We start from the raw sequence: 56,811 nt of genomic DNA on the forward strand, positions 1-56,811 counted from the left end.
CCAACAGCCAACATCATCCTCAATGGTGAAAAACTGAAAGCATTTCCACTAAGATCAGGAACAAGACAAGGTTGCCCACTCTCACCACTCTTATTCAACATAGTTTTGGAAGTTTTAGCCACAGCAATCAGAGAAGAAAAGGAAATAAAAGGAATCCAAATCGGAAAAGAAGAAGTAAAGCTGTCACTGTTTGCAGACGACATGATACCATACATAGAGAATCCTAAAGATGGTACCAGAAAACTACTAGAGCTAATCAATGAATTTGGTAAAGTAGCAGGATACAAAATTAATGCACAGAAATCTCTGGCATTCCTATATACTAATGATGAAAAATCTGAAAGTGAAATCAAGAAAACACTCCCATTTACCATTGCAACAAAAAGAATAAAATATCTAGGAATAAACCTACCTAAGGTGACAAAAGACCTGTATGCAGAAACTTAAAAGACACTGATGAAAGAAATTAAAGATGATACAAATAGATGGAGAGATATACCATGTTCTTGGATTGGAAGAATCAACATTGTGAAAATGACTCTACTACCCAAAGCAATCTATAGATTCAATGCAATCTCTATCAAACTACCACTGGCATTTTTCACAGAACTAGAACAAAAAATTTCACAGTTTGTATGGAAACACAAAAGACCCCGAATAGCCAAAGAGATCTTGAGAACGAAAAACGGAGCTGGAGGAATCAGGCTCCCTGACTTCAGACTATACTACAAAGCTATAATAATCAGTATGGTACTGGCACAAAAACAGAAAGATAGATCAATGGAACAGGTTAGAAAGCCCAGAGATAAACCCACGCACATATGGACACCTTATCTTTGATAAAGGTGGCAGGAATGTACAGTAGAGAAAGGACAGCCTCTTCAGTAAGTGGTGCTGGGAAAACTGGACAGGTACATGTAAAAGTATGAGATTAGATCACTCCCTAACACCATACACAAAAATAAGCTCAAAATGGATTAAAGACCTAAATGTAAGGCCAGAAACTATCAAATTTTTAGAGGAAAACATAGGCAGAACACTCTATGACATAAATCACAGCAAGATCCTTTCTGACCCACCTCCTAGAGAAATGGAAATAAAAATAAACAAATGGGACCTAATGAAACTTCAAAGCTTTTGCACAGCAAAGGAAACCATAAACAAGACCAAAAGACAACCCTCAGAATGGGAGAAAATATTTACAAATGAAGCAACTGACAAACGATTAATCTCCAAAATTTACAAGCAGCTCATGCGGCTCAATAACAAAAAAAACAAACAATCCAATCCAAAAATGGGCAGAAGACCTAAACAGACATTTCTCCAAAGAAGATATAGAGACTGCCATTAAACACATGAAAGAATGCTCAACATCATTAATCATTAGAGAAATGCAAATCGAAACTACAATGAGATATCATCTCACACCAGTCAGAATGGCCATCATCAAAAACTCTAGAAACAATAAATGCTGGAGAGGGTGTGGAGAAAAGGGAACACTCTTGCACTGCTGGTGGGAATGTGAATTGCTTCAGCCACTATGGAGAACAGTATGGAGGTTCCTTAAAAAACTACAAATAGAACTACCATATGACCCAGCAATCCCACTACTGGGCATATACCCTGAGAAAACCAAAATTCAAATAGAGTCATGTACCAAAATGTTCATTGCAGCTCTATTTACAATAGCCCAGAGATGGAAACAACCTAAGTGCCCATCATCGGATGAATGGATAAAGAAGATGTGACACATATATACAATGGAATATTAGCCATAAAAAGAAATGAAATTGAGCTATTTGTAATGAGGTGGATAGACCTAGAGTCTGTCATACAGAGTGAAGTAAGTCAGAAAGAAAAAGACAAATACCGTATGCTAACACATATATATGGAATTTAAGGGAAAAAAATGTCATGAAGAACCTAGGGGTAAGACAGGAATAACGACACAGACCTACTGGAGAATGGACTTGAGGATATGGGGAGGGGGAAGAGTGAGCTGTGACAGGGCAAGAGAGAGGCATGGACATATATACACTAACAAACGTAAGGTAGATAGCTGTTTGGAAGCAGCCGCATAGCACAGGGATATCGGCTCAGTGCTTTGTGACCGCCTGGAGGGGTGGGATAGGGAGGGTGGGAGGGAGGGAGACGCAAGAGGGAAGAGATATGGGAATATATGTATATGTATAACTGATTCACTTTGTTATAAAGCAGAAACTAACACACCATTGTAAAGAAATTATACCCCAATAAAGATGTTTAAAAATATATATATTTCATCATTAGTGTATAGGAATGCAAGAGATTTCTGTGCATTAATTTTGTACCCTGCAACTTTACCAAATTCATTGATTAGCTCTACTAGTTTTCTGGTGGGATCTTTAGGATTGTCTATGTATAGTATCATGTCATCTGCAAAGAGTGACAGTTTTACTTCTTCTTTTCCAATTTGTTTTCCTTTTATTTCTTTTTCTTCTCTGATTGCTGTGGCTAGGACTTCCAAAGCTATGTTGAAAAATAGTGGTGAGAGTGGACATCCTTGCCTTTTTCCTGATCTTAGAGGAAATGCTTTCAGTTTTTCACCATTGAGAACGATGTTTGCTGTGGGTTTGTCATATATGCCCTTTATTATGTTGAGGTAGGTTCCCTCTATGCCCACTTTCTGGAGAGTTTTTATCATAAATCGGTGTTGAAATTTGTCAAAAGCTTTTTCTGCTTCTATTGAGAGGATCATATGGTTTTTATTCTTCAATTTGTTAATATGGTGTATCACATTGATTCATTTGCGTATATTGAAGAATCCTTGCCTCCCTGGGATACATCCCACTTGATCATGCTGTATGATCCTTTTAATGGGTTGTTGGATTCTGTTTGCTAGCATTTTGTTGAGGGTTTTTGCACCTATATACATCAGTGATTTTGGTCTGTAATTTTCTTTTTGTTGTAGTATCTTTTTCTGGTTTTGGTATCAGGATGATGCTGTCCTCATAGAATGAGTTTGGGAGTGTTCCTTCCTCTGCAGTTTTTTGGAAGAGTTTGAGAAGGTTGGGTGTTAGCTCTTCTCGAAATGTTTGATAGAATTCACCTGTGAAGCCATCTGGTCCTGGACTTTTGTTTGTTGGAAGTTTTTAAATCACAGTTTCAATTTCCTTACTTGTGATTTGTCTGTTCATATTTTCTATTTTTTCCTGGTTCAGTCTTGGAAGGTTATATCTTTCTAAGAATTTGTCCATTTCTTCCAGGTTGTCCATTTTATTGGCATACAGTTACTTGTAGTACTCTCTTAGGATACTTCGTATTTCTGTGGTGTCTGTTGTAACTTCTCCTTTTTCATTTCTAATCTTATTGATTTGTGTCCTCTTTTTCTTGATGAGTCTGGCTAATGGTTTATCAATTTTCTTTATCTTCTCAAAGAAACAGCTTTTAGTTTTATTGATCTTTGCTGTTGTTTTCTTTGTTTCTATTTCATTTATTTCTGCTCTGATCTTTATGATTTCTTTCCTTCTGCTAACTTTGGGTTTCGTTTGTTCTTCTTTCTCTAGTTCCTTTAGGTGTAAGGTTAGATTGTTTATTTGAGATATTTCTTGTTTCTTGAGGTAAGCTTGTATAGCTATAAAGTTCCCTCTTAGAACTGCTTTTGCTGCATCCCATAGGTTTTGGATCGTCGTGTTTTCATTGTCATTTGTCCGTAGGTCTTTTTTTATTTCCTTTTTGACTTCTTCAGTGATCTCTTGGTTATTTAGTTACATATTGTTTAGCTTCTGTGTGTTAGTGTTTTTTACGGGTTTTTTTCCTGTAATTTATTTCTAATCTCATAGCGTTGTGGTCAGAAAAGATACTTGATATGATTTGAATTTTCTTAAATTTACTGAGGCTTGATTTGTGACCCAAGATGTGATCTATCCTGGAGAATGTTCCATGCACACTTGAGAGGAAAGTGTAATCTGCTGTTTTTGGATGGAATGTCCTATAAATATCAATCAAATCTATCTGGTCTATTGTGTCATTTAAAACTTCTTTTTCCTTTTTTATTTTGGATGATCTGTCCATTGGTGTAAGTGAGGTGTTAATGTCCTCCCTTATTATTGGGTTACTGTCAATTTCCTCTTTTATAGCTGTTAGCAGTTGCCTTATGTATTGATGTGCTCTTATGTTGGGTGCATATATATTTATAATTGTCATAGCTTCTTCTTCGATTGATCCCTTGATCATTATGTAGTGTCCTTCCTTGCTTCTTGTAACATTTTTAATTTTAACGTCTATTTTATCTGATATGAGTATTGCTACTCCAGCTTTCTTTTGATTTCCATTTGCATGGAATATCTTCTTCCATCCCCTCTCTTTCAATCTGTATGTGTCCCTAGATCTGAAGTGGGTCTCTTGTAGACAGCATATATATGGGTCTTGTTTTTGTGTCCATTCAGCAAGACTGTGTTTTGGTTGGAGCATTTAATCCATCAATATGTATGTTCCTATGACAATTTTCTTAATTGTTTTGGGTTTGTTTCTGTAGGTCCTTTTCTTCTCTTGTGTTTCCCACTTAGAGAAGATCCTTTAGCATTTGTTGTAGAGCTGGTTTGGTGGTGCTGAATTCTCTTAGCTTTTGCTTGTCTGTAAAGCTTTTGATTTCTCCATCAAATCTGAATGAGATCCTTGCCGGGTAGAGTAATCTTGGTTGTAGGTTCTTCCCTTTCATCACTTTAGGTAAAACTGCCACTCCCTTCTGGCTTGTAGAGTTTCTGCTGAGAACTCAGCTCTTAACCTTATGGGAGTTCCCTTGTATGTTATTTGTCATTTTTCCCTTGCTGCTTTCAATAATTTTTCTTTGTCTTTAATTTTTGCCAATTTGATTACTATGTGTCTCCGCGTGTTTCTCCTTGGGTTTATCCTGTTGGGACTTGCTGCACTTCCTGGACTTGAGTGGCTATTTCCTTTCCCATGTTAGTGAAATTTTCGACTATAATCTCTTCAAATATTTTCTCGCCTCCTTTCTCTCTCCCTTCTCCTTCTGGGACCCCTATAATGCGAACGTTGTTGCATTTAATGCTTTTCAAGAGGTCTCTTAGGCTGTCTTCATTTCTTTTTATTCTTTTTTCTTTATTCTGTTCTGCAGCAGTGAATTCCTCCATTCTGTCTTCCAGGTCACTTGTCCGTTCTTCTGCCTCAGTTTGTCTGCTATTGATTCCTTCTAGTGTAGTTTTCTTTTCAGTTATTGTATTGTTCATCTCTGTTTGTTTGTTCTTTAATTCTTCTAGGTCTTTGTTAAACATTTATTGCATCTTCTCCATCTTTGCCTCCATTGTTTTTCCAAGGTCCTGTTTCATCTTCACTATCATTATTCTGAATTCTTTTTCTGGAAGTTTGCCTATCTCTACCTCATTGAGTTGTTTATCTGGGGTTTTATCTTGTTCCTTTATCTGGTACATAGCCCTCTGCCTTTTCATCTTGTCTATCTTTCTGTGAATGTGGTTTTTGTTCCACAGTCTGCAGGATTGTAGTTCTTCTTGCTTCTGCTGTCTGTTGTCTGGTAGATGAGGCTACCTAAGAGGCTTGTGCAGGTCTCCTGATGGGAGGGACTGGTGGTGGGTGGAGCTGACTGTTGCTCTGGTGGGCAGAGCTCAGTGAAACTTTAATCCGCTTGACTGCTGATGTTCCCTCTTGCTGGTTGTTTGGCCTGAGGCAACCCAACACTGGAGCCTCCCTGGGCTCTTTGATGGGGCTAATGGCAGCCTCTGGGAGGGCTCATGCCAAGGAGTACCTCCCAGAATTTCTGCTGCCAGTGTCCTTGTCCCCACGGTGAGCCACAGCCACCCTCCTGCCTCTACACGAGACCTTCCAACACTAGACGGTAGGTCTGGTTCGGTCTCCCCTGGGTTCACTGGCCTTCCCCTGGGTCCTGATGCACACACTATTTTGTGTGTTCCCTCCAAGAGTGGAGTCTCTGTTTCATGCAGTCCTGTCGAAGTCCTGCAGTCGAATCCTGCTACCCTTCAAAGCCTGATTCTCTATGAATTCCTCCTCCCGTTGCCGGGCCCCCAGGTTGGGAAGCCTGACGTGAGGCTCAGAACCTTCACTCCAGTGGGTGGACTTCTGTGGTATAAGCATTCTCCAGTCTGTGAGTCACCCACCCAGCAGTTATGGGATTAGATTTTGTTGTGATTGTGCCCCTCCTACCATCAAATTATGGCTTCTCATTTGTCTTTGGTTGTGGGGTATCTTTTTTGGTGACTTCCAGTGTCTTCCTGTCGATAATCGTCCAGCCGCTAGTTGTGATTCTGGTGTTCTCGCTAGAGGGAGTGAGAGCACGTCTTTCTACTCCGCCATCTTTGTTCAGGCTCCTGGAGGCTTTTGATGACAGCTTTCTGGGGATGGTTGGAAGGTGCTGCCAGCAGGCAGTGGGACAGATGAGATGACAACTCTGGAATCCTAGGCACACCAAGAAATCCAGAGCTCTGGAAGGGTATAGAAGTTCATCAGGCATTTTTGGAGTCCATGCTTTCCTTTGCTGATCAGACAGAAGGCACACTTTGGTTTCAAAGAGTGCTTTCACTTCCTCCTTGATCCAGGAAGTGGGTGGAAGTCAGGACAGCTAAAGTGGACCCCTCTCTACAGCTGGCCCTCTTGCATCTTGGTCAGGCCCTTCCCCACAGCAGTGTCCCAGCAGCTCAGGGCCTGAAGGTTGGTCTTCCAGGTCTGTAGCTTTTCCCTTTCTCCAGAGATGAGCTTCCTGTGGGTGGCTGGGTCTCCTGATTCCCTCTCCTCTCTGCCAGGACCCCAGGCTTCTGCGGCCCTCTGCACCAAAGCTGTGTTCTAGACATCGGAGATGGAGGAGAGCAATGCCTGGATGGCAGTGAAGGAGGCTCATATGGAGAACACCATGACCATCAGCCTCACCAACCCTCCAGATGCTGTCATTGGCTGCTACCAGCTGAGCACCAAGGTTTCCTCTCACTGCAAACACAGTAACCAGAAGCTGGGCGAGTTTGTTCTGCTTTTCAACCCATGGTGCCCAGATAGGAGCTCCTGAGTCCAAGGCTGAGGTTTTCCTGGAAGCTGTCCTTCAGGAAGTCCTGGGAGGCAAGTTAGGGACAGGGAGATGAATGCCAAGAGCTTGGCAAGAGTGGGCCCAGGAGGAGACAGGCATGGGACAGAGGAAGCTGGTAGCAGATGTTCCAAACCTGCCGTGACAGGGGGGCAGGTATTAGTGGGTTCTGGTGTATGGAGGCCAGTGGGAAAGGAGGGGGCCTAATGGAAGGAGAGGCCTAGGATTGGGTAAGAGCCAGGTTTCAGCCACCAGACAGCCTTGGTTTAGTCCCAGCTTTGCTAAGTTGCTTCCCTCTGAGTCTCAGTTTCCTCACCTGTAATATGGGAATAACAGTGCCTACCTCTTAGTGTTATGGTGAGAAACCATAGAACTAATGTTTGTAATATGCAAGGCACATCTTAAGGAGTACTGGGGTCAGTATTCTTATTAAGGGGTAAGTCAGTAAGCAGTAGCCTGGATCAGTATTCTTATTAATGTTTAAGAAATATGAACTTTCCATTGTCATTAAATCAGGTCACTCGAAAGCATCAGGACTTCTAAATTCCCTCCATCTGGGGCTGGGTTGGGGGTGGTCCCTGCCTGGGAAAAGACCGGCCAGGTGGAGTAGGGCTTGGCCGGGAGGCAGCCTGGGAGCCAGCAAGCCCCTCTTGACCTCTCCTGCCCCAGCAGCCTCTAGGCGCCATCCTGCAGCTGAGCCCTGGTGTAGCCCTTTCCCCAGGCCAGTGAGGCCAGACTCCCTGCCCACGCCAGACGCGACCACTGCCTTTCAGAGGATGATGTGTTTCTGGCCACAGAGGAAGAGAGACAGGAGTACATACATGCTCAATGACAGCGGGATCATCTTCCGAGGAGTGGAGAAGCACATCCGAGCCCAAGGCTGGAACTTCAGGAAGGTCTCCAGGGACCCAGGCCAGAAGGGGGACTGAGAGTCCTAAGAGACAGAAGGGGGGCTGGGGAGATGAGAAAAGTCAGTGCAGGAGCCATTCTGTCTGCCCTCTTCTTCCCAGGAGGGACAAACTGGGCTGACTCTTAGACCAAGTCCACTTCTCCAGTCTCTACTACTAGTTGTGCTGGGTCCTTGGGAAGGGGTGCTACATTGGGTACAAATAAATAGCTTAGATCAGGGGCTCTCAATCTTGAGTGTGCACCAGAAGGCCACTGAGGGCTCGTTAAAACACACAGGTGGCTGGGCCCCAATTCCCCAAGTTGCTGATTCACTAGGTCTGAGGTGGGGCCTGAGAGTCTGTATTTCTAGCAAGTTACCAGGTGCTGCTGCCGTCGCTGGCCTGGAACCACATTTTGAGAGCCCCTGACTTAGATAAGTAGCTACAATACAAGGTGAGATGTTGTGGGAGGGGGTGGAGGCGGTTGGAAAGGTAGAGATGGGAGCAGAGGGAGTTCAGAAGGTCATGAAGGGAAACTCCACTACAGGGATTGCAGAAGGCTTCATGATATTGGGGTGGAGCCCCCAAAGTCGGGCAGGATCTGGACAGGCAGAGGGAAGAGCAGACAGAGCAGTGGAGGAGGGGAGCCAGAGAGCAGTGGAGGTTCTGTAGAGGAGCTGTCTGCCCGGGCTCCAGGCAAGTCGAGAGCCTTGACTGTCAGACTGAGGAGCTGGGGGTTGAAAGCATCTGGGGCTCAGGGGCTGGGCAGGGATGATATACCAGAGAGTTTAAGGTCCATCTAAGGGTAACCCCATCTCAGCATCCACTTCGTTTTTTTTGTTTGTTTTTTTTGTGTGTGTGTGTGTTGTATGCGGGCCTCTCACTGCTGTGGCCTCTCCCGCTGCGGAGCACAGGCTCCGGATGAGCAGGCTCAGTGGCCATGGCTCACAGGCCCAGCCACTCCGCGGCATGTGGGATCTTCCCGGACCAGGGCACGAACCCGTGTCCCCTGCATCGGCAGGCGGACTGTCAATCACTGCACCACCAGGGAAGCCCAGCATCCACTTCTTATTGCCACATAGGAAAGTGAGCCCAGGGTTCCCAGACCTTCCCAATTTTCAAAGACCAGAAATCTTAATTTGTATGTGAAAATCCCCCAGTTTTTAAATGTTGTCAACTAAGTCATTTGGAAATATTATGTAAACCAGTGGGATCAATGTGGCTCCAGAGTCCCAGTTTATCATGAACTTTACTGTGGTTCGTGGGGAGCCATGGGCCTACTGAACAGGGGAGGGAGGTGATTAAGGCTGAGCTTCTGGTTCCCAGTGACTCTTTGAAAGAGGGTTTTTGAGACTTGGGTGTGCTCTGTTGTGTCCCTGGAGGGGGTGGACGGGTGGGCAGTGGGGTAGGCAAACTCCCTGCACAATACAGTGACTGACTAGGGAAGGGTTGTGAGAGGGTCTGAAGTGTAGGTGTGGCTCTGGCCTCTAAGAACAGCCTCTCTGGGGACAGTTTGAGGAGGACATCCTGAACATCTGCTTCTGCATCCTGGACCGAAGCCCTAGTCACCAAGATGACCCAGCCACCACCAAAGCGTCCCACCGCTACGACCCCATCCACGTCACTGGAGCCATCAGCGCCATGGTAAGGAGCCCAGCTATCCCTGCATGCACACTCCCTCGTGGGTCCCCGGGCCAACTCCAGGGCCACACCCTAAGATTTTTCCCATCACCTCTTGTTTTAATTCTCTATTGCTGCATAACAAATCACCCCAAAACTCAGTGGTATAAAACAGCCATTTACTATGTTGACAACTTTGCAAATCAGGGACTTGGTCAGGGCAACGTGAGGACAGAACACCTCTGTTCCAAGCTGCTTCAGCTGGGTGTGTCTGAATGGCTGCAGATGTCTGGGATGGTTTGACGGGACCATATATCTAGGGCATTTGTTCCAACAGTCAATGTTTCCTTGGTTCTCTTCCATGCTGTGTCTGCTGGAACTGGAATGCCCAGGTGGCTTGCTCACTCTCATGTCTGGCCCCTGGGCTGGGATGGTTGGAAGAGCTGGGTCTGGCCAGTCATCGCTCTGTGTCTCCATGCAGCCTTTCCACATGGCTAGGTTGGGCTTCCTCAAAGCATGGCAGTCTCAGGGTAATCAGATAAGGCAGCTGGCTTCTCCCCAAGCAATTATTCTAAAATTAAGTGGAAGCTGCCAGTCTCATAAAGCCTGGGCCTGGAAACAGGCACAACATCACTTCCACCATGGTCATTAATCAAAGCAGTCACAGGCCAACCCAGATTCAGGGAGAGGGTACACAGAACCACCTCGCTGTGAGAGGATTACCATCTTTAATCTATTACATGCCAGTGCTTCCTCCTCAGAAGGTAGCCAGAGGGCCTACTAGCTCTCTCTATAGCAAGTAGGTGTTAAGATCAGTGGGCGGGTAACTGTGATTCCAAAAATGGGCAAAGCTGTTTTTCTCATATTTGGTACTCTCAAATCCTCAAGACTTCAGAGACATGCTGGAGCACAGAGAATCAAAAGCAGTGACCAGTCCCGAACAGTAGAGTGGTACAACCCTGTAGGATAGCAGTACAGGCTCCCAAGTCAAAGTCCTGAACTCCTGAACCCCTTTTGCTAACTTGCTGTGCGATTTGAGCAAGTGCCCTAACCTCTATGAATCTCAGTTTCCTCATCTGAAAAAAAAAGGAAATAGTAGAACCTACATCATAGACTAATATAGACTAATATAGATTAATATAGATTAATATAATGTGTGCTAAGCCCTTAGAATAGTGTCTGGCACACGGTAAACATTTAATGAATGTTAAGCATCTCTATAACTAACATTACCACCAACAGTCCCAAAAAACAGATTACTTAAAACAGGAAATGCTCTAAAACTGAATATGATTTTCAGCAATAGAGCATCCCAACGGAAGGTAACTGAAAATGATAAATGGTACCAAAAAGTAGGTATTTTAAAACAGCAGATGGCCCCAATTTTCAGACAATTTAAAAACAATGGGTGGCCCCAAATAAATGGGTGGCCCAAAGTTGGAGATGATTTTACGATGGCAATGTTCCTGAAGAGGGAAGCCCTGCCTGGTGGTGGACTTTTGGCCTCCTCTGCCCAGGTGAACAGCAACAACGACCAGGGCATGGTACAAGGCTAGTGGCAGGGCAAGTACGGTGGTGGCACCAGCCCACTGCACTGGCGTGGCAGCGTGGCCATTCTGCACAAGTCGTTCAAGGGCAGGTTCAAGCCAGTCAGATACGGCCAGTGCTGGGTCTTTGCTGGGGTCATGTGTACAGGTACCCTGGGAAAGAAGTTCCCCAACCCCTAGTCAGCTCAGTTTGCATTTGTTTCCATATATTTGCATAGGCATTCCTCCCCCAACAAAAAAAATCTTTCTTTATTAGTGATGGGGAAATAGAAGTCTGGGTAATGAAGAGAGAAACCAGATCCCTCATTTACGTGACTTTTGGTCTTTTATTTTACAGGAGTCCCACCTCTCAAGCCCACTGAGTGCCCTTGAGTGAGTCTTGTGGTCCTGGGTCCTCAGTCCCTACAGGCTATTATGGCTATTATAGGGTTATTATATGGCTTCCAAGGTCCTGCCAGCCTCAGAGCCCATCTATCCAAATGGGGGTGGTGGTGGTGACTCTAGAAGTCCCCTGAGAGAATGTACAGGAGATGGAGGTGTTTCTCAGAGTGGAGATGAGAGTCGGCCCTGGCAAAGATAGGGAGGGGGCTGTGGCCAGACCTGAGGCAGGCGGTCTGCTAGGGGAGGCCACACCACTCCTCCCTGAGTCTGGAGTCCCAGCCTGTCCTGGAGTCTTGCAAGCATCCTGCTCTTCACTCCTTGGGTGCTTGGGGATTTCGACATGGGTTGTGTCCAAATTTAACTTGGCACATGACACGGGCAGGAACCTGAGTGTGGACAAGTACATGGACTCCTTCGGGTGGACACTGGAGGACTTGATGGAGGACAGCATGTGGTGGGTCCTCAGCTGCTGGCTCCCAGGGGCGCCCTGAGGCCCTCCCAGATGGAGCTCAGCTCCACTGAGTCTGAGCCAGTTCTGGAAGGGGTGACAGGTGCCCAGCAGAGGGGGTGGTCCCTGGCAGGGTGACTCCTCTTCTGAGATACAGGGGTCTTTGGACACACGACTCAGAAGCCAAGAGGTGGGGTCAGGATTTTACAGCCTTGTACCCCTGGCTCTCCGCTCTGCAGGGCTATGAGCCCTCCCCTAGACACCTGTGACTTGCAGGTGGGGCCAAGTCCCGCCCCTGCAGAGTCACCTCTGTATCCCACTCCTGCTGTCTGTCAGCTGCCTGTGCACTGAGCTGTGTCTCAGGTGGGAAACAAGCTCCTTTCTCAGCTCAAGCAAAACTCTTTGCACAAAGCTTTACAAAATGCATTTTGATTTGATTTTTTAAAGTAGGAGATACATTCATGTGCTTTAACATTCAAAAGGTACAGAATGGGCTACAGTGTAAGTCTCCCTCTCTCCATTGCCAGCCTCCCCCTCCTCCTTCTGGACACAACACCAGAGAGAAGCCCTGCAGCTACAGGGGCACACATATGCACAATCCCCACACACCCCCACTTCCCCTCACTTAATATCAGCAGCATAATGTAAACTGTTCATTTTGCTCTACATGAAACAATTCCATATTGGTACATACAAGGTTTCCTTTCTTCTTTTTTCTAAATTAATTAATTATTTATTTATTTATTTTATTTTTGGCTGCGTTGGGTCTTCGTTGCTGCGCGCAGGCTTTCTCTAGTTGCGGCGAGCAGGGGCTACTCCGTTGCGGTGCGCGGGCTTCTCATTGAGGTGGCTTCTCTTTTTGCAGAGCACGGGCTGTAGACGCGCGGGCTTCAGTAGTTGTGGCGCACGGGCTCAGTAGTTGTGGCTCGTGGGCTTAGCTGCTCCGCGGCGTATGGGATCTTCCTCCACCAGGGCTCGAACCTGTGTCCCCTGCATTGGCAGGTGGATTCTTAATCAATGCATCACCAGGGAAGTCCCCTTATTTTTTATAGTGTTTAAAAAGTAGTAACACCGTGCCCAGTGAGCACCTCGTCTATGCCAGACCCAGTTGTGCTGCACATGCAGGCTGACCTCATTTTATTACTCTTCTTTTTATTGTGCTTCACAGACATTGCATTTTTTTCTTTCTTTTTTTTTTTTTTGCGGTACACGGGCCTCTCACTGTTGTGGCCTCTCCCGTTGCGGAGCACAGGCTCCAGACGCGCAGGCTCAGCGGCCATGGCTCACGGGCCCAGCCGCTCCACGGCACGTGAGATCCTCCCAGACCGGGGCACAAACCCGCGTCCCCTGCATCGGCAGGCGGACTCTCAACCACTGCGCCACCAGGGAAGCCCCAGACATTGCATTTTTTCACAAATTGAAGGTTTGTGGCAATCTTGTGGCAAGCAAGTCTATTGGCATCATTTTTCCAACAGCTTCATTAAAGTATGTACATTGTTTTATTAGACGTAATGCTATTGCACACTTAATAGATTACAGCATACTGTAAGCATAACTTTTATATGCACTGGGAAACCAAAAAAGTTTGTGTGACTTGCTTTATTGCTGTATCCACATTTTATCCACATGTAGTGGTCTGGAACCTAATCCACAGTATCTCCAAGGTGTACCTGTGCACTAATTCATTCCTCCAAACAACCTTGTAAGCAAGCTAGTATTGTTATCTCTATTTTGCAGATGAGGAAACCAAGGCACAGGGAGGTTAAGTAACTTGTCTAAGGCTCCACAGCTAGTGAGTGGACGAGAAGTTACAAACCTGTCGTGCCTTTCAATTGTACAGCAAAACCATTGTTTATCTAACCACCTCACATGGCTGGACCAAATATTTGCCTTTACAAACAAGGCTTTTGGAAAACCAAAAAGAGGAGAAGGAAAGGGGAGAAGAGAGGCAGAGAGATGGTCTGAGGCTGGACACCAGCTTGGGAGGAAGGAGTCCTGGGCACATTCCCCTGGGCGTGGCTGAAGGACATTTTTAAGAAGAGGGCTGCTGAGGCTGGCTGTGTTTCCTTCTGTACTATGCGCTCTTCACTATTCCCCTGCTCTTTAGAAAGTCGGCTTTTCTTGGCAACTTGCACATGTATAAGTAGACATTCGGACAAGGTTATTCATGGAAGCCTTGTGGATACAGGAGCTCCAAAAAAAATTGCATTCTTTCTTTATGCAGAACAGACAGACCCTTCTTTTTGTTTTGGGGATCTCTGTCGCCATACAGGTTATCCATGTTCTCCCTTTCACCCCCAAATGCTTTTCACAATATTTTCCCAAAGAAGAGTTTGGAGGCCAGAGTAAAGACACCAACCCAGGCCAAGAAGCATTTCTCTCTGCTGCTTCCTTACTGTGTGACCTTGTGCAAATGATGTCACTTTTCCTAATCTCATATTCTCATCTTTAACATAAGAGACTTAAAGCCTAAACGAAGGCCTACAGAACTCTGCATAATATGAAACCTACCTACCCCCGTGCTTGCCGTAGCCCAGAGATATACTTTCTGTTCCTTGAACACACTAAGTTTTTTCTTGTCTCAAGAGCCTTTGCACATGCTGTTCCTTCTGTCTGAAACACTGTTCCCTTCACTCTTCCTATGGCTAATTCTTTCCACTTTAAGTCTCATGTTAGATGTCATTTACCTAGAGTAGGTCTCCAGCAGTTATTCCCTAACTCAAGTTCCTCTCTTTCTTCACAGCATTTATTATTACTTTATTGTTTTATTTATTTGTTTATTTATTGTTACTTTATTGTTTTATTTATCTGCTTACTTACTTTTGCCTGTCTCCCTATCCGTCTCCTTTGTTAGAATGTAAGCTGCACGAGAACAAGGATCTTCCGTCTTATTTGCTGTTGTACTTCTGGACCTTGAACAACAGGTTCTAGATATATAGATATAGATATATAGATATAGATATACACACGTATATTTATACATACAGGCAGGCTTCGGAGATAGTGCCAGTTCAGTTCCAGACCACTTCAATAAAGCAATTTTCACAGTAAAGTGAGTCACATGAATTTTTTAATCCAAAAGAGCATATAAAAGTTATGTTTACATTATACTATAGTCTATTAAGTGTGCTATAGCATTATGTCTAAAAAACAATCTACACACCTTAATTTTTAAATACTTCATTGCTAAATGCTAACTATCATTTGAGCCTTCAGCATGTTGTACTAGTAACATCAAAGATCACTCATCACAGATCACTATAACAAATACAATAATAATGAAAACATTTGAAATATTGCAAGAGTTACCAAAATGTGACACAGAGAGACATGAAGTGAGCAAGTGCTATTGGGAAAACAGGGCAGATAGACTTACTTAAGGAAGGGTTGCCATAAACTCTCAATTTGTAAAAAACGCAATATCTATAAAGTGCAATAAGTGAAGTGCAATTTAAAAAGGTCTGCCTGTACGTATATGAATGCTAGGTGCTCTATCATTACAGTTCATGAACGGTTCAAAAAATTCAGCCACAGAGCAGGGCCCAGGGCCTAGCTGGCAACAGGAACTTTCCCTCTTCGAGGGCTCCTCTCTGCTCACTGGAGGCCACCCTGCCCCATCCTCTCTCTGTGGCAGGAATTTCCATGTCTGGAATGAGAGCTGGTTTGTCCGGCAGGACCTGGGCCCCGCTTACAATGGTTGGCAGGTTCTGGATGCCACCCCCAGGGAGGAGAGTGAAAGTACAGGCTTAGGGGGGCAGGTCCTAGACCCCCGCTTTTCCTCCCCTGGAGCTGCTCACGCCCACCCCTCCTGCACAGGTGTGTTCCGGTGCAGCCCGGCCTCGGTCACTGCCTTGCACAAGGGTGATGCACACTTGGCCCACGACAGTCCTTCTGTGTTTGTGGAGGTCAACGTGGACTACATCACCTGGCTCTGGAATGAGGATGAAGCCGGGAGCGTGTGTCCTCAGACACTAAGTACTAAGAAGATCAGGAGGTGCCTCAGGACCAAGGCAGTGGGCAGCGACTCCTGCGTGGACATCACCAGCCTCTACAAGTATCTGGAAGTTAAGGGCGTCTAGTGGCCTCCATCAGCCTCCCCAGTGACCCGGCTGCTGCAGAGGGACAACGCGGGCCGCCCCGGGGCCAGGCCCTTTCCCATGTGATATGGTGGTGATAGCCTCCTTCAGTACTGTCTCTGAGATTGAGCCAAGTGCTTTTAGCTTATATTAACAGCTTCCTCTGTTTGCAAGTATATTTCCCACATCTAACAATATCAATAGCTACATTTCCTTTAACATATATGTTCCAGGTACTGTATCAGGTATGCTCACATGTGATAACAATAATTACTAATAATAGTGATGTTAGTAGCAGGTATTATTTATTGAACACCTAGGATACACAGCAATAGGCCCCATGCAAAATAATAATAATATAGCAGCTCCTGCTTATCATCTGCCAAGGCCTAAGCCATGATCACTAAGTAATGGTCACTGGTTTACTGAAGAGCCTGTACTTGTTGGGGGTACAAAAACAAAACATGTATTTTTTCTGGTCACTGCCTCTAGCTATAAAAAGTCACCCTTTTCCCCTCCCCCTAAATAACAGGTCCCTTAGCAGTGCTGTGATCTGATCACACACTTTCAGCTGCACCTGCTTGTTAAAGGAATGTTATTTGGGTAATCAAGACTTCAAGTTCAAACTTGAATCAGAGCTAGCCTCCTCCCCTCCTCTGAGCACGAACTGGAGCGGTGACCCCAGAAGTTTGCTGTAATCGAGGGGCACCAGCCCTGGCTTCCTCCAGCCCCTGCAGTTTACCCTCTAGGGTGGTGGTTTGCAATGCACTGGAGTCACCTGGGTCACAGATTGAACAACAATTACTTTTTGCTCAGGATTCTGTGGGTCAGCTATGTGGGCTGTGCTCAGCTGCAATGGTTCGCATGTGGTGTCTGCTGGGATCTCAAATTTATCTGGGGCCTCAGATGGGACTGCTGGGCTGGCTACTGGAGCCTCTCATGCTCCAGTAGCTAGCCCCGGCTTGTCCACATGGCAGCAATGTGCTCAGCAGGTCAGAATGAAAGCTGCAAGGTCTCTCAAGGCCTCACTCAGGACTTACTATGTCATCTTTGCCACATTCTGTTGGTCAAGCAACAAACACCACCCCAGATTGAAGGGGCAGGAAGTACACTCTACATCTTAATAGGAAGAGTTGCAAAGAAAGTATTATGGCCATTTTAATCTACCACAGCAGCCCTGACTGCACCCTAAGTGAATTGCAGTCTCTAGAGGGTGTGGCCCAGCCATCAGGACTTATAAAAGCTCCCCAGGCAATTCCAACGCGCAGCCAATGTTGAGAACACCGGTCTAAGTCTTCTGGTGTGTTAGGCCAAGAAGGAGGAGGACAGAAGAGTGGAAATGCCTTTGACTTCAGGGAGCGAGGATTCAGTGCCCTAAGGCAGGCAGGTGCTGCTACCCTAGTTACTCCGTAGCTCAGGGAGGACAGGTGGTGGCTCCGTTACAGCCTGCTGCTTTGGGACTCACTCCTGTGCTGTCCCCAGGCACTGCTGATTTCTTGAGACATTGCCCTCTCTTGCAGTGGAGCCCCTCCCACCCCACTGGCAGTCACACAGCTTCCCTCTGATGCATGGAAGTTTTTGTCCCCAGATTCTGGAGGGGGTTTGCAAGGCTGTGGCCCCCACACTCATCTAGATGCTGTGACCACCTCCAAAGCTGGTGGGGAGAGTTCTTGATGGGCTGTTACCCACCTGCCATCTCCCTTCAGTTCTGTCCTCTGTGCTCAGGGAACACATGGCTCAATAAGCAGACCTCCCACAAGGATGAAATGCCAGCTTCCCCTTCCTGTAGGCACTCTGCCAGTCTTTACCGGTCAGCTCCTTCCTGCAGGCACCCCTAAACTTTAACATTGATTCTTTTAAACACCCCCCAAAACACACACACACACACACACACACACACACTCCCCCAGTTCCTTCTCTAGGAACATGGCCCTTGATGTTGATGACCTTCTCTTCTTCACTGTCTCAGGGTGGGCAGTGAGGGGTGGTAGGTGGTAAGGTCTCTTCCAAACTACTACTTCTCTCATAAGTCCTTCAGGTTGATGCCTGGTCCCATCTGCTGGGAGTTTCTAAAACTTAGAATACGGGGTCTTTGGGGTCTCTTATCCTAAGCTTTAGCCATGGCCACATGAGAAATCAACATCCTGTTACAAGATGCCAATAACAGTAGTCACCACTGCTGAGTCCCACTGTGGGCTGGCCATGTTCACATGTTATTTAATTCTATTATTTAACAAATGCTTACAAAGCAGTTCCCACAAGCTTGTAAGGTAGACGCTGGTATAACATTTATTTGATAGAGGAAAAAGCAGAGGTGCACAGAGGGAAGTAGACTCAGTGAAGGGACACAGCCAGTGAGTAGCGAGTCTGGCTCCGGAGCCCATGCTATTCCTTTACGCGTGGCTGCGCTATCTAATTATAATATTATCTACTGTTGATTGCCCACTGTGGGGCAAGTGATTTTACATCTAGGTTAACAATAATAATAGCATCTAAATATTGTTAAGCATGGTGATAAGCAATGTCTGCACATTATTTCATTTAATATTCATAAAAACCCCGTCTTACATAAGCAAGTTGAAGCATAGGAAGGTTAAGTAACTTCCCCAGGTTTCCAAAACCTAGAAGAGCTGGAATGCTAACCAGAGCCTCTGTGTAATCTCAGAGCCTCTGCCTCTCCACTCTGCTAGACTGCTCCTCTCTTCCATGAGTGCCCACAATGTGCCATGTATCGCGCCAGGTTCTTTTATGTGCTCAAGAAATAGAGCACCCCTAAGTGTCAGGCATGATTTAGAGGCAGGGGAGAAAGAGAAGTGCCCAGAGGATTCACCATCTGGTGAGCGGACAGCATCAGGACGGTACAGGGTGATCAGCTGTACTGTGTTGGGGACGCCAGAAGGCTGAGGAAGCCCAGAGGACAGATTGCTAACCAGCCAGGGAGGAGAGGGCAAGAAGAACATCCATGGGAAGGGATCCTGAAGGGAGTAGATTTAGCCAGGAGATGAAGGGTTGGGAAGGCATTCCAGGAGAGGACCCTATGCATCTTGATTCCAGATTCACTGTAAGCAGTGCTGTTCATCCAAGCCATGGGCATACCATTCTGTGGATGAAATGCCAGGGCCTGTCTGCTTGCTCCATCCACTGAAGGAGGACACATGATAGAGCAGATTCAGAGTCCTTGGGGACAATGTGCTTTGCCCCTACCACTGAGTCAGCCTGGATGCTGAGCAAAGAGGAACCAGCCTTCCAAGCAAAGGAAACTGTGTACAAAAAACGCACTGGCCGTCCTCAGATTCAGGTGGGCTTTCTGCAAAAGGCTTCAGAGTAGAGTGGAGGAAGGCAGCTTCCCCCACTAACCTTCAGGCAGAGGCACTAAACACAGAGGCAAGATCTTAGTCAGAGGCTGGTGCCAGGGGTTTGCAGGGGAGCCAGGTTGGCAGTTCAGCCATCTGCCTCTGGCCCTGCCTGTTAGCTTCTTAGGGCTTCCATAACAAATTACCACAAATGTAGCAGCTTAAACCATCAGAAAGTTATTCTCTCATAGTTCTAGAGGCCAGAAATTCAAAATCAAGGTTTAGCAGGGCCATACTCCCTCCAAAGGCTCTAGGGGAGAATCTTTCCTTGATTCTTCCAGCTGATGATGGCCCCTGCATTCTTTGGCTTGCGGCTGCATCACTCCAATTTCTGCCTCCACATGGCCTTCTTTCCTCCTATGTGTCTCAAATCTCCATTTCCTTTCTCTTACAATGACATCAATCATTGACTTTAGGTCCCACCGTAAATCCAGGGTGATCTTATCCCAGGATACTTAATTAATCTGCAAAGGCCCTATTTCCAAATAAGGTTATATTTTCACAGGTACCAGGGGTTAGGACTTGGACATACCATTTAGGGGGACACTATTCTGCCCACTACAGCCTGTGAGCGGGGAAGACCATGCACCTGTTGATCAGGGCCTGGCCAGCCAGCACATCCAGTGGCTGTGGGGCTGGAGCTCAGAGGCTGATCCACAGAGACCCAGTGACCAGACCCCAGGGAACTACCCTTCCACCCTCTCTCTCCCTCTCTGTTACTCTGCTGTCTGTCTCTTTCTACACTTCTCTGCTGTGCCCTTCCTTCTTGCATTTAGTGGGTCCCCCAAGTGTCAGGTAGGAGAGTGGACAAGATGAACAGGAAAGCAGACAGTCCCAGCACAGCGTGTTGCTGTCCGCCTGCCAAAGTACAAAATGGCCAAGGGAACAGCATGGGGGAAGGCACAGCTTGTTCAGGCAATAGCAAGTGTGAAAGGGTCATTGGAGGCTCCTTTATACCTAAAGGACTTTGCACAGGATGCTTTCTCTGCCTGGGAAGGTCCTGCTGACTTCACCCCAAGTCTGCCTGACCAGGGGTCTCAGGACCCTACTGGCTTCCTTCTAAGTACATATCACAATCTGATATTTGCTTGAATCTTTATTCTTTCCCCACCAACTAGACTCTGAGTTCTGGTATGGCTGGAAACCTGACTATTTTGTCTTCTGCTGTATCTCCAGCTCCTGTTTCAGCATCTACCACATAGTGATGCTCAGTATGGATTTGTATGAGTGAATGAATGCAGGCTGATAGCACATAATGGGCTTTGAATGCCTAAGGACTTTGATCCATATGTCGGAAGACCTTGCTTTATTGATTGTAAGACTGGCTTATGTTATGAGATACATGAGACACATTTTCACATTTCTCTGTATTAATATATATTTATTGAACATCTGCTGTGTGCCAGGTACCCAGAGAACAAAACATGTATGACCCTTGCCTTAAAGGGGCTAACATTCTAGTGGGGCAGTTGGAAGATAAGAAAAAGTAAAATAAATAGTATCTCAGATGGTGATAAGTATTCTGGGGGAAAATAAAGCAGAGAAGGATTTTAGGAACAGATTGGGAGGAAGTGAACATTTGTCATTAAAATCAGGTGATCACTAACAGATATCTATAGAAGGCCCACCCAGTAGCAGCAGAATACACATTCCTGGCAAGTCCAAATAGAACATAATCCAGAATTGACCATATGCTCATCCATAAAACAAACCTCAGAAATTTTAAAGGATTGAAATCATACAAAGTATATTCTCTGATCACAATGGAATAAGATTAGAAATCAAAATCAGAAAGGAATTTGGGGAATGCACAAATATGTGGAAATGAAGCAATACATACACCTAAATAATCAGTGGGTCAAAGAAGAAATCACAAGTGAAATTAGAAAATATTTTGAGATGAAAGTAAATGAAAACACAACATGCCAAAATTTATGAGGCGAGATAAAGCAGTACCTAGAGGGAACTTTATAGCTGTAAATTCCTATATTAAAGAAGAGCGATCTCAAGTAAATAACCTAACCTTCCACCTTAAGAAACTAGAAAAAGTAGAAACTAGAAAAAGTAGAGCAAATAAAACCCAAAGAAAGCAGAAAGAGGAAATAAGAAAGATTAGAGGAGAAATAAATAAAAAACAATGAAGAAAATCAATAAAACCAAAAGTTGATTTTTTTTAAAGATTAACAAAACTGACAAATCTTTAGCTAGACAGAGAGAAGACTCATATTACTAAGGTCAGAGAGGGCATCACTACCAAACTTACAAAAAAATTATAAGGGGTGTGGTAAAAAAATAACTAATTGGTCTTTGTCCCCAGTTCCTGGACATGGCTCCTAAAAACCCTTGAAATCTCTGGAGTGATAAGAGTGTCTTTTGTATGGAAATGAGATGACAGGTGGCTGGGGGTCCCCAGGTAGCTCAGGATGGGGCTGGTTGCCAAAAAGGCCAAAACCATGCTTAGAAGATTAGAACTTTACACTTCAACTGAACCTCTGGGGATGGGAAAGGGACAGGAGATTGAGTTAAATGCTAATGGCCAATAATTTAATCAATCATACCTATATAATTAAACTGTCATAAAACCCCCTAAACACAGGGTGCAGAGAGCTACCAGGTTGGTGAACACATCCAGGAACTAAGAGGGTTACCCTCCCAAAAAGGGCATGGAAGCTCCATGCTACCTCCCCCCTCCTTCTACCTTGCCCTATGTTTCTTCTGTTTATCTCTTCTATTTGCCTATTCCTAAGTTATATCCTTTAATATAAATTGGTAATAGTAACTAAACTGTTTTTCTGTTCTGTGAACTGCTCTAGCAAATTACTGAACCTGGGGCCGTCACAGTCATGGTAACCCCCAATTTGTAACCAAGTCAAACAGAAGAGTAGGTAACTTGGGCACCCAATACTTGTGACTGGTGTCTAAATTGCGGGCAGTCTTGGACTGAGCCTTTAAATCTGTGGAGTCTGACACTAACTCCAGGTAGTTAGAGTCTGGATTGAATTCAAATGCAGGACAGCCAGGTGGTGACCAGAGAGTTGGAGAGTTGGTTTGTGTGGAAAACTCCCACACATTTTGTGTCAGAAGAGTTGTGAATAAAACAGTTCATTAGGAGGCAGAATGAACAACTATTTACCAACATATTAGATAACTTTAGATAAAATGGACAAATTCCTCTAAGAATTACCAAAACTGCCTCAGGAAGAATTAGAAAATCTGAATAGATTTATAATAAGTAAAGAGATTGGAGTAGTAATTTAAAACTTCCCACAAAGAAAAGACCAGGCCCATATGATGTCACTGGTGAATTCTACCAAACATTAAAAGAAGAATTAATACCAATTCTTCACAAACTCCTCCCAAAAAACTAGGAGGGAACATTTCCCAATTCTTTCTATGAGGTTAGTATTATCCTGATAGCAAAACCAGATAATGACATCACAAGAAAAGAAAACTAGAGATCAATATCCCTTATGAACATAGAAGCAAAAATTGTCAACAAAAATACTAGCAAAGTGAATCCAACAACACATAAAAAGGATTATATGCCATGACCAAGGGTTTATTACAGGAATGCAAGACGGGTTTAACATTGAAAACTAATTAATGTAATATACCATATCAATAGAAAAACCGGACAAAAACCACGTGATCATCTCAATAGATGCAGAAAAATATTTAACAAAATCCAACACACCTTCATGATAAAAAGTTCTCAACAAATTAAGGATAGAAGTGAACTTAGCCTGATAAAAGTCTTCTACAGGTTAACATCATATCTAATGGTAAAAGATTGAATGCTTTCCCCCTAAGATGAGGAAAATACAATGTTGTACACCATTGCCATTTTGTTCAACATTGTGATGGAAGTATTAGCCAAGGAAATTAGTCAAGAAAAAAATAGAGATCTTTTCGACAGTGTTGGGAAAACTGGATATCAACATGTAAAAGAATGAATTTGGACCCTTAGCTTACACCATACACAAAAATTAACTCAAAGTGGATCAAAGACCTAAATGTAAGACCTAAAACTATAAAACTCTTGACAGGAAACATAGGAGAAAAGCTTCATGACATTGAATTTGGCAGTGATTTCTTGGATATGATACCAAAGGCAAAGGTAAATAAAGAAAGACAAATTGGACCTCATCAAACTTTTGTGACATTATCAACAGAGGAAACCTGTAGAATAGGAGGAAATATTTTCAAATCATGTATCTGAAAAGAGGTTAATATCCAGAATATATAGACAACTCTAAACACTCGACAGCAAAAAAAAAAAAAAAAAATGGGCAAAGGATTGAATAGACATTTCTCCAAAGAGGGTATACAAATGGCCAATGAGCACATAAAAATATGCTCACATCACTGATCATTATGGAAATGAAAATGAAAACCACAATGAGATACCACCTCATAACCATTAGGGTGGCAACTATCACAGAAGGAAAGGAGTCAGGAAGGAAGGAAAGAAGAAAGGAATAAAGGGATGGAGGAGGAGAGGGAAGAAGAAAGTAAGAAAAGCACAAGTGTTGATAAGGATGTGGAGAAATTAGAACACGTGCACTGTTGCTGGGATTTTTATATGGTGCAGCCACTGCGGAAAACAGTATTGAAGTTCTTCATAATATTAAAAATATAATTATCAGATAATCCAGCAATTCCACTTCTGAATATATATCCAAAAGAACTGAAAACAGGGACTTGAAGAGATATTACACCCATGTTCATAGCAGCATTATTCACAATAGCTAAAAAAACATGGAAGCCACCCAAGTGTCCATCAAGAGATGAATGGATAAACAAAACGCGGTATATACATACAACGGAATATTATTCAACCTTAAAAAGGAAGGAAATTCTAACACATGCTACAAATGGATGAAGCCTTAAAGGCATGATGCTAATGAAATAAGCCAGTCCCACATGGACAAATGCCATACAATTCCACTTGTATGAGGTATCTAGAGTAGTGAAATTCTTAAAGACAAGAAGTAGAATGGTGGATGCCAGTGGCTGGGAGAAGAGGGATGGGAAGCTATTGTTTAATGAACACGGAGTTTCAGTTTTGCAAGATGAAAAGAGTTCTGGAAATGGATGATGGTGAAGATAGCACAACAATAGGAATGTACCTAATGCCACTGAAGTGCACACTTAAAAATGGTTAAGATGGTAAATTTTATATTATGTATATTTTACCATAATTTTTTAAAAAATAAAAAGAAAGAAGAAAAAATAAAGTAAAAGAAAGAAAAGGAAGGAATGTAGGAGGGGAAGGTGGGAGGGAAAGTAAAGAAACAGAAGAATTTCCAGATTTGCAAGGAAGAGGTAAAACTATCTCTATTTGCACATGATATGATCTTGTATATATAAAATCCTAAGGAATCCACTAAAAGTTATTAGAGCCAATAAATGAGTTCAGAAAAATTGTAGAACACAAGATCAATTTTTAAAAATTAATTGTATTTCAGGACACTAGCAATGTATAATCTGATAATAAAATTAAGAAAACAAATCCATTTACAATAGCATCAAAAATAATAAAATACTTAACAATAAATTTAACAAAAAAAGAGCAAGTCTAGTACACTGAAAACTACAAAACATTGTTGAAAGAAATTAAAGACTTCAGTAAATGGAAAGACATCCCATTTTCATGGATTGAATGACTTTATTTTTTTAAGGTGGCAATGCCCCAAAATTGACCTACAGAATCCATGAAACCCCTATCAAAGTTCCAGCTAAGTTTTTTCCAAAATTGACAAGCTGTTCCTAAAATTCACTTGGAAATTCAAGGAAACCAGAATAGCCAAAACAATCTTGGAAAAGAAGAACAAAGTTGGAGGGCTCAAACTTCCCAAATTCAAAACTTACTATAAATATACAATAACCCAGATAGTGTGATACTGGCATAAGAATGGACATATAGATCAATGAAATAGAATCCAGAAATAAACTCTTAAAATTATGTTTAATTGAATTTGACAAGTGTGCCAAGACAATTCAGTGGGGAAAGAATGAGAACAGTCTTTTCAACAGATGGTGCTGGGACCACTAATTATCCACATGCACAGAATAAAATGGGCCTCCTACATCACACAGTACACAAAAATTAACTCAAAGGGATCATTGACCTATATCGAAGAGCTAAAATTACAAGCTTTTAGAAGAAAACAGGAGTTAATCTTCATGAGCTTGAGTTAAACAGAACCTTTTTGGATATGACATCAAGAGCATAAATGACAGAAGAAAAAATTGATAAATCAGACTTCATCAAAATTAAAAACTTGTACTACAAATGATACCATCAAGAAAGAAGAAAAGCCCACAGAACAGAGAATATTTGCAAATCATGTATCTAATAAGGGACTTGTATCCATAATATATAAATAATTCTTATAGCTCAGTAATAAATAGATAAATAACCCAATTTTTAAATGGGCAAAGGATTTGAAAGGCCTTTCTCCAAGGACAATATACAAATGACCAATAAACATGAAAAGGTGCTTAGCATCATTAATCATCAGGGAAATGCAAATCAAAACCACAACAACATACCACTTCATATCCACTAGAACTGCTATAAGCAAAAAGACAGACAATAAGAGTTGGTGAGATTGTGGAGCAATTGGAACACTCGTACATTGCTGGTGGGAATGTAAAATGGTGCAAGCTCTTTGACACTTCCTCACAATGTTAAACACAGAGTTAACAAAACAACCTAGCAGATGCACTTCTAGGTATACACCCAAAAGAAATGAAAAAAAAACATCCACCCAAAAACTTGTACATGAACCTTCATAGCAACATTATTCAAAATAGCTAGAGTGGAAACAACCCTAACATCCGTCAGTGGATAAATAAAATGTGGTCTGTCCATACAATGGAGTATTATTTAGCAATAAAAAGGAATCAAGTACTGATGTATGCTACAACATGAATGAACCCTAAAAATATTATGTTAAGTGAAAAAAAAGCCAGTCGCAAAGGACCACACATTGTATGATTCTCTTTATATGAAATGCCCAGAATAGGCAAGTTAGAAATTAAATTAACAGTTGCCTAGGGCTATGGGTGGGGCAGGGAGGAACGGGAAGTGACTGCTAATGGTTACAGAGTTTCTTTGAGGTGACAGAAATTGTTCTGAAATTAGATTGTGGTGATGAGTGCACGACTCTGTGAATGTACTAAAAAACACTGGCTTGTAACCTTTAAACTGGTGGATTGCTTGTTATGGAATTATCATATATCTGAATAAAGCTGTTTTAAAAAATCAGGTGGCCAGAGAAGCCCTCCCTGAGAAACTGACTTTAGAAGTTTTGGCAGGGAAATGAAACATTTTCTTAGTAAAAATATATTATGAGTACATTATGGAATAGAATGAACAATTCACATACATTTTAATAATAAAACATGATATGTTAAAGAACCTTTAGGTCCACATGTGTCCCTTCAAGCCCAGGTCACACAGTAGAGAGGTACTTGGGAGAACGTTTGATAAGCAGCACAGCACAGGGTTCAAGGAGGGAATCAGAACTATCAGAGTTGGATCTTGGAAGGATCAGGGTGGAAAAAGGACTAGAGGGGGCATGCAGCCCACATCCTCAGGAAGGGAGGGGCATTCTTGAGCACTGTGCTTAGGGCCTAGCCTTTGCACCTCTTCTCCTCACTTCATAGATGGGAAACTGAGACTTGGAGGGACTGGGTAATGATAATAGTAAGAAAAAGTCCACAGTCACCTGGTGGCAAATTGATCTGATGGTGAGACGTTTTGTACAGTGGTATGAGGGGAAAAGAATGATGGGAGAAGGGGGAAGATTCCAGAGATCAATGAGGATGCTTGGCAGAACTTGCTGTCTCATCAGCTGTGAGTGGTAAAGATGAGGGAAGAGTCAAGGACACATCCAGTTTCCAGTTTGTATATTGGGTGAATGGTGGAGCTGTTTGCTGAAATGGGGAATGCTGCCAGGCAGAAGATGGCATGTTTGGTTGGGTTAGAGGCACCTGTGGAACATCCTGGGGGTGAGGTGGGGGCTGTCAGGTTGTGTATTGATCTGGAGATCAAAAAAGAGAGAGAGAAGTCTGTGCTAGCAACAGGGTAAGTGGATGATCAGGGTTCCTAAACTCACATGTCTTCAGGAGCTTGCAGATGGCAAGCCATGAGTGCAGCAGGCCAGTGGGAGAATTACAGGTGGAGACCATGGAGAACAATCAAGTACACTCCCTTCCAGAGAGAGCACCCCTTACTCAGCTCTAGACCATAACTGCCATGTAGAGAGTGGGAAGGGAGCATGATTAAGAACATAGAAGTTGGAGCCAGACTGCCTGGGTTCAAATTCCAGCTCCCTTACAAGTTGCTTTACTTCTCTGTGCCTTGGGTTCCTTATCTGTAAAATGGGGATGATAATATAGTACCTTCCTCCTAGGAAAAAATATATATATTTATGTGTGTGTGTGTGTGTGTGTGTATACATATGTGTGTATACATATGTGTGTATGGCATATAGCAAGTCTACAAAAGTGTCAGCTATCATTATCATATGAGACTTCAGATCCAGCTGTCAGAGGGGCTACACATCTATAATGTTATGTGAAATTTACTAACCTGAAGTTGTTGGCAACTGATTAAAATTTTATTTAAATAGTCCAGAATCAAACACAATGCATATGGATGAGGTCTGCATATCGCTCTTGAGCTTCCAATTTGAGACCTCCGACAGCCATGGTAAGTTAAAGTGGGGGTCGAGTGGTGGTTTTACCTAGAGAAAAGGGAAAATGAGAAGAGCTGGCCCTGGGACAGGTGGCAGAGGAGAGAATGCCTGCCTTATGATGTCCGATGCCCTGCAGGATCCCAGAAGGAGAGATAGATGTACAGCAAGACCATGAAGAAGCTGTTAAGAGTGGAAGCCTCTGGAAGGAGGGCCCAGGTCCACAGTGTGGGCAGCCATGGTCTCTGGCATGATGACCTCCTGGAGCCTGCCAATAAGCCCAGCATCACTGGAAAGTTCAAGGTGCTGGAGCCGCCCGTGCTGGGTCATGACCTGAGGCTGGTCCTTTGCTTGGCTAACCTCACATCCTGGGTCCAGTGGGTCCAAGTCACCATACTTTACACCCACAAGCCGGTGGCAGAGATCCTGCACGAATCCCATGCAGTGAAGCTGGGACCAGAAGAAGATAAGAACGCCACAGCTGGGTGGGACCTGGTTGGCCCAGCTCCTTTTCCAGGAGGGTTGGGGTTGGGGGCAGACTTCCTGGCATCCTACGTTCATTCCCAGGAAAGAAAGGGATATTTCTGAGCATTTGCAGATGAGAAAACTGAGGTTCAGAGGGGCTGAATAATGAAGATAGTAATAAAAGTACACAATCATCTAGTGGCAAACATATAATGCTCAGGTGATCCCACTTAGTATGAATATTCACACACTGAATAAATACCTGCTGGGAGCATTTCGTAGTATGTGGAATATGCCCTGTGTTACCTTTCTAAAATCCAACAAATTTCAGAGCTCATCTGGCTCCAGGTGTTTGGTGTGAGAGGAATGGACAAGTAAGAGATGTTTATTAAGTGCCTACATGTGCCAGGCCCTGTCCCAAGAATTCTGCAGGCATCAGCTACAACCCACAACCACCCTCAGTCCTCTCCCCTCCCCTTTCCTCCCATATTCTTCCTCTGTCACTGTCTTTCTCTCTCCCCTGCCCCACCAGCACATACATTCTGAAGGATTCGATTAAATAAAGACATTGTTCCTCTGAACCAGTTTCAGCTAAGTGAAACCTTGTGTGTTTTGACAGGATGTGAAAATATGTGAAGGAGGTGTCACATATTTTTTGCTTTTCTGTCACTTATTTTTCACACAGTCTAAATCACAAAATAACACTTCACAAGGAAATGTTAATTAACATACACTTTCTCCTGGTTTTTTTCATATTAAAAGTAATACAGCTATGTAGGGGAAAGCAGGAGCAAGATGGCAGAGTAGATGGACATGCGCTCATTCCTTCTTGTGAGAGCACGTGAATCACAACTAACTGCTGAACAATCATAGACAGGAAGACACTGAAACTCACCAAACGACATACCCCACATCCAAAGACAAAGGAGAAGCCACAGTGAGGCAGTAGGAGGGGAGCAATCACAATAAAATCAAATCCCGTAACTGCTGGGTGGGTGACACACAAGCTGGAGAACGCTTATACCACAGAAGTCCACTCACTGAAGTGAAGGTTCTGAGCCCAACATTAGGCTTTCCAACCTGAGGGTCCGGCAACGGGAGGAGGAAATCCTAGAGAACCAGACTGTGAAGGCTAGCGAGATTTGATTGCAGGATTTTGACAGGACTAAGGGAAACAGAGACTCCACTCTTGGAGGGCACACACAAAGTAGCGGTCGCATCGGGACGCAGGGAAAGGAGCAGTGACCCCATAGGAGACTGAACCAGACCTACCTGCTAGTGTTGGAGGGTCTCCTGCAGAGGCAGGGGATGGCTGTGGCTCACCATGAGGACAAGGACACTGACAGAAGAACATCTGGGAAGTACTCCTTGGAGTAAGCCCTCCCAGAGTCCGCCATCAGCCCCACCAAAGAGCCAGGTAGTCTCCTGTGTTGGGTTGCCTCCGGCCAAACAACCAACAGGGAAGGAGCCCAGCCCCACCCATCAGCAGACAAGCGGATTAAGGTTTTCCTGAGTTCTGCCCACAAGAGCAACAGTCAGCTCCACCCACCACCAGTCCCTCCCATCAGGAAACTTGCACAAGCCTCTTAGATAGCCTCATCCACCAGAGGGCAGACAGCAGAAGCAAGAAGAACTACAATCCTGCAGCCTGTGGGAAAAAAACCACATTCACAGAAACATAGACAAGATGAAAAGACAGAGGGCTATGTACCAGATGAAGGAAGAAGATAAAACCCCAGAAAAACAACTCAATGAGGTAGAGATAGGCAACCTTCCAGAAAAAGAATTCAGAATAATGATAGTGAAGATGATCCAGGACCTCGGAAAAAGAATGGAGGCAAAGATTGAGAAGATGCAAGAAGAGTTTAACAAAGACCTAGAAGAATTAAATAACAAATACCTAGAATAATTAAAGAACAAACAAACAGAGATGAATGATACAATAACTGAAATGAAAAATACACTAGAAGGAAACAATAGCAGAATAACTGAGGCAGAATAACGGATAAGTGACCTGGAAGACAGACTGGTGGAGTACACTGCAATGGAGCAGAATAAAGAAAAAAGAATGAAAACAAATGAAGACAGCCTAAGAGACCTCTGAGGCAACATTAAATGCAACAACATTTGCATTATAGGGGTCCCAGAAGGAGAAGGGAGAGAAAGGACCCAAAAAGATATTTGGAGAGATTATAGTCAAACACTTCCCTAACATGGGAAAGGAAATAGCCACTCAAGTCCAGGAAGCACAGAGAGTACCAGGCAGAAAAAACCCAGGAGAAACATGCCAAGACATATAGTAATCAAATTCGCAAAAATTAAAGACAAAGAAAAATTGTTGAAAACAAGGGAAAAATGACAAGTAACATACAAGGGAACTCCCATGAGATGAACAGCTGATTCCTCACCAGAAACTCTACAAGCCAGAAGGGAGTAACATGATATATTTAAAGTGATGAAAGGGAAGAACCTACAACCAAGATTACTGTCTCCAACAAGGATCTCATTCAGATTCGACAGAGAAATCAAAAGCTTTACAGACAATCAAAAGCTAAGAGAATTCAGCACCACCAAACCAGCTCTACAACAAACGCTAAAGGAACTTCTCCAAGTGAGAAACACAAGAGAAGAAAAAGACCTACAAAAACAAACCCATAACAATTAAGAAAATGGTCATAGGAACATACATATCAATAATTACCTTAAATGTGAATGGATTAAATGCTCCAAGTAAAAGACACAGGCTCGCTGAATGGTTACAAAAACAAGACCCATATATATGCTGTCTACAAGAGACCCACTTCAGACCTAGGGACATATACAGACTGTAAGTGAGGGGATGGAAAAAGATATTCCATGCAAATGAAATCAAAAGAGAGCTGGAGTAACAATACCCATACCAGATAAAATAGACTTTAAAATAAAGAATGTGACAAGAGGCAAGGAAGGACACTACATAATGATCAAGGGATCAATCCAAGAAGAAGATATAACAATTTTAAATATATATGCACCCAACATAGGGACACCTCAATACATAAGGCAACTGCTAACAGCTATAAAAGAGGAAATCGACAGTTATACAATAATAGTGGGGGACTTTTAACACTTCACTTACACCAATGGACAGATCATACAAACAGAAAATAAGGAAACACAAGCTTTAAATGATACAATAGAGCACATAGATTTAGTTGATATTTAAAGGACATTCCATCCAAAACCAGCAGATTACACTTACTTCTGAAGTGCGCACAGAACATTCTCCAGGATAGATCACATCTTGGGTGACAAATCAAGCCTCAGTAAATTTAAGAAAATTGAAATCATATCAAGCATCTTTTCTGACCACAACGCTATGAGATGAGAAATCAGTTACAGGGGAAAAAAGTAAAAAACACAAACACATGGAGGCTAAACAATACGTTACTGAATAACCAAGAGATCACTGAAGAAATCAAAAAATACCTAGAGACAAATGACAATGAAAACATGACGATCCAAAACCTATGGAATGCAGCAAAAGCAGTTCTAGGAGGAAAGTTTATAGCTATACAAGCCTACCTCAAGAAACAAGAAAAACCTCAAATAAACAATCTAACCTTACACCTAAAGGAACTAGAGAAAGAAGAACAAACAAAATCCAAAGTTAGTAGAAGGAAAGAAATCATAAAGATTAAAGCAGAAATAGATGAAATAGAAACAAAAGCAAACATCAATAAAACTAAAAGTTGGTTCTTTGAGAAGATAAACAAAATTGATAAACCATTAGCCAGACTCATCAAGAAAAAGAGGGAGAGGACTGAAATAAATAAAATTAGAAATGGAAATGGAAAAGTTACAACAGACACTGCAGAAATACAAATCATCCTAAGAGACTACTACAAGCAACTCTATGCCAATAAAATGGACAACCTGGAAGAAATGGACAAATTCTTAGAAAGGTATAACCTTCCAAGAGTGAACCAGGAAGAAATAGAAAATATGAACAGACCAATCACAAGTAATGAAATTGAAACTCTGAGTAAAAATCTTCCAACAAGCAAAAGTCCAGGACCAGATGGCTTCACAGGTGAATTCTATCAATCATTTAGAAGAGAGCTAACACCCAACCTTCTCAAACTCTTCCAAAATATTGCAGAGGAGGGAACACTCCCAAGCTCATTCTATGAGGCGACCATCACCCTGATACCAAAACCAGACAAAGATAGTACAAAAAAAGAAAATTACAGACCAATATCACTGATGAATATATATGCAAAAATCCTCAACAAAATACTAGCAAACAGAATCCAACAGCACATTGAAAGGATCATACACCATGATCAAGTGGGGTTTATCCCAGGAATGCAAGGATTCTTCAATATATGCAAATCAATCAATGTGATACACCATATTAAGAATTTGAAGAATAAAAACTTTATGATCATCTCAACACATGCAGAAAAAGCTTTTGACAAAATTCAACACCTATTTATGATAAAAACTCTCCAGAAAGTGGGCATAGAGGGAACCTACCTGAACATAATAAAGGCCATATATGACAAACCCACAGCAAACATGATTCTCAATGGTGAAAAACTGAAAGCATTTCCTCTAAGATCAGGAAAAAGACAAGGATGCCCACTCTCACCACTATTATTCAACATAGTTTTGGTAGTCCTAGCCATGGCAACCAGAGAAGAAAATGAAATAAAAGGAATACAAATTGGAAAAGAAGAAATGAAACGGTCCCTGTTTGCAGATGACATGATACTATACATAGAGAATCCTAAAGATGCCACCAGAAAACTACTAGAGCTAATCAGTGAATTTGGTAAAGTTGCAGGATACAAAATTAATGCACAGAAATCTCTGGCATTCCTGTACACTAATGATGAAAAATCTGAAAGAGAAATTAAGGAAACACTCCCATTTACCATTGCAACAAAAAGAATAAAATACCTAGGCATAAACCTGCCTAGAGAGACAAAAGACCTGTATGCAGAAAACTATAAGACACTGATGAAAGAAATTAAAGATGAAACAAACAGATGGAGAGATATACCATGTTCTTGGATTGTAAGAATCAATATTGTGAAAAGGACTATACTACCTAAAGCAATCTACAGATTCAATGCAATCCCTATCAAATTACCAATGGCACTTTTTACAGAAATAAAACAAAAAATCTTAAAATTTCTATGGAGACACAAAAGACCCCGCATTGCCAAAGCAGTCTTGAGGGAAAAATACGGAGCTGGAGGAATCAGATTCCCGGACTTCAGACTATGCTTCAAAGCTACAGTAATCAAGACGATATTGTACTGGCACAAAAACAGAAATATAGATAAATGGAACAGGATAGAAACCCCAGAGATAAACCCACACACCTATGGTCAACTAATCTGTGACAAAGGAGGCAAGGAAGTACAATGGAGAAAAGACAGTCTCTTCAATAGTGGTGCTGGGAAAACTGGACAGCTACATGTAAAAGAATGAAATTAGAACACTCCCTAACACGATGTGCAAAAATAAACTCAAAATTGATCAGAGACCTAATATAAGACTGGACGCTATAAATCCTTAGAGGAAAACACAGGAAGAACACTCTTTGACATAAATCACAGCAAGATCTTTTTTGATCCCCCTCCTAGGGTAATGGAAATAAAAACAAAAATAAACAAATGGGACCTAATGAAACTTAAAAGCTTTTACAAAGCAACAGAAACTACAAACAAGACGAAAAGACAACTCTCAGAATGGGAGAAAATATTTGCAAATGAATCAATGGACAAAGGACTAATCTCCAAAATATCTAAACAGCTCATACAGCTGAATATTAAAAAAAACAAACAACCCAATCCAAATATGGTCTGAAGACCTAAATAGACATTTCTCCAAAGAAGACATACAGATGGCCAAGAAGCACACGAAAAGCTGCTCAACATCACTAATTATTAGAGAAACGCAAATCAAAACTATAATGATTATCACCTCACACTAGTTAGAATGGGCATCATCAGATAATCTACAAACAACAAATGCTGGAGATGGTGTAGGGAAAAGGCAATCCTCTTGCACTGTTGGTGGGAATGTAAATTGATGCAGCCACTATGGAGAACTGTATGGAGGTTCTTTAAAAAACTAAAAATAGAATTACCATATGACCCAGCAATCCCACTACTGGGCATATACCCAGATGAAACCATAATTCAAAAAGACACATGCACCCCAATGTCCATTTGCAGCACTATTTACAATAGCCAGGTCATGGAAGCAATTTAAATCCCCATCAACCGCCGATTGGATAATGAAGATGTGGTGCATATATACAATGGAATATTATCCATAAAAAGGAACGAAATTGGGTTATTTGTAGAGACGTGGATGGATCTAGAGACTGTCACACAGAGTGAAGTCAGAAAGAGAAAAACAAATATCGTATATTAACCCATATATGTGGAACCGAGAAAAAGGGTACAGATGGACCAGTTTGCAGGGCAGAAATAGAGACACAGATGTAGAGAACAAATGTATGGACGCCAAGTGGGGAAAGTGACGGGGGTGTGGGGTGTGGTGTGATGAATTGCGAGATTGGGATTGACATATATACACTAATATGTATAAAATGGACAACTAATAAGAACCTGTTGTATAAAAAAATAAAATAAAATTCAAAAATTCAAAAAAAATGTAATACATATTCATTAAAGATTTAGAGAGCAGAAGGGAAAGATCACCTATGATCCTGCCACCCACCTACAAATTGTTAACGTTTTCCTTCCAAATTTTTAATGCCTGTTGCTTTTTGAAAAACAGTTCTGGGGCTTCCCTGGTGGTCCAGTGACTAAGACTCTGTGCTCCCAATGCAGGGGGCCCGGGTTTGAGCCCTGGTCAGGGAACTAGATCCCACATGCCACAACCAAGAGTTCGCATGCTGCAACTAAAGATCCCACATGTCACAATTAAAGATCCTGCACGTGGCAACAAAGATCCCATGTGTCGCAAATAAGAACCCGTGCAGCAAAATAAATAATTTTTTTTTGGTTCCAAAATAGGGTCTTTATATTTTTATTAAAATAAAAAAGATATTACAGAATATAAGTCCAGTAAAATTTCCTTTTTTTTAATTAAAAAAGGAAAATTAAACAAAAGAAAAGAATCTGTTAAAATGTTTGGTTCTATGTATGGTCACCAAAATCTATAATCAATTTGCTTTCAGTCAAATATACACACAGATAGAGACATAGACACAGTAAATACACACGCACACATACACATTCTAATTAATGTTTAAGATATTAGGAACATCAAAATATATTTGTGTATGCTTCTCAAACTGGGCTTCCTATCATCTTGGATATATGGTGCTGTATCATTCCATATTATATAAATTAATGCACTATTTATATTAACACAAAGTTATTATGGAATAGAATGCAAAATTTGCACGCATTTTCTAGCACTCAGAAATTATCAAACAAATATTAAGGAGTTGATTAATCAATGAATTAGGTTTTATTTTAACATCTTTATTGGGGTATAATTGCTTTACAATGGTGTGTTCGTTTCTGCTTTATAACAAAGTGAATCAGTTATACATATACATATGTTCCCATATCTCTTCCCTCTTGTGTCTCCCTCCCTCCCACCCTCCCTATCCCACCCCTCTAGGCGGTCACAAAGCACCGAGCTGATCTCCCTGTGCTATGCGGCTGCTTCCCACTAGCTATCTACCTTACGTTTGGTAGTGTATATATGTCCATGCCTCTCTCTCTCGCTTTGTCACAGCTCACCCTTCCCCCTCCCCATATCCTCAAGTCCGTTCTCTAGTAGGTCTGTGGCTTTATTCCTGTCTTACCCCTAGGTTCTTCATGACATTTTTTTTCTTAAATTCCATATATATGTGTTAGCATACGGTATTTGTCTTTCTCTTTCTGACTTACCTCACTCTGTATGACAGACTCTAGGTCTATCCACTTCACTACAAATAGCTCAATTTCGTTTCTTTTTATGGCTGAGTAATATTCCATTGTATATATGTGCCACATCTTCTTTATCCATTCATCTGATGATGGGCACTTAGGTTGTTTCCATCTCCGGGCTATTGTAAATAGAGCTGCAATGAACATTTTGGTACATGACCCTTTTTGAATTATGGTTTTCTCAGGGTATATGCCCAGTAGTGGGATTGCTGGGTCATATGGTAGTTCTATTTGTAGTTTTTTAAGGAACCTCCATACTGTTCTCCATAGTGGCTGAAGCAATTCACATTCCCACCAGCAGTGCAAGAGTGTTCCCTTTTCTCCACACCCTCTCCAGCATTCATTGTTTCTAGATTTGTTGATGATGGCCATTCTGACTGGTGTGAAATTATATCTCATTGTAGTTTTGATTTGCGTTTCTCTAATGATTAATGATGTTGAGCATTCTTTCATGTGTTTGTTGGCAGTTTGTAAAAGCCTGCCAAAAAAAGAAAAAAGAAAAACAGTTCTAATGATATCACAAACACTCATTAGTGCCCTGCTCCTTTCATATTACATTGTAATTTAAATATTTTTATAAGCTCTTCATTCACATCATTTGAATGGATGTATAATCTGTAAACAAATATATGGTGATTTATTTCATCTTTTCCCTTCTTTTGGGTAGTTATCAGCTATTGCTATTTCTAAAAAGCACTAAAGTAAACATCTTGGTGAAAAAAATTCCCTTTTTTTGATCTAGATTTTGGACTGTTTTGTTAGAATACATTCACAAAAATGGAATTACTAAGACAAATTTTATAGCTATTAAATATAAATAATTTATTAAAATTTATAATTTTTTAAATTAATAGGCTTTTTTTTAGCAGTTTTGGTTTCAGAAAAAATGAGCAAAAAGTCCAGAGGGTTCCCATATACCCCTCACCACCTCCCATATTTCCCTATTATTAGCATCTTGCATTAGTGTGGTACATTTGTTACAGTTGACAAGCTAATACTGGTACATGTTATTCTTAACTAAAGTCCATAGTCTACATTAGAGTTCACTCTGTATTGTACATTCTGTGGGTTTTGACAAATGTATGACGTGTATCCATCATTAGAGTATCATACAGAATAGTTTCACTGCCCTAAAATTCCCTGTTCTTCACCTATTCACTTCTCCCTCCCTCATCTCAAACCCCTAGCAACCACTGATCATTTTACTGTCACCAAAGTTTTGCCTTTCCCTAAATATCATAGAGTTGAAATCATACAGTGTGTAGCCTTTTCAGATTGGTGTCTTTCACTTAGAAATAAGTACTTAAGATTCCTCATGATTTTTTCATAGCTTGATAGCTCATTTTTTGTTATCACTGAATAGTATTCCTTTATATGGATATACCACAGTTGATTGATCCCTTCACCTACTGAAGAATACCTTAATTGCTTCCAAGTTTTGGCAATTATGAGTAAAGCTGGTATAAACATCCATGTACAGGTTTTTTTGTGAACATGTTTTCAATTTATATGGGTAAATACTAAGGAGCATGATTGCTAATGGTATGATAAGAATATGTTTAGTTTTCTAAGAAACTGCCAAAGTATCCCAAAATGGCTGTAACACTTTGCATTCCCACCATCAATGAATGAGAGTTCCTGTTGCTCCACATCCTCTCCAACATTTTGTGATGTCAGTGTTTTGGATTCTTGTAATTCTAATAGGTATGTGGTTGTATCTCGTTTTAATTTGAAATTTCATAATGATGTATGATGTGAGCATCTTTTCATATGCATCTGTATATCTTCTTTGGTGAGGTGTCTGTATAGATCTTTTGCCCATTTTTTAATCATGTTGTTCATTTTCTTATTGTTGAATTTTAAGAGTTCTTTGTACATTTTGTATAATTGTCTTTTATCAGATGTGTCTTTTGCAAATATTTTCTCCCAGTTTTTGGCTCACCTGCTCATTCTCTTGACAGTTCTTTCACAGAGCAGAAGTTTTTAATTTTAACAAAGTGCAATTTATCAATTTTTTTATTTCACGGATCATACCTTTGGTATTGTACCTAAAAATTCAGTCATCATCATACCCAATATTATCTAGGTTTTCTCCTATGTTATTGTCTAAATGTTTTATAGTTTCACACTTTACATTTAGGCTTATGATCCATTTTAATTTCATTTTTGTAAAGGGTATAATATATGTGTCTAGAATCTTTTTTTTAGTGTGGATGTCCAGTTGTTCCAGCACCACTTATTAAAAGGACAATCTTTTCTCCATTGCTCCTTTATCAAAGATCAGTTGACTATATTTGTGTGGATCTACTTCTGGGCTCTATTTTGTTCCACTGATTTGTCTATTCTTTCATCAATACCACACTCTTTTGATTACTGTAGTTTTATAGTAAGTCAAAGTCAGGGAGTGTTAATCCTCTGATGTTCTTTTCCTTTAATATTGTGTTGGCTCTTCTGGGTCTTTTGCCTCTTTTCATAAATCAGTTTAGAATCAATTTGTTGATATCCATTAAATAACTTTCTGGGATTTTGATGGAATTGCCTTGACTATAGATCAAGTTGGGAAGAACTGACATCTTGACAATATCAAGTCTTCCTATCCATGAACATGGAATATCTCTGCGTTAATTTAGTTAGTTTTTTATTTCTTTCATCAGAGTTTTTTATAGTTTTTCTCATGTATATACATATCTTCTACATATTTTGTTAGATTAATGCCTGAGTTGTTCACTGTGGGGGTGCTAATATAAATGGTATTTTAAATTTCAAATTCCACTTGTTTAGTGCTGGTATATTTTAAAAAGTGATTGAATTTTGTAAATTAACTTTATATCCTGTGACCTTGCTATAATTAGTAATTAGTATGATTACTTCCAGGAGTTTTTTATTACTGATTCTTTCAGATTTTCTACATAGATAATCATGTCATCTGTGAACAAAGAGTTTTATTTCTTCCTTCCAAATATGTATACCTTTTATTTCCTTTTTTGCCTTTTTGCCTTAGCTGGGACTTCCAGTCCAGTGTTGAAAAGGAGTGGTGAGAGAGACATCCTTGCCTTTTTCCTGTTCTTAGTGGGAAAGCTTTGAGTTTCTCACTGTTAAGTATGTTGTTAGCTATCAGTTTTTTGTAGATGTTCTTTGTCAAGTTGAGGAAATTCCTCAGCTATTCCTAGTTTGCTGAGAATTTTAATCATGAATAGGTATTGGATTTTGTCAAATGCTTTTTCTGCATCTACTGATATGATCATGTGACTTTTCTTCTTTAGCTTATTGATGTAATGGGTTACATTAATTGATTTTTGAATTTTGAGGTAACCTCGTATACCTGAATAAATCCCACTTGATCGAGGTATAGAATTCTTTTTATATATTGTTGGATTAAATTTGCTAATATTTTGTTGAAGATTTTTGCATCAATGTTCATGAGCGATATCGGTATGTAATTTCCTTTTCCTGTAATGTCTTTGTCTGGTTTTGGTATTAGAGTTATGCTGCCCTCATGAAATGGTTTAGGAAGTATTCCCTCTACTTCCGTCTTCTGGAAGAGATTGTAGAGAATTGATGTCATTTCTTCCTTAAATGCTTGGTAGAATTCACCACTGAACTCATCTGGGCACAGTGTTTTCTGTTTTGAAAGGCTATTCACTATTGATTCTTTGATTTACTATTGATTTCTTTAATAGATATAGACCTGTTCTGATTGTGTGTTTCTTCTTCTGTGACTTTTAGCAGATTCTGTCTTCAAGGAATTGGTACATTTCATCTAGGTTATAAAATTTGTGGGCATAAGGTTGTTCAAAATATTCCTTTATTATCCTTTTAATGTCCATGGGATCTATAGTGATGTCCCTCTTTCATTTCTGATATTAGTAATTTGTGTCTTCTCTCTTTTTTTCTTATTTAGCCTGGCTGGAGGCTTATCAGTTTTATTGATCTTGAAAAAAAAAAACAACCAGCTTTTGGTTTTGGTGACTTTCTCTTTAGATTTCTTGTTTTCAATTTTATTGATTTCTCATCTAGCTTTTTTCTAAATTTTATTTCTCTTCTTTTGCTTACTTTGGATTTAATTTATTCTTTTTCTAGTTTCTTAAGATGGAAATTTAAGATTTATTGCTTTTAGATCTTTCTTCTTTTCTAATATATGCATTCAGTGCTATAAATTTCTACCTAAGCACTGCTTTGCTGCATCCCACAAATTTTAAGTAATATTTTCATTTAGTTCAAAATATTTTTAAATTTCTTTCAAGATATCTTCTTTAGCCTAAGTGTTATTTACAAGTGTGTGGTTTAATCTCCAAATATTTTGGAGTCTTCCAGTTATCTTTCTGTTACTGATATCTAGATTAATTCTCTTGTGGTCTGAGAGCATACATTGTATAATTTTTATTCTTTTAAATTTGTTAATGTGTTATTCATGGTCCAGAATGCGGTCTTTCTTGGGAAATATTCCATATGAGCTTGAGAAGAATGTGTATTCTGCTCTTGTTGGATGAAGTAGTCTACAGTTATCAGTTATACCTAGTGGTTGATGGTGCTGTTGAGAACATTAATTCTAAGAAAAGGGTCTCAGTTTTTATTAGATTGTTGGTGGAGTCCATGACCTACAGAACTGCAAGGAGCTCTGTTCTGAATATTGTAAGGAGTAGTCTTTCTCCTCCCTTCTCCCGTGGTCTGAACTAATGTCCAAAGCTCTGTCCATGTGCATAATTGGGAGCATCTGGTGGTTTTTCACTCTGGAGCCTTAAAATTTGCACTTCTAATAAGTTACCAGGAGATGCTGATGCTACTGGTCCCAGGACCACACTTTGAGAACCACTCATCTCCCACCATGCAAGGAGTAAATGATATAACATATATAAACTATTTGGCATAATTCCTACCACTAATGAACATTAAATTTATGGTAGTGATTGTCAGTATTGTTGGTATTATTATAAGCTGGGGATAATAATACTTGCTCATGGGATTGTTGTAAGGATTAAATGAGTTAATCCATGAATGTGCTTCCAAGTGCCCCAGACACTTTAATCCCTCAGTAAAAGTCAGCTTTTAAAATGATTAATTATTACTAGTACTGTAGTAAGGGTTCTCCTAGTAATGGCCTGCTGGACTAAGGGAACCCATAAAAACATGGTAGAACTTTGACACATGGATCAGCTATGGGCATTCAAGAAGCATCGACTATATGCAAAGCTCTTGGGGAACAGAGAGTTTGAATCCTTTAAGGATCTCTCCCACAGATGCCTTTGGAGGCAGGAAGGAAACAGAAATAAAGGAAGCAGTAGTGATAAGGCAGTAGGGGATGGTAGAGCCTGGGCAAACTGGAAAGGACATGTTGTACCTAAAAGAAAAAAATGTATAGTGGTCAAATATATATATGTGACTAACAGTCACCTATGGCCTGTGGTGACCCATGCTCAAAAGAAGAGACTGCACGGGACTTCCCTGGTGGTGCAGTGGTTAAGAATCTGCCTGCCAATGCAGGGGACATGGGTTTGAGCTCTGGTCCGAGAAGTTGCCACATGCTGCGGAGCAACCAAGCCCGTGTGCCACAACTACTGAAGCCCACGCGCTCTAGGGCCCCCATGCTGCAACTATTGAAGCCCACACACCTAGAGCCCGTGCTCTGGAACAAGAGAAGCCACCGCAGTGAGAAGCTTGAGCACCACAATGAAGAGTAGCCCCCGCTTGCCACAACTAGAGAAAGCTCGCATGCAGCAACAAAGACCCAACGCAGCCAAAAATAAAAATGTATATACAAGTAAATAAATAAATTTATTTTTTAAAAAAAAAGAAGGGACTGCATAGGCAGGTTGTTTGTGGCTGATGAGAGAGAGATGGAAATGGCCAGAACCTCAGTAGGCAAAGGGCACAAGATGATTGGGTAAGGGCATCAGTGAAGCCTTTCCACAGTTGGTGAGCCTGACTGGAACTGCGCCTTAATGGGGAGAGAGGATTTGGAGAAGCTCTGAGGAAGTTGGCCTCCTCACTGAGTTGGAAGCTTGAGGTAGGCCTTTGGCCTCCCTCTTCTCTGCACTAGCACATAGTAGGTGCTCATTAAGCAGTGAGTGAATTCCTGATGGGATAAATTGTTGATGGAGTGAGAGATTTCCTTTTGGAATGATTGGGGGGATTTTAAACACATCTCCAGAAGCTCTTAGAGAGTCTGCTGTCATCGTAGCTGACTGGCCTGAATTTGAATCCGACCTTATCTTGGAGCCTTGATTTACTTGCTATGTGACACTGGACAAGAAATTACCTTCTCTGAGCCTTAGGTTTCTTAATCTGTGAACTGATGATAGTAATTACTATCTCAGATTGGTTGCAAGGATCATAGAGGGTATAACTATGAATTTAGCCTTCCCTTCCTTTTCTAGGTTCTTTGAAAAAGAACATCAGAATCCCAGTTCCCACCTCTGCTTTCCCTTCCAGAGAAAAAGATCCCAATTGCAATATCTTACTCTCAATATAAGGAAGACCTGACAGAGGACAAGAAGATCCTTTTGGCTGCCGTGTACCTTGTCACCAAAGGAGAGAAGCTCCTGGTGGAGAAGGACGTTACTCTGGAGGACTTCATCACTATTAAGGTGACTCCTGTAAGCTGTTCCTGGCAGGCCTCCGTCAGAGCTGGGGGAGGGCATCAGAGGCTGGGGGTTTGTGCTTTTAGCTCTGGCTTCAGCTCTCAAAGGTTGGAATAAGTGGTGTGGATGCAGGAGTATGGATATAATGATAGATCTCAGTAATGGGGTAGGTGGAAGCAAGGGGTAGACAAGTTTAACTCCCCATCCTCTGACCCAGCCAAGATCATGGGTTTCCTGGGAGAACGGGGAGGATGGGGGGTGACTTATGGGTACTGCCCCTCCAGGTGCTTGGCCCAGCCGCGGTGGGGGTGGAAGTGATGGTGGTCAACCCCCTCTCGGAGAGAGTGCAGGACTGTATGCTGATGGTGGAGGGCAGTGGCCTTCTCCAGGGACAGCTCAGCATCGAGTAGGTGTCAGCCTGGGGTGGGAGGGCTGCTTATAGCCCTTCCTTATAAAATGGGCCATAAAGACACTGCCAGCAGGGGGAGGAGGGAGAGATTCTGGATCCCCAGGAACCAGTCCACTGCCTAGACACATCAGCCTTTCTTCATTTATTCATTTCTTTATTTAATAATTAACTTATTTGGTCATATAACTTGTCCACTCATTCACATTCATATTTTCTTTCATTTATCCATTTACTTATTCATTCACTCACTCTTATTCATTTACTTTCTCCTTCACTCATTCATTTACACTTTTTTCATGTTTTCACTCATTCATTCATGTATTTATGTACTCAGCTCAGTTTTGACTGGTTCATTCATCCACTCATTCTTTCTTTAATTTGCTCACTCATTTACCTATTCATTCATGTATGCATTCATTCACACATATTCTATTTATCAGTGTACTCATTTATTTACTTATTCTCAATCATTCACTGATTCATTCATTCATTCACTCACTCACACTCATATGGTCCTTCATCATATTGGCCTGTGCTCTGACCCACCTGTCAACTGTTGGGAACACCAAGATGAACAGATGCGGTTCTGCCTGAAGAAGGACTCTCAGCAATATATGGCTCTTCAAATGAAGACAGTGTGATTTGTGCAAAGGGATGGACCCTCAAGGTCCAAGAGCTCAGAGATAGCCCTTGAGTTGGAATTGGGTGGGACCAGGGGAAAGCCCCAATGGAGCTGGTATTTAAGCTGGGGCTTAAGTGATGAATTGAGGAGATTTTCAGGGATCAAGAAGGATGGAGAACTTCCCAGTCAGAGGTCTCCATGGCTGGTATAGTCAGGGAAGGTCTCCTGGAAGAAGAAAAACTTAATCTGGGCCTCAGATGTAATTGGAATGGGAAGGGCACTCTAGGTAGGAGGAACAGACCAGACAAAAGCCCAGAGGAGGGGAAGTGTAAGGTATGTTCAGGGCACAGGGAGGAGACTAGCCTGACTGGTTGAAAGAAGCAAGAAGTGGTAGAAAGGATAACTAAGCTGAAAGCATATTGAAAGGCTTGAATGTCAAGCCACAAGGTGTGACCTTGATCCTAAGTGCTCTGGAGAGCTGTGGACTGGCAGACCAGGTTCAGGAAGGAGACAGAGCTGAAGGTCTGCCTTTCTCCCATCTCCCCAGTGTGCCCAGCCTGCAGCCCCAAGAGAGGGCCTCAGTCCAATTCAACATCATCCCCTCCAAGAGTGGCCCACGGCAGCTGCAGGTGGACCTTGTCAGCTCCCACTTCCCGGACATCAAGGTCTTTGTGATCATCCACGTGGCCACAGCCAAATTATGGGCCATGGGGGGCCAAGAGTGGAGGAGATGTCCCCTGTTCTCCTCCTGTCCACCTCTCTGCCCTTCCCATATGGGAGCCAGGAGGTCTGGGTTCCAGTCCTGCTTCAGCTTCTGCCCTACTCTGTGAACTTGGGCAAGTCCTTCCCCTCCTGGGCCTCAGTGTCCCTATATGTAAAATGAGGTGTTAGACTCAGTACCCCTTATACTTTTGGACAATGATGGATGATATAAGGAGCCACTACCACCTTCATCTCATCACCCTCATTGCTGATGGACTAATGGACTGAGAGTCACAGTAACCTTGGCCCACCCGGCTGTGCCACCTCCTGTCAGCCAGTTCACCATCACCCTGGCTGACCCCTGCACTCTCCTTGCTTGTCTCTCAACTCTTCAATGCTCTGACCACAGCAAGATCAAGAATATTCTCCAAGCTCTGACAGAGAACCCAAAAGTTTTGGCACTGACACCTAAATATCCCTCAACACTCCTGTCTTACACAGAGGGGACAGTCTAGCCTATGGCCACGGGGTAAGCTAGAGACAGAGCTGGGGCCTTTGTGCATGCCATTTACACCAGCAAAGTTTTACCCCAAAGTCATGTTCCTGAAAAGCATTGGGTTTAAAGTGATGGGAGAATTTCCCTCAATGAAGACACAGGCCCAGCAACTGGAGGTGGGGAGGGGGAACGCGTGGGGAAGGGAGTGGTTACTGCTGCCTGAAAGAAGCTGAAGAAAGAGGAAGGGCCATCAAGCCCAGCTGAGTTTGGGGATAGAGCCCCAAATCTGATCTAGCTATGGTCATCAGGGATCTCGTACAACCAACCCAGCTACACCCAATGTTCATTTACTTCTTTGGAACCAGAACAGTGTTGCCTTTGAAAAACATCCCCAGCAGCTTACCCTACACACAATCACTCTCTTAGCATCAAAGCAGAACAGAGACTACTAGGATGAGGACCAGAGTGGAGACCATCAGGCCCTGAAGATAACTGCATCAGACATAGAAATCAGCTCCGAAATGCTCTAGATAGCCAAGGAATTATAACTAAGCATGCAATTTAAATAATCTGAACTACAACAAAACAGGCACATCTGCAGTGAGACGTCTCCTGGTCATGACTCAGGTGAGAACAATTCATGAAGGGGGTCAGGCAAACACACAGACTTTTGCATGACCTTTGTGACCTAAGCCTTAATGAAGACATTTCTGATGATTCCACACAGCATGGGGACAGCTTGGAGAATCCAGATGAGTGGATGCATTTAATGAGTCAGGCCCTCAGCTCCAGGACTCCTCTCTAAGCCATCCAAAGGTTTTGGTTGCTGATCCTGTATAAAAAGGGCAGCTGGAGGTTCAGAGCAGGCAGCCATTTCCTCAAATTTGAGCAACAGGAAGGGGCCTTGGGGGCTGAAGTCAACAGGAGGCCATCTCCCACTCTTAGTACAAAGGACACACCTGTCAGGAGGGAGACCGAGATGGTCTCCCCTTGGGGGTACCCCAGACACCTCACTCTCCCCACAAACACCAACTGCCCGTCTTCCTTAAGCTCGGCTGTCATAGGCTGAGTTTCCAAGGAAGCTGAGTCTGAGATGGAGCTTAGGGTGCAGGGTGTTGACTGAGGGATGACATTGGGATCAACCCCCATGGAAGGGAGGGGGAGGAAGAAGGAGGAAGGAACCAGAGGAGAAATCGGCCCATGATTCAGGCCCAGTGAAGCCTGGGCGCACCCCACGGGCAGCTCTGAAGCTAGTATGGCCTGTCAGAGTGTGTGTATTTGAATAAGGGAAAGTAGCTGAAGGTGATGGGGTCACCTGCCGGGTAGCTGCATCTCCAGCTCAGCCCCTTTGCCCTCGCACCTCTCAGCTGGGCCGAGGTAGCACTTCACTGGGACCAAACTGGTCTCACAGGTCCTTCTAGCTCCAGCTGAAAGCAGAAGCCACTGCAGCAGCCAGTGAGAATACCCTGGTCAGGACTGGGATAGGTGGGGACGTTGAGAGAAGATAGCCCAAGGGGGACTGTGGATGGAAATGCTTCTTTTGAAGCTGCAAAGAAAAATGTGCAGGTAGGGATTACCTGTCAGTTGATAGGGCAACACCTTGACAGTGCCCTTCATGGAGGAAGGCAGAACACATAGTTTAAGACTGCAAAACCTTAGAGTCAGCTGGCCATGGGGACCCAGAATGACACCAGCAACCTGAGACTCAGGCCTCCCCCTGCTTCCTTTAAGTCCCCTTGGTCTCTTAAATGCTGCCTTCAGGGAAGCTCTTGACACTGAGTTAGGTCATAATCTGGCTTTCATGCCAGAGAAGCCTTTAGAACAGCAGTTGGCTAGCTTTTACTGTCAAGGACCAGATAGTAAATACCTGGGGCTTTGCAGACCATATGGTCTCTGTTCCAACTACTCCACTCTGCTGTCATGGTGTGCAAGCAGCCATAGACTAGGGGTAGACAAATAAGTGTGGATGTGTTGCAATAAAACTTTATCTACAAAAACAGGCAACAGGCCAGGTTTGGTCCACAGGTTGGGCTTTGCTGACCCTGCTGCAGAACAACATGTTGGTTCAGCTGCTTGCTCCAGGACTGAGTCCTGATGCCAGGCTATACCAAGCCTAGGATCAAGCCCAGACTTGAACTGAGGCCAAGCCCTGAGCAAACCCCACAAGGAAACTCAGATGAGGTTCCAGCTTGTGCTCATGACCTTAGATAGAGCCATCACTATCCATGACTGCCTAGACTTTGTCATGACCGTGATGCTAGAATGAGTCCTATACCTTGACCTCACACTAAGTCCTGGCTCCTACCACAGCTAACCCATGACTTGACTGGCCCTAGATCAAGCCCTGACCCAGCCCCAGACATTCCTGGCCCCAGACTGAGCTTCAATTCTGATATCTGATTGAGCCCTGAACCCAGGCTGAACCCTGGTCCCAAACAGAACTCTGGTACTGGACTGAGCTCTGACCCCACCCTGAGCCCTGATCCAGTCTCATTCCAAGTCCTGATCTCAATCAGACCCCAGCCAGATTGAGCTCTATGCCTTGGATTTCTCATCCAGATCTGAGTTTCTCAAATGGGGGCCCACACACCCCTCCAGGATATTTGATGTCACTGGGCAAACATGACCTGTCTTCTTGCACCAGGAATCTGAACTCACCTTCCTTTCCCTTTGAGGTACTTGGGCAGAAATATTTGAGAAGCATGGTGAACCACTGGATCCTCACATCTGTGTCATGCTGTGAGAGTCTGCACTCACAGCCCAGCTCTCCAGGAGTAAATATAAATGCCTGGCAGCTGACCAGGGCCCTCTCTCCACCCCTGTGCATTCACTTCTCTTACGCATTTGCCAAGAGTGGAAGGAGCTCTGCTAAGCACCTGATACCAGAGCAGGAGGTCATCTCCTGCTCTTAGTATAAAGCACACTCCTGTCAGCAGGGAGGCTCCATATGTCATCCAAGATGGTCTCCCCTTGTGGGAGCCCCAGACACCTCACTCTCCCTGCGAACACCAACTCCCTGTCTTCCTTAAGCTTGGCTGTCGCAGACTGAGCTTCTCAGGAAGCTGAGTCTGAGATGGAGCTTAGGGTGCAGGGTATTGACTGAGGGGTGACCTTGGGATCAACCCCCAAGGAAGGGAAGGGGAGGAAGAAGGAGGAAGGGGCCGGAGGAGAAGTTGGCCCATGATGCAGGCCCAGTGACAGCCTGGGCGCACACCCACGGGCAGCTCTGAAGCTAGAATGACCTGTTAGAGTTGCTCCAGACTTAGCTGAGATGGCTGGGCCTTCCTATGCTTCCATCTGTCACCCATTCGCCCCAGAAGTGGCGTGACTTTTGGCGACTCTACAGCCAAGGCCATCCCTGAAGTGGCCAACAGCTGAGGGTCATCTGCAGGCAGCACTTCTAGCAGTTGGAGCAACAAGCCCTTCACTGAAGGAAAGTCTGGACAGCACATCTGCATGTCCACCACACCTGCGATCTGTTCAACGCAAGGACAGAGCAGTCGGATTCCAAGTTCCTTTCACTCATAGGGATTACCTTCCAGGTGGTATACAGAGGTATTCAATACATTTTTGAAGGTATAAAAAGTAAAATGAGAAATACAAGTAAACAAGCAAATTCATAAATAAATAAGTTAATTCAATTTAGTGAAACATGACAAAAAGAAAATAAAACGGAAGGCCACCTCTCCCCAAATGGTGGGGAGCTAGATTGTGGCATCAGAGAAAGACTTTCTGAGGAAGTGACGTTTAAGCTGAAATTTCAATAATGACAATAAAATAATGATTAAAAGCCAAATTAGTGTGTTTCCTGGAGAGTTCCTTACATGCCAGAAACTGTTTCAAGGGCTTTGCACATATTAATTTATTTAATGGTGGTAGAGCCCTGGGCAGTGTCCTAACCAGGTGATTTCTGCTATGACATAGTTGCTGTATGTTCCTGTTACCAGTCACTGTGTGACAAACCAACCCATACCTTAAGGCTTAAAATAATGACCATAATTATTTTGCTCATGAATCTGCAATTCAGGCAGGGCTAGGTAGAGATAACTCATCTCTGCTCAACTTAGTGAAGCTAAGGTTTTACAGCTCAAAGGCTAAGTCTGGGATAATCTGAAGGCTTGTTTACTCATACTTCTGGTGGTCGATGCTGGCTGTTGGCTGAGTCCTAAGCTGGGCTGTGGGCTGGAACACCTACCTACTACCTCTCCACATGGCCTGGGCTTCCTTACAACATGATGGCTGGATTGCAAGGGGGAGCATCTCAAGAGAGAGAGTCAGATGGAAGCCATGTTGCCTTTATGATCTAAGATTGGGAGTCACCAGTGTCACCTCTGCCACATTCTCTGTTCATCAGAGAAGTTCAAAGGGAGGGGAAGTAGACCCAATCCATAATAAAAAGTGGAAAGATTCTGGAAGAGCTTGTAGGACTGGAAATACTGCTGTAGATATTTTTGGAAATACATGATCTGCCATACTGCTTCCTGCTGCCTGCTTCCTAACTCTCTGGAGACTCATGGAATCCCGTATTGCCCTCTGTCTGGTCTGTCTGTTAGCATCCTCTCTAATTTCTACTCCATCCCCTTTTGCTTAAGCCAACAAAAGTCAGTTTCTTTTGCTTGCAACAAAGAACCCTGACTCATAAAGCAGTGAGGTGGAAAAAAGCATGATGAATCCAAGGGACAAAGTGAAAGCCAATGTACCCAAAGTGACTTGCAGCTCAATACCTTCTTCTTGACATAGGTCAGTGGCCCTGACCTACAATTCCTAGATATCAACCAACAAGGGGGATTCAGAGGCCAGTACCTTGACTCTGACCACTTCAACAGCTTCTCATTTGTGTCAACTTTGCAGTTTCTGTAGGCCTAAAAGGCTGTCCCTCAGAAAGATCCTTGGCATTCTATTTATTGGTCTGGCAGAGTGGGTTTTAAGACTCTTTTTCTTTATCTCCACCAAATTGTTACATGCCTCTCTGTAGTCAGTCCCCTTCCCTCAATTTATGACTCTTTTTAAATCGAAGCAAAAAAGACAAAGGGATGATTGTGGTAGTGGTGGTGCTTGTATTTGTCAGGGTTCTCCAGAAAAATAGAACCAATAGGATGTAGATATCAGATTTGTCAGCCTCCATAGTTGTGTGAGCCAATTCCTTAATCAAATGCATTTCTATGTACTATCAATGAATAATCCAAACCAAAATTTAAAACATATTCACAATGGTAAAAAAAAAAAAACTTAGATGTAAATTTAACAAAACACATGTATTTATATGCTGAAAACGACAAAATGCTGGTGAAAGAAATCAAAGAATATCTAAATAAATGGAGAGACATACCATGTTCATAGATTGGAAGACCCAACGTAGTTAAAAAGTCAGTTCTACCCAAAATGATACACAGGTTTAACGCAATTCCTATCAAAATCCCAGCAAGGAAAATTGATAAATTAGACTTCAGAGCAATCTAATTAAGGAAATGTGCAAAATATATAAACTTTTCATTGAAGAGGATACAGTTGGCAAGCACATGAGAAGATGTTAATGTTATTAAACATTAGGGAAATGCAAACTAAAAACACAGTGAGATAGCATTATATATCAACAAAAAGGCTTAAAAAACAATAGTGACAATGCCAAATGCTGGGAAGGATACTGAGAAACATGATAACTCCTACATTGCTGGTATATATGTAAATGTTACAGCTACTCTGGAAAAGAGTTTGGCAGGAAAAAACACGCACACACACACACACACACACACAACCAACATATAACCCAAAAATTGTACTCCTGGCACTTATTCCAGGAAACGAAACCTGTGGTCACAAAAAAACCTGTACGTAGATGTTTATAGCAGCTTGATTTGTAGTAACCACAAATTGAAAACAACCTAGATGTTCTTCAACTGGTGAGTAATCCATACTGTGGACTACTACTCAGCAATAAAAAGGAACAGACTATTGACACATGCAACACCTGGAGGAATCTCCTAGAATCATGCCAAGTAAAAAAAGCCAATTCTAAAATGTTACCTTCTGTACAATCATCCCTCAGTATCTATGGGGGATTGGTTCCAGGACCCTTCTTAGGTACCAGAATCCAAGGATGCTCAAGTCTCTTACATAAAAATGACATCGTATAGTCAGCTGTCTTCATCCAGTGGTTCTTCATCCATGAATTCAACTAGTCGCAGAATTTCAATACACAGTTGGTTGAATCCATGAATGTGGAACCCGTAGATGCAGAGAGCCAACAGTATACAACATTCTTGAAATGACAAAATTATAGAAATAGAGAACAGATTAGTGGTTGCCAGAGGTTAAGGAGGTAGTTGAAGGAGAAATAGTGAGTGTGGGTATAAAAGGGCACAACAAGGGTCCTTGTAATGGAATGTTCTCTCTCTTGACTGTATCATTGTCAATATCCTGGTTGTAATACTGTACAAGATGTTTTGCAAGATGTTACCACTGGGTGAAACTAGGTAAATTGTCTGTGGGATCTCTCCATATTGTTTCTTACAGATGCATGTGAATCTATAGTTATCTGAAAATAAAAAAGTTTAATGTAAAAAATAGTTGATTGAGGCTTCTTTTGTTGTCTGACATTTAGTCTATCCTTGAGAATGTTCAGTGTGTGTTTGAGAAGAATGTGTATTCTGTTGCTGTTGGGTGTTCTATAGACCTGTTAGGCCAACATAATGATAACAGCTGCTTTGAAGTCTTGTTCTGCTAACTCTAACATCTGGGCCCCCTCAGAGATTATGTGTATTGACTGCTTTTTTTCTCTGTGGAAGTCACACTTTCCTGTGTGTGTGTGTGTGTGTGTGTGTATGTGTTGCATGTCTTATAATTTCTTGTTGAAGATTGGACATTTTATATATCACTGAAACTCTGAATTCTGATCCCCCCCAGGAGGGATGGTTGTTAGTATTGTTTACTTGTTTCTTTGTGTCCTGGATTTGTTTGCCTGGATTAATTCCATGGAGTCTATTTCCCTCACATTGTGTGGTGGCTAATGTCTCTACTTAGGGTTTTTTTTTTTAATTCTTATTTTTACTTTTAAGCCTGACTTCCTAGAGGTCACCCTTGGGCAGCATAGGATTAGTCAGAGGTTGTGCTTAAAGCACCTTTATCCAGTAAGGCATCCATCCTTTGCTGATGGATCTGTGGGTGGGCTGGGGAATACATTCAAAGTTCAAGCAACTTACAAGTAGGTTCCACCTTTTATGTTCTATGTTTACAACACCTCACATTCAGCAAGGAAGGAGTAAGCTGGCTGGTGTCCTCTCTGGTCTCTCCTTAGGTGCTCACAGCCTTGAACATGAGCACAGCTTTCCAGACCACCAGGCATAAGTAAAGATTTTATCAAGACCCACTCTGGCTGTTTCCTTTCTAGATCTCCCTTGTTAAATTTCTGGCTGGTCTACCTATGTGTTGCTCCAACCATTAGAGACCTTAGGCTAGCTGTGATGTTGTCCTTCTCCAATTATTTGACACTGATATCGCTGTTGATTTTTACAACCACCCTGGCAAGTAATTTTCTGTACTCTTTTCCAATAAAGTCTGTCCCCTTTATTAGCAGAGCTGCACTCCTCATAGGACTACAGAGCTGTGGGCAGTGGGTAGTGGGAGAGGAGCTAACATGCCATGAATTCCCATCATTCATATTAAGGCTTGGTAAATTTGCTTCTCAGTTTGTTGTGTCTAACGTAACACATCCAAAACTGAATCCATGACTCCTATCCCCTCCCACTGTAATTGGAATCTCCCTCCTTCCAGCTTTTCAGATCAAAAACCTTGGAATTATTCATTGTGGCCAAGATGATGGAGTAGGAAGACCTTGAGCTCACCTTGTCCCATGAGCACACCAAAATTACAACTATTTACTCTCTCTGAGAATGACCTGAAAATAGCAGAAAGTATTTTCTACAACTAAAGACACAAAGAAGGAACCACAATAAGAAGAGAAGGAAGGGGTGGAGACACAGTACAGTCAAGACCCACACCCCTGGGTAGGTAACGCACAGACAGAAGGATAACCACAATTTCACAGGTTCTCCCCAAGGAGAAGGGGTCCAAGCCCCACATCAAGCTCCCCAGTCTGGGGGTCCTGCACCAGAAAGATGAGCTCCCAGAACATCTAGATTTGAAGGCCAGTGGGGCTTGAGTATGGGAGAGCCAGGGCTGTAGGAACCAGACACTCTTAAAGTGTGCATGCAAAATCTCACACTCTGAGTCCCAGCTCAGGTGAGTAACATGAAAGGAATATGCTGGTGGCAGCCATTTTTGAGAGTTTGTTCTACTACGAGGACACTAGTGTTGACAGGTGTCATTTTGGAGAACTCCCTCTAGCCTATTAATGCTGGGTTCTTACTCGCCAACCCATTGGCCAGAACCAGTCCAGTGATATCCCACACACACCAGAGCCACACGATCAGCCATGCTGGGACCCAGCTCTGCCCACCAGGGTGCTGGCAGCCACCACATGAAGCAAGGCCTGGCAGCCAACTGACCTGAGGGCCAGCCCCACCTACCAGCATACCCATAGTAGTTGACCCGGCCACAAGAGAAGGGCCCACACAGCCCACATAGGGGGCACCTCTAGAGCATATAGCTCTGGTGACCATAGGGGAGTGTGCTTCTGGGCCGCATAGGATGTCTCCTACATAAGGCCACTTCTCCAAGATCAAGAAGCATAAATGACCTCTCCAATACATAGAAATAAACACAGAGAATTAGACAAAATGAGAAAACAGAGGAATATGTTCCAAAGGAAGGAGCAAGACAAAACCCCAGAAGAAGAACTAAGTGAAGTGGAGATAAGCAGTCTACCTGATAAAGAGTTCAAGGTAAGATCATAAAGATGCTCAATGAACATTGGGGAAGAATGAATGAACACAGTGAGAAGTTTAACAGAGTTAAAAAATATAAAGAAAAAAATCAGAGGTGAAGACTGTAATAAAAAAAATACACTAGAAGGAATCAACAGTAGATTAGATGATATAGAGAAACAGATCCGTGAACTGGAAGACAGAGTAGTGGAAGTCACCCAAGTTGAACAGAAAAAAGAATTTTTGAAAATGAGGATGGTTTTAAAAAATGAGGATAGTTTAAGAGATCTCTGGGACAACATAAAGCATGAGAAAATTCACATTATAGAGGTCCCAGAAGGAGAAGAGAGAGAGAAGAGAGCAGAGAACCTATTTGAAGAAATAATAGCTTAAAACTTCCCTAGCCTGGGAAATGAAACAGACATCTAGGTCCAGGAAGTACAGAGTCCCAAACAAAGTGAACCCAAAGAGGTTCATACTGAGACATATTATAATTAAAATAACAACTAATTAATAGCAATTAATATAGATAGAAAGAGAATCTTAAAAGAAGCAAGAGAAAAGCAACTAGTTATGTACAAGAGAACTCTCATAAGACTATCAGCTGACTTTTCAGCAGAACTTTGAAGGCCAGAAGTAGTGGCACTATATATTCTAAATGATGAAAGGAAGAAACCTATAATCATGAATACTCTACCCAGGAAGGCTATCATTCAGACTTTAATAGTTTTACAGACAAGCAAAGCTAAAAGAGTTCAGCTTCACAAGAAATGTTAAAGGGACTTCTCTAAGCAGAAAAGAAAACACCAAAACTAGAAATATAAAAATTACAAAAGAAAAATCTCATTGGTAAAGGCAAACATACAGTAAATGTAGTAGATCAACCATTTATAAAGTTAGTAGGAAGGTTAAAAGACAAAGTTGGTGAAATCATCTATATCCACAATAGGCAGTTAAGAGGTACACAAAACAAAAAGATGTAAAATATGATATCAAAAACATTTGGGACTTCCCTGGTGGTCCAGTGGTTTAAAATCTGCCTTCCAATGCAGGGGACGTGAGTTTGATCCCTGGTTGGGGAACTAGGATCCCACATGCCATGGGGCAACTAAGCCCACCTGCTCTACAGCCCACATGCCACAACTAGAGAGTCCGCATGCCACAACTACTGAGCCCGCATGCTCTGGAGCCCACACGCCACAACTAGAGAGAAGCCCATATGCTGTAACGAAGAGCCCACATGCTGCAATTAAGATGTGACACAGCCAAATAAATAAGTAAATTAAAAAACATTAAATGTGGGGAGGAATAAAAATGCAAGGTTGTAAGAATGCATTCAAACTGAAAAGAACATCAACTTAAAATAATTACATATATGTATGTATATTTGTATACATGTTGTTACATATGAACCTCATGGTAACCACAAACTGAAAACCTATAACAGATACACACAAAAAAGATATAAGATTCCAAACATAACACTATAGATAGTCATCAAATCACAAGGGAAGAGGGTGAAAGAAGAAGAAAGGAACAAAAAAGAGCTACAAAAACAAACAAAAAAATGAACAACATGGCAATAAAAACATACCTATCAATAATTACTTAAAATGTAAATGGACTCAATGCTTTCAATCAACAAACGTAGAGTGGCTGAATGGCTAAAAACAAAACAAGACTGCCTACAAGAGACTCACTGCAGATCTAAAGACAGACAGACTGAAAATGAGGGGATGGAAAAAATGTATCCCATGCAAATGGAAATGAAAAGAAAGCTGGGATAGCAATACTCACATCAGGCAAAATAGACTTTAAAAGTAAAGACTATAACAAGAGACAAAGAAAGACATTACATAATGATAAAGTGATTTATCCAACAAGGTATTGATCCAACAAGAAGATATAACAATTGTAAAGAGACATGTACCCAACATAGGAACACCTAAATCCATAAAGCAAATACTAACAAACATAAAGGGAGATTGAAAGTAACAGAATAATAGTAGGGGACTTTAACACCCCATTCACATCAATTGACAGATCATCCAGACAGAAAATCAATAAGAAAACACTGGCCTTAAATGACAGATCAGATAGATAGAGATATAGATAGAGATGGATGTGGATATAGATATAGGTAATGTATGTATACATATTTTTTTTTTCATCCAAAAGCAGCAGAATACAACTTTCTTTTCAAGTGCATATGGAACATTCTCCAAGATAGATCACATGCTAGGCCACAAACAAGTCTCAATAAATTTAAGAATATTGAAATATCAAGCATCTTTTCTAACCACAACAATATGAAACTAGAAATCAACTACAAGAAAAAAACTGCAAAAAATATGAACACATGGGGGCTAAATAATATGCTACTAAACACCAATGGAGAAAGTGAAGAAGAAATCAAAATATACCTTGATGTAAGTGAAAATGGAAGTAAAATGGTCCAAAATCTATGGGACACTGTAAAAACAGTTATAAGAGAGAAGTTTATAGCAGTACAAGCCTACCTCAGGAAACGAGAAAAGTCTCAAATAAACAATCTAACCTTATACCTACAGGAATTAGAAAAAGAAGAATGAGCAAAATCCAACATTAGTAAAAGGAAACAAATCTTAAAGATCAGAGCAGAAACAAGTGAAATAGAGACTTAAAACTAAAAAAAATTAATGAAACTAA

The 56,811-nt window shown here is 42.1% G+C and overlaps 1 protein-coding gene across 1 annotated transcript; it reads left to right on the plus strand.

Moving 5' to 3' along the window:
* The first annotated feature begins 6,268 nt into the window (after window positions 1-6,268).
* Window positions 6,269-44,933, plus strand: TGM6 (transglutaminase 6). The gene is given in 12 exon segments (XM_029220818.1): window positions 6,269-7,030; window positions 7,821-7,865; window positions 7,867-7,941; window positions 9,445-9,576; window positions 11,070-11,247; window positions 11,772-11,934; window positions 15,563-15,666; window positions 15,745-15,985; window positions 28,194-28,536; window positions 42,932-43,078; window positions 43,357-43,478; window positions 44,651-44,933. Coding segments are annotated over 12 exon segments (2,142 nt in total). The 5' UTR covers window positions 6,269-6,721.
* Window positions 44,934-56,811: the final 11,878 nt, after the last annotated feature.

Source organism: Monodon monoceros, unplaced genomic scaffold (assembly GCF_005190385.1).
Source record: "Monodon monoceros isolate NGI ecotype Baffin Bay Population unplaced genomic scaffold, NGI_Narwhal_1 Super_Scaffold_13, whole genome shotgun sequence".
In the NCBI taxonomy this organism is placed as follows: Eukaryota; Metazoa; Chordata; class Mammalia; order Artiodactyla; family Monodontidae; genus Monodon; species Monodon monoceros.